General features: G+C 44.0%; 3 protein-coding genes across 5 annotated transcripts in view; all 3 read left to right on the top strand.

Moving 5' to 3' along the window:
* Positions 1-615: 615 nt before the first annotated feature.
* Positions 616-30,796, top strand: NUP133 (nucleoporin 133). Of its 2 annotated transcripts, none has more exons than XM_058021343.1 (26): positions 616-834; positions 1,722-1,840; positions 2,626-2,729; positions 3,743-3,850; positions 5,371-5,502; positions 5,909-6,079; positions 6,700-6,855; positions 6,949-7,019; positions 7,590-7,737; positions 8,578-8,725; positions 9,388-9,545; positions 10,281-10,372; positions 12,714-12,877; positions 14,308-14,402; positions 14,518-14,742; positions 15,728-15,850; positions 16,307-16,406; positions 17,432-17,674; positions 18,926-19,059; positions 20,684-20,842; positions 22,248-22,383; positions 24,160-24,278; positions 25,766-25,846; positions 26,893-26,957; positions 29,326-29,414; positions 30,437-30,796. In XM_058021343.1, exons 1-26 carry the CDS (start codon positions 650-652, stop codon positions 30,571-30,573), a joined length of 3,462 nt encoding a protein of 1,153 aa, XP_057877326.1. In that variant the 5' UTR covers positions 616-649; the 3' UTR covers positions 30,574-30,796. The 2 variants fall into 2 exon arrangements, with proteins under 2 accessions (XP_057877326.1, XP_057877327.1); XM_058021344.1 differs by having other exon boundaries at positions 14,311-14,402.
* A 3,934-nt stretch (positions 30,797-34,730) lies between these two features.
* On the top strand, positions 34,731-37,037 carry ACTA1 (actin alpha 1, skeletal muscle). Its single transcript, XM_058019827.1, has 7 exons — positions 34,731-34,791; positions 34,875-35,017; positions 35,179-35,503; positions 35,644-35,805; positions 36,018-36,209; positions 36,323-36,504; positions 36,620-37,037. The coding sequence occupies exons 2-7, from the start codon at positions 34,889-34,891 to the stop codon at positions 36,761-36,763; spliced, it is 1,134 nt and encodes a 377-aa protein (XP_057875810.1). The 5' UTR covers positions 34,731-34,791; positions 34,875-34,888; the 3' UTR covers positions 36,764-37,037.
* Positions 37,038-57,576: 20,539 nt separating this feature from the next.
* CCSAP (centriole, cilia and spindle associated protein) overlaps positions 57,577-69,825 on the top strand; it is a 13,806-nt gene continuing 1,557 nt past the window's right edge. The window contains exons 1-3 of one of the 2 annotated variants that reach the window (XM_058019349.1): positions 57,577-57,933; positions 65,241-65,530; positions 67,316-69,825. The exon at positions 67,316-69,825 is cut by the window's right edge and continues 1,557 nt beyond it. In XM_058019349.1, coding sequence (XP_057875332.1) covers positions 57,627-57,933; positions 65,241-65,530; positions 67,316-67,489 — 771 coding nt within the window. In that variant the 5' untranslated portion in view covers positions 57,577-57,626 and the 3' untranslated portion in view covers positions 67,490-69,825. The remainder of the gene's footprint in view (positions 57,934-65,240; positions 65,531-67,315) is intronic. The other variant, XM_058019350.1, reaches the window with a different exon arrangement.

The raw sequence follows: 69,825 nt of genomic DNA on the forward strand, positions 1-69,825 counted from the left end.
CTTTTTGATCACATCAAGCTGGTTAGTGCCAGCTAATCGCAGGAACTCAGCAAGGAATGGTACCCAAAGGGAAAGGAAGACACCGAAGGACGGAGCACAGCTTCAGGAAGATCTGAGCGAGAGGACCGTGTCTCAGTTTGGCGCTGAAGACCGGCGGCGCTGAGGAGCAGCCCGGGCCGCCATTCACCCCCACAGTGCCGGGCCGGGCGCCCTGCACCAGCGGCCGCTGCGGGGTTGCCACCGCTCCCCAGCAGGGGCCGCGCCGCGCTCGGATTCTGTTCGGCGCCACCCGGAGCCGTTCGGCTCCTCCCAGCTCCTGCCGGTCTCACTCGGCTCCGTTCGGCTCCTCCCAGCTCCTCCCGGTCTCACTCGGCTCCGCTCGGCTCCTCCCAGCTCCTCCCGGTCTCACTCGGCTCCGTTCGGCTCCTCCCAGCTCCTCCCGGTCTCACTCGGCTCCGTTCGGCTCCTCCCAGCTCCGCCCAGCTCCTCCCGCTCTCACTCGGCTTCTCCCGGCTCCGCCCAACTCCTCCCGGTCGCCCTCGGCTCCGCTCGGCCCTCGGCCGTTCCCGCTCGGCCCCGCCCCGCGGTGACGCGCTCAGCGGGCGCCCGGCGGGAGCGCGGTGCCGGTGCCGCTCCCGCATCCACAGCCATGTTCCCGTCGACTCCCGCCTCGCCGCGGACCCCAGGCGGGTCGGCCCGCAGGCCCCTGGGCAGCGCCGCACCCAGCCCTCTCTCCCGGCCGGGCGGCAAGAAGGGCCTGCCGGTCGTGGCGGCAGCCGCCTCCCCGGTGCTGTTCTCGCCGGCGGCGCGGAGGAGCGGCTCCCTCTCGGCGCGGTGAGTCCCGGCCCGGCCCGCTGTTGGGTGCCCGAGCCAGTGTGGGGTACATTACAGTTCTGTACATTAAAGCCGTACATACGCTGCACCACGTGTTCGGCGTTATGGGTACCCCTCATTAGCTTTTGAATTCGCGGGTTCCGCAAATATGTCCCTGTGTGATACAAGTATGATATATGAAAATTATAAGAACTTCTGTATTTATAAGGAAGATAAAATAGTCAAAGTTCAGGCATTTCACACCCACCCCTCTTCCCACCTTCTTCCCCTGTCTTCTCCCTTCCATAGAGATCAAAACTGAGATACGGCATGACCCCAGAGCAGTTTCAGGCTTCATAATCTCTTTTCTTGGGAGCAGCTATTTGTTGTGTAGTTGAGATAAAGAGGATAACCCATGTTCAGTTTTGGAGAACTTTTACTTCAAGCCTGCTTAATAATTTTTTGCTAACTGGGTGCAAGGATTGTCCACTAGCTATGAATCAGCTTTTGCTATTTCACGCAGGGAGGTCTGAGACATCATTGTGAGGAGAAATAAAAAGAGGGCATTAACTTGTAAAAGCAGAGAAATTTGCCCACTTCATTGTGTTCAGAAGACAATACAGACATGGTGAATGTCTTTATTCTGTAGATAACCAGAGTGTAGAGAAGTTGAACAGTGAGTTTGTTGCTGGTGGAGTAATGCATATTCAAAGTCAGTTCTTTAAAGAATTTGATGACAGCTAGTGACTTGTAAGGAAGCCAGCAAGTTATTGCTGTAGGTGGTGTTCCCAGAGAAAGCATATTTATTTTACATAAATCTGTTTCTAAAGAGAGACTCATGAAGTAAATGTCTGCTGAAACTGATGAATAAACAATAAAAAGTTAATTGTAACTTTGTTTTGTTTAAGAGCAACTCCTACCAGAGTTATCCAGCTTCCTACAGCAACTGAGACTATTAACTATGATGTTAAGGCTTTTGGATCCTCTCTGCCTGTTAAGGTTATGGAAGCCCTGAAGAAGGCTGATGGTAAGAACTGATGTTATTTTTCTCCATGAAAATTGACAGATCAGAGAATTCTTAATGTGTTGTTGATGCCATCGAAATGCTGACTTTACAGGGGAAGCTAAAATGTCTGTGCCTTGCTTTGAATCCAGCCTGGTTTTCTATGTAACAATAATTATAATAATACCCATATGGGTGTGAATCCATGATAATACCCTTCAGGTGCTGCTCATGCAATTAATTGTGAAAAAACAAAGGTATAAGGAAAGCTAATAGTAGGTTTTTAGTAGCTTTTACTAATTGATTCTTCCTTACCTTTTTGATTTTGCTGTGTCCTAGAGTGGATGCTTAATACTTTTCTTTATTTCAATTCCCATTTGTTATCTCTTCCAAGAGCCCTAGTCATGCAAACCTTTCCCTGAGGTAAAGAAATTGGTCTCCTGAACAATTTTTTCTCTGTGGATAAGTTTTTCCTTTATAGTAGATACAAGAGGAACCAAATATGTATTGTAAAAATTATGTTAAAATTGTTGAGCGATTTACAAAGCTATTATAATCTACTCTAAATACATAGAAATGGGTTTTGGGGTTGTCTTCATTCTCAAAGTTTGAGGGTTTATGAAACGGATTTTTAAACTAGGTGTAGTAATTTGATATGTTAATCACATAGATGGAAATTCTAACATGAAAACTAGTTTAATAGAAAATGTTTCTTATTTTCATGTAAGAATAAAAGTTTATTGGTTTAAACATTACTCTACAGTGTTTTAAAAATCTGAATGCATTAAAGAAGTTACTTTTTTATGTAGCTGATGACCAGCTGAGCGTTCAAGTGGATGAAAGTGGATGGGCCTGGCTTGTTCATAAGGAGAGGCTGATTATTTGGAAGATTGGTCAGTCTGCAGTAGCTAAGGTAACTAAAGGGTCAAGAAGGAAAGTCTGTACTTTATAACTATTTCAACTATAGTTATGCAGTTATGGGGCTGGGGTTTGTCTGGTTTCCCCCAAAAAGAAGCAGGATTGATATGAAGTCATGCTCACAACAGTAACTGAAACTGAAGCTTTTGAGAGCTTTTTTATAATTTTTATATCCTTCTCTTCAGTTTTAATTTCACCTTGGCACTAAGATTAATTCTTCATATTTTAGTAGGTATGGCTCTTTGGTTGCATAGTCTTGATAAAGATATTTTGATAATTAAAATCTAGTTGATATGTTATGGATTGGTTTAGGTTATTCTGGGACCAATTTTCAATTTGCAGCATGCCCCAAAAACACGGTTCATTTCAGAGGTACTGAACATATGTTTCGCCTAGATTTCTTAGGTCAAGAATTTTTATATCCCTCTGGACAGTATTTCTTTCAGCATCATTTCAGTGATGGTCAGAGAAAAACAAAATCAAAGTTACAAAATCAGTTTCTTTCAATCAGGACAATGTATGTTCATTATGCAGGTCCTGCACTTACAGGGGAGTGTCAGGTGTACACATTCTGGCACCCGAAGAGATTTTTCAAGGGATTAAAATTTTTCTGGTTGTTTAACTTCCAGGGCATGGAGGAGTGAATGTTTCCTCTCTCTACCCTGTTAGTACCTAATAAATTCTCTCAAGCATTTCTAGTTTAATATTTTTTTAATGTCATGTTAAGGAATAGTCAAATAATCCATTATTGCTATGTTGTGAGAAACATTCAGAAATAACTAAAGAAAACGAGTGATATTTTAAAATTTCAAGATGTTTTTTAGCTGTTTGCTGGTTGCGACAACCTTCTTGAAATTGTTTCATGACCTTTTTTTTTGGTTCTCATACAGTGTCTTGGTTAGTTGAAATGTAGTTTTTAGCAGGGTCAAAAAGTCCAAAGAATTTGGACTTTGAGGAATAAGTTCTTCCAGTCCCATATTTATTATGACATTTCTTTCTTTCTTCCAGTTATCTCTGTGCAAGGAATTGCAGCTGCCACCCAGTGACTTCCAATGGAGTTCTAGTTTAGCAGCTATATCTTGTCTCAATTCTTCAGGTGAAGCACCTTCTCTTCAGGTGACCAAATTTTACATTTTAGTGTGTTTAAAAGTGGCATAAGAATAACTTTGAATATATCCTTTTTTTGTGAAAAGGATATATTCAAAGTATTTGAAAACATTTGATGGTACACTATTCAGAAGGTCAGGATTGATAGTTGGCAGTAAATATCTTTGAAGTAAACAAACTTCTGCTAGTCCTTTTAAATTGTACTTTGTGCATCCTATAGGATCAGATTAAATAATAGTTTTTCTAAGGATTACCTAAAAATGCAATAAACTCAGAGGTGTTGTGTTAACAAACACAGGGGCAATCAAAACTGGGGTCAGACCAAGTGCAGTTTAAGTGCTGGCTGAAAACATTGCTCAGTGGATTAATTCCCAGTATCCATAGCTGAGAGGCAAACCCCAGCACCCTCCCTTGGCTGCTGTCTGTAAGGAATTTGACACTGGAAGGACAGACTTGATCTGTCTTGACTGATGAGTTTCCTAAGTGGTTTTTTCCCTGAGTTACTGTATTGGAGGGTGAGGTTCAAAGATCAGTTGTGTTCTGAAAGTGTGTTAACGTGCCTGTTACTATCATTCATGAAAAGAACCTCTCATTTTCAGCTTAGATTTCAGTTAATACATGTGATGCTCTGATAAAACTGGCTAAGAAGCTGTGCAGCACAGAATATGTAATACGATCTTTTCTTTTGATTTGTTGTTGTGTTACTCTTCCAGATGATAAAATGCAATCTTAGTATTTTGGGATTATTTTATAAAACCTGAAATGTTCTGACTTAAAGAGGAAGTAACACACCTAACCCTAAAGCTTTATTATATTTTTTGATTTCATCATTCTTTAACTTCTGAACTAAAAGTCAATGTCTAGTAAAAAATTGGTTTGAAAACTCCAAGGAGCTCTATAACGATTCCCCTACAGTTCTTCTACTGTTCTGTGATTTTTACTTTTTTTTAACAACCAGTTGATTAAGTACAATGCTTTTCTCTAAATCTCTACCTGAACAGTCTCTTGCTTCACACTTTTAATTTGGTATCTGTGATTTCCTGAGCTACGTTGTAGGCCTATGCCTTTGAAAAGAAGAGCTGCCATGTGATTTGATATTTCTCTTAAAGACACTAGAGCAGTTTCTTTGCTAAATTATGGTCTGTATTTGAAGCCTTCCATAGTAGCTTTTAACTATTGGCATCTGAAATTCTCCACAGGCCCCTTTCTGGTTTACAATTGTAAGTTTTGTTTGCATTTCAGCAGCAGACCCTGAATTATCAGGAACAAGAACCAGTAGAAAAAGTGTTCAGTAGGAAAATAAATATGTATAACATTCCCTGCACTAATTAAGTTGTGCTACAGAATGTTTTTGTGATTCCGTTCCAGGTCTATCTGTGTGTATCCATGTGTATTTGCTACTTTGTCATGTCTTTGTCAACCACAGCCTTGATGTGTAAAATAAGTTAGAGCTTTAGTCTGATTTAATATTATTATTATTATTATCATCATCATCTTGCCTGTTCTCTTAATTGCTTTTTCACTTCAAGTCTCTGGCAATAATGGTGGCTACCAGTGAAGGTTCTGTGCGCTACTGGCCCAATCTTGCACATGAAGGATCCTATACAGACACTTTCACAGACTTTGGAGGCTCTCTGTGCAGTTTCCTCACAGCAGTAAAGGTAAAACAGTATGATTTATATTAAAATACCGGTTTTATTCCTAATCTAAAGGTGGAAAAGTATGCTCTACTTTATTATTCTTAAATCTGCAATAAATGTGGTGCAGGTAACACTATTTTTTGTCATTAGGTTCCAATGGTTATGTGAGAGTTTAGTTCTGTTTATTAACTGAAATTGAATTTCATAGATAAAAATGTTACATAAAGCTAAGAAAATGAGTCTCTGCCAGTGTCATGTACTGATGAGATGTTTGTCTTTTTCTAAGGATGCCTTGTGTCTTGTTCAGCATTTACCCATATGAGCTGTCATAAGATTTTTAGCTGACAGTAGAGTTTTCTAGAATGTGATTTTTATTCTTTTTATTGTGGTTGCTTTTTTTTAATGTAGGTGCTTTCTCTTTTTTTAGGGGGGAAGCTTTATTTTATCATCTTCCAGAGGTCAGCTAGTCCGGTTGATACCTGATAGTTCTGGCAAGATTCATCAACATGCCCTGCCACAGGGGCAGGGCATGTTTTCTGGAATTGGTAGAAAGGTTTCTTCTTTCCTGGGTATATTGTCTCCTGGAAGTGATGCAGTGGTAAGCTTGAGAAGCATTCATCTTCTTTAATTTCTCTTTGTAATTTCTAGCCTGTGTTTTAAAAAGGAAAAAGAAAAGATTGTATAAAGATGACATGACAAAAAACATGACTCACTCAGCTCATTTATGTTACTTGTATTTCTTTGAAATTTGAAACAAAAACAGAAACCAAATAAATCTGTATGTTTTGTGAAGGCAAATGCTGGCTTACTTTTTAGCTCTGAATAAAAGGCAACTTTGGAACAGTAGTCCTTCCTGGGGAGTATACAATGATTGCATGTCCTGCCCCTTTCTAGTGATAGCCTCATTACTAATTGAAGAAACCAGCTTGTAATTCTTTCCTGATTTAGCACTACCAAGGGTTGATGATTGGCTTGAGTTTTGTCAAGGAACCCCACAGAATTTGGGTGGGGAAGTACAATAAATGTTTTTAGTGTAGGTGTTCTTTTATCTATAAAATTAGACTCTCTTGGAAGTGATCATAATGCTCATCTTGAGTGCAACTTTTGTAGATTGCCCAAGGAAGTGACTCTTTGTGGACTGAGGGTGGTTTTGATTTTTCTGTCCAAATATTCAGGTTTTCCTTTAAATTTTTTAGCTTTTTCATTTTTTAAATGCAGATTTCTAGTGTTCTTTGGGATAGAGAAAGATCAAGCTTTTACATGCTGACAACTTCAAATCTAAACAAATGGGAGATTGATGATTCATCAGAACGTTACATTCTCAGCTGGGATATCAACAGGATCCTGAAAGAACATATTACAGATGCAATTTGGGTAAGTCAGCCCAACTGGAAAGAGTTAGTGTGTTTGTTTCAATTGATAGCCTGTTTATATTGAGTTACACAACAGCTGTATTTCTTTTTTTAGGGATCTGAAAGTAACTATGAAGATATTAAAGGAGGAGTAAATATACAATACATGGATTTGCAAGAGAATCGGTAAGGAAGTACACTTGCATCTGGTAAGACCTTCATTAATGACATAAATCTGTTTTCCTGCAGAAACTTCATGTAAGGAATTGCAATTTAATTTTACTGGAGTGGAACTGTTGATAAAATAAGCACCTTATATCAGTTAATTAGGTTATCCTATATTTCATGCTATCATCTTTTTAGCTTTACAAATCCTTTACCTGATAATAATTCCCTTTACCTTTTTTTGTGTCATTTTATCAGGATTGTGTATTTGTTTTGTCTTGATTTTACAAAGACAAAAAATAAGCAACTGTAACTTGTTCCAGCAGATGCAGGCAATTTCGTATCTCTTGCATTTGAATTAATTACATGAAATTAAAATTGTCTTGGTTCAGTTTTGTACTGCAATATAAATGCTGTTAATAAAGTAACCTGGAAGAACAAAAAGCGTGTTTTTTCTTTCTAAAAGAGTAAAAGATTGAACAATATCTAGTTGAGATTGTAGTTAGAATTTTTTTTTTTGAGTGATAATTTTTGAGCAAGTAAAACATGTAATTATCATCTCTCAATGGTGTGGTGTCTGTTGTTGAACAGTGATGGGCTGGTCATACTTGCTGCAGCATGGCATCCTGGAGATCGTCCGTGTCTTGTCTACTACACTCTGATAACCGTAGAAGATAAAGGCTGTCAGATGTCTGATGATGTTGTTGTGGAGGTCACACAGTATAATCCAACTTTTCAGGTATGCTGATGGAGGTTCTGATACCAGTTTAAGATTAAGTTCAGAGTCAGGTTTTTGTCTAAAGGAAAATTGGCTTCCATTGGAAGCATGTATTTGTAATACTCTGAGGAAAATGTGTACCAGCATCTCTTAATGTTTAATACTAACTGTATGAAAAGTTTGTGCTTTGCATTTTAAGTTATAAGATAAAACCCTCAAAAATAAGTGTAATCTGATTTTTTTTTTTAATTTTTGTGCTGTCTTTGAAAGTCTCTACAGAGTGATTTTATCCTATCCTACTCTTGTAGGATATCTTATCCTATCCTACTCTTGTAATCCATTTAGAACAGATCTCAAACTCTGAGACTCTTGTTGTTGGACACAGAATTATGAGATCTCTTTTTTGGTCCTTGCTGGGCAGCTGGCTTGCTGAGAGGGGAGGACATTGGTTGTGTGTGGAGTACATTGTTTGACTGTGTGTTCTGGAAGCATAAATCTGGGGATTAGATTGCTTTGGTAAACTTCTCCCACTCTTCCCTCTCTCCCCACTGCCTGTAATGGCATCTTAAAGCTCAAAGGTGGAAGAAGAGTGTGAAAACTATTGAATAATTGATCTGTTTACTTATCTCTCTATGTGAAATTATCAAGAGTGTAATGCATATGAAAGGGGAAAAAACCCCACGATCTAAAATTTTAGGGCACATTGAAAGTGATTTTGTTTGGTTTTTTAGGTTGTAAGTTACATCCATACCTCATTATTAAAAACTAAAACAAGTTCAGGAGCATGGATTAGCATTTAAAATTTTAAACATTTAAGGGATTGATTACATATGTGATATTGTCTGTATTCATCACTTTCAGTCAGAAGATGAAGTGTTGTGCTGTCTGGTAGTCCCAGATTACTTCAGCCATGCTGCTTACCTTTACAAGGAAGATGAAGTGTTTGCTTGTTCCACTGGAACTGGCAGAATTTCCTTACCACAGGAAAAAATCATATTTGGCATACAAGGTAACTTACTATGGAGGGAAATCACATTTTTTTGGTACGTCTTGATTCAATATTTTCACAGTATTTAGATATCTCAGAGAGCAGTGTCATACTTGTGCTCCTTTATTAAATGTTTCAAGGTGACAATGTCTCTTGAGTGTATGGAGAAGTGCTGATGTGACAGCCAGTCACGTTGTTACTCTACAGTGTTTCAAATGAAAATGAAGCAGATCCCTGTTCTTGGTGTATGAAAGGATGGGAGATTTTGCTTCTGGGGCTTTTTCCTTGGTTTTTCCCTTTCCTAACGTTCGCTGTGGGTTGATATTTTTCCTTGAAGTTAACTCAATGCCAGATGTTTCTAGGTATGTCATCCATGACCTTCAGAGGTGTTTTCAAGTACAGCAGGAACATCAGTCCTTAGGTAGAATTTGAATTAACTGAATCTTGAAGTTTTTCTTTGTTTCTTCTCTTTTCTTTCCTTTTTTTTTAACACTTGCAGTATCTGGAAGTCTACATCTAGAGTAGCAAATAGTTCCACAATTTTTCTAAGTCAAGTTCAGTTATCAATTACTGTTGGTTTATTAATGACAGAAGTCAATAATTGTTTATGAAACTCTTAGGTGTTGGCCTTTAAATAAAGCGGTAATTATGTGCTTGCTTTTTTTCCCCTCTCCTTATTTCAGGAGATAGTATTTTAGGAGCAGGATCCTGTAATAGCCTTCCCATCTTCTTTGCCAAAAAAAGTGGACTTGTCACTATCTTGTCCAGGGAAAATATTTCTGTGCTTCCTGAAGACCTGGAAGATGCCCTGTCCTCTTCTATTGCTGGACCAAGAAGTGAGGTAATGGTTGTTTGCTTGCCTGTTGAAAACAGGGTACAAATAAAGTGATTTTTTATTTTTGAATTTTCACTGTGGAATTCTTTGCTTGTTTGTGTTTAAAACTTTTTTTTTAAATAGAAATTCAAACACTTGTAATGAAGGCAGTTTTCAAAACAAAGTTTTTTACATCTGCCAGTTTGAGTAACTTTTTTTTCGTTTGTTTCACAGTTAAGGTTTCCATGAAATTTGCATTTTTTCCTTATAGGTGTGTTGCTGTCAATCACTAGGCCTAATATAACACTATAATCAGTTGATATTATTAACTGATATTTTAGTGGAAGTCCTTTGTGTGACTGGGCTGATGAAACTGTGTTTTTCTTAACAAACTAGTTTCTAGTTTAGTTTGTCTGCAGTTAAATTGTTCTTGTGGGTGATAGTTCTCAGGAATACCTTTTGAATCCTGTCAGAAATGGTGGGTTTGAATCTTCAAATAATTATCATTAAAAATCAGATGGGCAGAGTAAGCTGGTGTAAGTTCCTTTGCAGATGGTGTGAATTTTGGTCAAATCTCTGTGTGACTTTCATTATAACCTATCTTAAAGGTTTATGTTTGACATACTAAACACAACTACTTCCAGGTGGTAATTTTATTTTAAATCTCTGGCATTGCCACTTTAAAAAATCGTTTTCATTTCATAATGAAGATTATTATTTGTCTTGCAGCTGAAGTTTTTTTTTTTTTTTTTGCATTTTCAGAGTCCTGCATTTGATGCAACTGGCAGGCTAGAAGTTATAGCTCAAGAAGATAAAACCAAATTATTGAAAGCTGCTTTTCTACAGTACTGCAGGTAGAAATCACACTTCATTTTTGAGACTTTGTTTGTTGTTTTTGAATGGTATTTGAGTACTCTGGTATTTGAGTAAGAGATTGTCTTGGTTAGGATATTCCTGTGCTATTTTAGTTGTAGTTTTTTTAATGACACACATCCTAATTAGGAGAGCATTAAATGCAACTTGGGCTAGTGTAGAAGGGATGTGTGCTAGAAAGGAGCAGACTTCTGTAATTTCAATCATTTGTCACTTACTCTGTGTAAATTCTATGTTTGTGCCAGTGAAACAACTTTCAGCTTTGCATTTTGACTTACTTATTCTTTAATAAGTGGTGTTTTGTTGTTGAAAAAAACTTTTTTGTCCTCATTTTTATTTGCCTAGCTGTTTTCAGTAATACTTTTAAGTGTACTTATGGCCATGAATATTGACTGGTATGGCAGACTTTGGGCAGAATGATTTTTTCTTTTAGATTGGCTGATATGGAAGAATTAGTGGAACAAAATACCCTGTTTGTCAAACTATCCTGATTAAAACAATTGAAGTGTGGGGAGGCATGTGATGCTCCTGAAAGATTTGATGTTGAGATGAGTGATGGAAGCAAAGAAGGAAAAGCAGAAAGAAGATAAACACATTTGTAGGCTTAGATTAATTATATTTAGAGGGGATTGTTGTCAATATTTATGTATTTAAAAAGCAAAGTGAACAACCCACACACCCTCTTAAGACTAATCTCCTTAAAGAGTTTTAAAACTTGGAAAGAACAGGTTCAAGATAAGAAGAGGGTAGGAGTGCTTTTGCCATGGAACTTCATGTGAGGTAAAAGATAAGGAAGGGGATTAGACAGAGAGAATAAAGATACCAATACAAGATCTGTAAACAGGCACAGAATTTAGACAAATTCTGTATGTGTTCAGAAGTGTCATTAAACAGAACCTGCTGAACATGGCTGGTATAGCTGTGGTCTGAGAGCATAGTTAACAAATAGTGTTATTGAGGATATGTACAAGGGGCTTGGAAACAGAAGGAAGTGGGAGGTAGTAAGGTAGTAAGAAAAAAAAGTATTAATATCTAGTAATGTATTTTTATTTCAATAAAAATCTGGGCTATATGTATGAAACTAGTAGAAAATAATAATTTTATGTATATAGTAGTTATTCTGGAATTTTTTCCAGAAAAAGTTGTTCTGGTAAAATGAATGGAGCAGTATTCCACAGAACATATATAGCAATTGGCTTGTCCAAATGGCCAATGAGTTGATGCAGACCAAATAATGGAAGGTTGTGCAGCCACTGGGAGTGTAAAGCGTACCAGCTGCACAGTGAGCTCTGGCAGCTTTGTAGACCTGGTGATCTTTAGAGGAGATAGGAAGTTCTGTGGAAAGTCCAAGTTGACCCTTTTTGAGGGCACTTCATGATTGGAAGGAGCTAATAAAGTCCCATGTAATTTCCTTAGAAACACATCCTGCTGGGTAGTAAAGATGGGACATAGTTTTTAATAGAAGATTCAGTTTATTCCAGTTTTTCAAAAGCATCCTTTGTTTTAGTTTCCCTTTGTGCAATTTCTGGATGCACTGCTAGGTTGTTTGTTTTTCTGTTTTTTTTTTTTTAATTCATAGACATCTTGGTCATTTAAATGTTCAAACTGACAGTTTCATGAAAAATATAAATACCTCCAGTGCTGGACTGACAATATCCCCTCTCAGTCAGAAGACTATAATTTTTTAGTATATACACAAAATCAAATATACACAAAATCAAATATACACAAAATCAAATCCCTGGGTTTTGTGTATATTGCATAATTCCTACACAGAGGTACAGCTTCATACTTTGAAGGTCTGTGTTCGGTTGCTTCTTGCTCTTTTACTTACTGATATGAATAAGAGGGGATTCTTTGAAATGATAGGCAATAAAAATAATGCATTATATTTGCTGAAGCATTTTCCTGAGAGCCTTTATGAGCTTCCCCTCTATTGCCATTAGGGAGTGCTTGAGAAAATGACAAAATTTTAAAGCAAGCAATAGAAATTTAGTGACTTAAGTACTAGATACATCCAGGCTTAGCTCTGTGTGATGAGTCTTTTCTCTTAAATGATAATAATAGAGGTAATAAAAAAAAGGTGCCTTGACTCTTGGCGTGTGCTTTTTTGATTTATAAGTTGTACAGCCTTCTTGTTTTTAAAGAATTGGAGTACCTTTTATCCACAGTTAGTTTAGAGAGAGTTCAAAAAATACTTGATGTATATAATCTAAAGGACTTCATAAAAAGTGAATCAGAAAATCCTGTTAACTGAGGGGTTTTTTTTTTAGGATCCTGTTGGTTGATTGTATTTAGCATACTTTATTTCATTTATTTCAGGAAAGATACAGTCAATGCACAAAGCATGGTAATGGAGCTCTTTCCAAGTAATGCAGACCTGGAGTCTGATGCTGAGCTGGATAGAGCAGTAACTCAGATCAGTGGGGACTTAATGGATGATTACCCTGCCTCTGATCCAAGATGGGCTGAATCTGTACCTGAAGGTAAATATAACATGTTGGCTTTTGAGCTTTTTGGTTTGTGGTTTTGTTTGGTTGGTTTGGGGATTTTTTTTAATTGTTGTTTTTTTGGGGTTTTTTTTGTTGTTGTTTTCTCTGAAGTAGTCTCTCTAACATTCTAGATAACATTATACTTTAAGCTTTGCAAAGAAGGCATAAGTGTCCCTTGCCCTCTATCACCACTAGACACATTTCCACAAAGACTTAAAGATGCATCTTTTGGTATTACCAGATAAGCTTGCAGTCTGCTGCGATTAGTTCTTGACTACACAAACAGCAAGGAAACACAAACAGCAAGGAAAAAATATTTCTGAGAAGGGTACTTTGTGCAAGGATCAGGTTGTGTTACTCTATAGCATTTCTATGATTCCTTGTGTAATTTTGAATAATTTTCCAAAAAATGGTTGTGTTAAGAGCAAGAGCTTGTTTGTTCATTGTTAGCCCCTTTGTCAGTGTGACTGCACAGCTGTTCACCTTGGATCCTGGGTAGAGTGAACTGGTATTCCTCTGGGACTTTTGTATTTATATCTGCCTGAAAGAGGACTAGAGAAATTGGTTTATGGGTATTTGTTGTACATAAAGCATTAAAGCAGACATGTTTTTAGCAAGAAACTTCTTTGTTCATGTATTGGTGTCTCTTAAAAGTTTTAATTTGAAAGTGGCCTCAAACCTCTAGGCAGTAGCTGCCAGTTACAGAGTAGAGGCTTAGTTTGAAAGTTCATGTAAATAGTTACAGTTGGATGATGTTTTGTTGTTTGTGTGGGGCAGCCAGTTGGAAATTGTTAGGCATCACATCCTCACTATTTTCTGAATCAACTTTATTTTTAATTTGGCAGCCTGTCTGTGCTTATTCCTGACTAAAGCCAGAAATGAAAATTGATAGCTTCTTGGAAATCGTCTTGCTAAGTTTGCTCAGTGATAGCTTTTCCAAGTTTTTGTCTTGATATTATAAGCAGACTTAGTTTATACAAAAAATCTGGATGCAGAGTCAATTAGATCTATCAAATAGATTAGAGCCTGCTAACACTGTAGCTTCTAGTAGCTGTGGTCTAATGCATAATAAATTTAGCAATAGCTAGTCCACCACAAGGATAAAAATATAAGTCTGGATCCTACTAAAACTAGAATATGCTCGTGAGTTGCTATTTTAGCAGCATAATGAATTGAATATTTCAGAATACTGCTGATCTAAAGATACTTTATTTCTTCTAAAAGCTTTTCTTCAGCCATTATAGAGTTGAAAAAGATAGAGTAAAAATAACATGGTAAGCAGTATATAAATGTGTGTGCATATACTGTAAAAAGTACCAGTGTGGTACTACTATAAAAATTGACAGATTAGTTTAACTCAGAGGCACAAAACATCCAGAAATTAAGATATAAAGTGCTCTGACCTAAGATTTTACTTTTTTTAGAAGCAGTTGGTTTCAGCAACACATCTCTCATTCTTCTTCATCAGCTAGAGGATAAGACAAAAGCACACTCATTCTTCATTGAGTTTCTTCATCAGGTAAGTCCTACTGTTCTTGTGGTATCAGCACACAGTTTATTACTTTGTCTTGATTCCCTCTAGAACACTGTTTAAAGTGTATGGGGTGTTTTGTTTTGGTGTCTTTTAATAAAAGGTCGGTGTGTTTGAGCGTCTGGGCAGTTTTCCAGTGCGAGGGATGCCGATGGCCACCCGACTGCTGCTCTGTGAGCACGCAGAGAAACTGGCAGCAGCTATTGTTCTCAAGAATCACCACTCCAGGCTGCCTGAGCTGGTGAATGCTGCTATACTGATTGCATTGAACAAAAGGGAATGTGATGTTCCACCAAGCCTTACCCCTGCTGATGTGTTCTTCAGGGAGGTAAGAAACCTGCCTTTCCCGAATTACTGTATGGCCTTGCACGTAGTAAATGTTACAGTGCTTTGAAATGCACTTTGAAACTTTTCCCTGTAAAAGTCAATTCAAATTTACACAACTACCCTTTAAATAGGGATAATGTGGTAGTATTTTCCTCACTTTGATGTATGTACTTTTTTGTGTCTGCAGCTGAAACGCAATTTCTGACAAATTTTATGTAGCAGAAGTTACAATTTCCAACTACCCAACATGGATAAGCAATGAAAAGGACAACTGAAATTCTCTGACACATAAGATGCACGCTAAATTATAATTTTTAAGTGATGAACTGAAGATTTTGAAGCTTTCCAGGCAGGAGAGCTGCTTTGATGAGCTGTCCTGGATGAAATTATATTAGTTCAGTCACTTACAATTTTTGTCCTCGCTAACATTAGTCAAGCTAAGTTAGTTCTCCGTTTTCGCTGCGTTCCAGTCAAGTGCTCTGTCTGTCTTTCTTTCTTCCTTCTTAAGAAGAACTATGCACAAAACATTTATTTTTAGGAAGTTTTTTACTGCAGAGAACAATAGTTGCTAAGGGAGAAAAATAAATATAAAAGAAAACAGAAATAATAGTCTGCTATTTTAAAGCAGATATGTTATCCAGTATACTTTATGTAACAAAGATTCTGCTGCCAAATACTCCAGAAGATGATGGAGGAATATGCTTAATGGAAGTGTATGGAGTTGTCTTCAGAAATGAGGATTTTTTTCCTTTTCCTTTCAGATTTAAGTCCAGAAAGAAGGTATTTTTTTGTAGTTTTAAGTATTCGATGAACCATAAGCTGGTTATCATTATGCATTAGGTTAGTTGATACCTATTAATATTTCTGGCTGTTTATGTGGTTTATACTAATGTACTTATTTTCTATATAGCTCTTGTCTTTCAGGTATCAGCTGATAGTGGACATGTTAGTGTTCAGTGTAACTTTTTTTTGTTTCTGTCTTCAAGGTATCCCAGATAGATTCCATCTTTGAATGCTTATTAGAAGAGGAGGAGCAAATCCTGAAAGACATGCCTATTGAATCAATTGAGTGGGCCCAGATAGTTGTCAATGTGAACAACATCATTAAGGTACAGAACTGCCTTAACCAAGATGTTTGTGGGAGGGGAAGATAAGCATTGAAGGGAACAGAAGAAGTTGAGTGTAGCACATCCGAGTTACTGACACGTGAAAAAAAATGAATGTGCTTTTCACATGTCCATATACAGCAGGAAAGAAAAGACAACCTTGGGCGGAATTAGGGATGTTCCTTTTCCTCCTGAGCCACTGTTAAAGATAATTTGAGAAGTTGCAGCTTTGTTGGAAGTTGTGAAGTCATGAATATATAGCAAAGATTGAAGAATTTGTATTTGAGCCCTGAGGTTTCTTGCTCAGTCAATATGTCCCCATCTGTCCAACTGAGAAAGCGGTGTAGAAAGAATGTGGATATTGAAGGAACATTTCAGAATTACAAAAGACAGCATCTTTTTGTGGTCTGTGTGTTCTGAGGTAGACTTTAAAATACTGACATCCTTACCTTTCACTAGGATATGCTACAAGCTGCCTGTCAGTATCGTCAGTCTAGAGCCTCTTTATATAAAACAGGAGAACTTCCAGAAAGAGAACCTGAATATATTCCATGGACAGGTGAGAAAATACTAATACAAGTTCATAAGTTTCAGAACACATGAATTTCAGTCTGAATTTTAAGCTTTCTGTTAAAAGCTGCTACAGGGTTGTCAATGAGAGTAAGTGAAAATTAAGTTTTCATTTGGGGAATGAAATGGGATAAATCCATGAACTCTTAGTTTGTCCAGTACTGGTGATGCTTTTTTAAAAAAATTGCATTGCAAATTTGGCTGTAAAACCACAAATTTGGGAAAGAAAACTAGTTTTAGAATTTTTTTAGATTTTTTTAATGCCTTGGTTCTGGTTGGCAGATCTGTGGGGTACATAACATTAAAATAAATCATAAAATCTGATCCATAGCTGTTTTAAAAGGACTGATGATTCTCTGCTTGCAGAAATGTTGTTTTGTTTTGATGGTTTAATAGTGTGAAAAACTATCAGAACAAATGTTCTCAGAAGCAGGCACTTTCAAATAGTGTGAAAAACTATCAGAACAAATGTTCTCAGAAGCAGGCACTTTCAAATTGATGCTTAAGCTTCCTTGTAGCCTCTACATGTAAAATACTTTCGTTTAGTGCTTCTAAGACAGAAATCTTGAATTCCATATTCCTCCTCACAAAAGCAGGACCCATGCAAACTCTTTTCATCTTATGTTTTGATGACTATATCAAAGTATTTAAATCAGGTTAACAGAAGTCACCTTTTCCTTGTATGTATTCTCTTACTTTGCTTAGAAATAGTGCAAGTAATTATTTTCTTCTGAAAAAAGAGCTGATGTTGGTAGCTGGCAGCATAGATCTGCATAGTTCAGGCTTTTAGTTGGGCTCAGTTTAATATGTAAAACTAGATGGGAGCAGTTGTTTATTGCTGGGGGTGGAGTGATGACGGCATTACTTTGATTTTCAGAACAAAACCATTTATTGGCTTTTTTTCCCTTGTATATTTTTTTTTATTGTACATAGCAATGTTTTTCTTTCGCTTTGCCGCAGATTGCTGCGGCGATTGGATTATTGCTTTAATGTTCCCCGTGTTGTTTTCCCCAGCCTCCAGCAGCCTGCGCGCGGCGATAGCGCGGCAGCACGGCACCATCCTGAAGGTGGTGTATCCCCAGGTGGACAGCAACCTGCGCAGCGTGCTGGCCGAGCAGCTGGTGGCACTGCTGGATTGCCTCCTGGATGGCTACGTGGCTCAGCTGAAGTCCGTGGATCGCCTGGCCGACCAGGAGCGCTACAGCAGCGTGGAGATGGAATATGTGCAGAAGAGATCCGAGCTCTTGTCCCCTCTCCGTGAGTGCTCTCCGTGGTCTTTAGCGCAAAGATTAAATGGTCTGTTTGATGAGGAAATGACACCAATTTGGAGTAAATGGCATCTGTGTATGAATTCTGTTTGCTTTACACAGTTGCTTCCAGAGTACAAATGGCTGGTCTATGATTTAATGAGATAATTACAAAATAAAAGCAGATTACAAGTTAGCATCCAGGACCACATTCCATGCCTGTACCTCTTGTTAGACATCTAGGTGACTGAACTTTCGTCTTCTGCTAACTTGTTGCATTTTTCTGGCAGTTTTTTATCGTGCACTGCGGGGCTGAAAGTAGCCTGTAAATGGATTCTAAATGTTTATATTGTTGCAAGCTGAGATAAACTTATATGCCTGAAAGCTTGTTTTCAGTGAATAGTTACTTTTTGAAGCCAAATTATTTAATAATCATACCCATTGTTTAACATGTTGGATGTGGTCAAGTCCTGAATCAGTAAGCCGTAGAAAAGCTCCCTTTTAAAATGGAAATAAGGTAGTGTAAATTCATTTTAGTAACTTTAAAAAGTTTAAATTTTTTGGCTGAGGTAAATTATATAAATAGTGATGTGATATCTATATATATATAGATAGATAGATATAGATATATATATATCACTATTTATATAATTTAATGATAATATATAACTAATGATAATATTTGAACATTCCTAGAGAAAGCTTCATCAAACTATCATTGCTCATGTTCATGGGTTCTGTTAGCTTATAAATACATTTTGTATCATTATGTTCAATCTAAGGTTCGTATTTCCTTACAAACAGAAGTAAGTCTTCTGCTGACTCTTACATTTTTAACTGAACAAAAAGGAAGATTCTAAATAGTTTCTCTTCAATGCAAGTCCAATTACCCTTAGTTATTCTGTGCCTTTTCAAAAGCCTATGGCTGCTGCTTTTTTGCTCTGTGCATTTAAGTGGCTGTTATTGTAGATGTTAAGTCATGGAATTGCATCCCCCAGTGCAAACAGCAGATGATGTTAACTTCCAGAAGAAATAGAAGACATGATGCCATTTAGTATCCCCTTTTTCCCTCTTGTGCTGTGGGACGGAGGTGGTGGGTCTGTGACCGTGCATGTGCACGGGAGATTTATGCAGGAGGGGAATGTTCTTTGGGAATGTGTGAGTATCTCCTCAATGGCCACACTTGAAACTTGTTTTCATTTTTCTGGTCTCAGACAAAGGTGAGCTCCTTTGATAAAACTTCTTTTTCTTGGTTACTTAGTTTCCCTGGGACAGTACCAGTTGGCATCTGCTTTAGCAGAGAAGTACTGTGACTTTGATATCCTGGTGCAAATGTGTGAGCAGACAGACAACCAGGCCAGATTACAGCGCTACATGACTCAGTTTGCAGATCAGGCAAGTCTCTTCTATTTCCTTTAGCTAGTGTTTCATAATAAGTTTGTACCTGAAATGTTGCAAAATTTATTATTTCGTTCTGGGATTGCTTTTCCTGTTTTTTTTTTTTTTTTTAATGCTTATGTCATTATGTATACATACAGGAGTGATGTGGAAAATTGAAGTCGATATTCACTGTAAAATATTCAGTGGAGTATTTTATATTGGGAAGGCAAAGCTAGCCAGCAGAAATAAAGGTACTGCCTGTATGGGCAGTGCCTTTTTATGGGACCTTTTTGTGCCCCAGACATGTTTTCTCACTCTTAGCGTTTTGCGATTTCTTCACTCAGGTGCTGTTGTCATTACACTGTTGTTTTGTTAAACTAACATAATGTAAAATGGAGGATAATTTCCAAAAGAGCTGAAAATTGTTTAATGTATAAATAGGAAAGTAATTACTGTGTTAATATAAAAGTAGTTAGGAAGAGTGTGAAGGTAGGGCTGTTGCTTTGGGGTTTTTGCATTGTCCTGCTATGTATTTGTTGGACAGTTTTTCCACTGTCTGTTAAAAACTAGTGTAAAAAGTAAGTGTGCTGAAATATTAGAAAGCTTAAGGAAAAGGTGGTAGAGACTACTCGAAATGTGTGGGACTGAAACAAAAAGGTGTTAATTTGAGAATTGGTGAAATGAGTTTGTTTAGCTTTCCACAACTATTGGGGAAAGAGAAATCTTGCAGTCTACGTGTTTCCTAGTAGAGTACATAAAGATTGTTTAAATAACAAAAACCAGAAGTATCAGTAATAAACAGTAATTACAGCAAACGTTTTAAATAGTGCATCTTAAAATACTCATCCTGACTGTCAAAGTGGATAAATTACCATTTTTTTCCTCTTCAAATGCTTTATTTTAAAGCAGAAATTAAAAACTTCCTGAAAAGAAGTTACTGTGGCAAATATAGAGCTGAATAGATAAATCTAATGGATAGGCTATCAGACTGATAGCCTCTTCAGACTTCATTTTTAAATAGTTAATGCAATTAAAATTTAGCATTACTCTAATATTGTCCTGAAAAGACTAAATTGAATTTGGAACAGAAATCCTGGTTAGTTATTTCACATTCAAGTTTTTGAGGATAAAATAGGGTGTTTGTTTCTTTTTAAAAAAGAGAGGTTTTTTTAAACAATGTCTGAGAGAAGGAAGGTTACAGGTTAATTTGTAGGTAGGAGGGAATGTTTCAAAACCAGTGACAGCTGAAGTAGACTTGTTTATGAAAGGAAATAGTAAGCATGGAGTTTCGAAGGAGGCAAAGAAACAGGTCTGAAAATGAGACAAGAAGAATTAGGTTTTATGTAATTCCTGTTCATGTGTATTAACGTGAAGAATTTGCTTTTGGCACTTCCATCACTTTAATTGAAGGATTCTGTGTTTATCAGCATCTGTTGCAGAGAGCTCATGAATGCTTTAAGCACCTGTTAGGACTCTTAAGGGGATTTTATCAACACCGTAATTTCTGTCTTATGTGTGTGTGGCTTTATCAAGAAGATTCTTACTATTTTCTTACTAATTGTATTTTATAAAGCACTTAGAAGGCAAGCCAGGTATGAAATGTAACTTTTAGATTTGTTCATATTTCTGTTGTGTTCAGAACTTCTCAGATTTCCTGTTCCGCTGGTATCTGGAAAAAGGAAAGCGAGGAAAGCTGTTATCCCAGCCTATTGCTCAGCATGGACAGCTGGCCAGTTTCTTGCAAGCACATGAACATCTGAGCTGGTTACATGACATCAATAGCCAGGATTTGCAAAAGGTGGGGTTTCTTAAATACAGCCAAATGGAAATACCACATGTTGAACAGGTCAGGTACATATTCAAGTAGGTAATTTACTGAGTTATGACTCTTCCCCATCAAAAGGCAACTTGTCCAGGTGAGTTAGGAGAAAGATTGCAGATAATTAATTTGGTACTTTTGTAGTACCAAAAGCCTCCCTTCAGGCACCATCTGGTATCTCTGGTAAGTCACTGCACTATGTAATGGAAATTAGGGCTGCTTTTCATCCCTGGCTGGTGGCTAATACTTTTTACTAAGGAAGTTTGGTTTGGCTACACAATCACGACTTTGATGGAATTGGGGATTTATAGGGAATATCAACAGCATTATAATATTGTCCAGCCAGGGAAAAACTGAAGCTTCTCTTTCAAGACTAATATCTTAAAGCTAAGGAGTTTGGAGGTATCATGAAAGTACAAAAGCTGTTGGTAACTTTGATCACTTACATTCATGGTTTAAAGTACTTTTAAATAGCAAATGTGCATGTGGATAGATTAATGTGACATTGTTTTTAAACGTGATCATTTGTTGTCTTCTGGGCTCTGAAATTATATCACCTCTTCTTCCTGGTCAGTCTTTCCATCATTCTGCTAGACTTAAAAATGCATTTCATTTAACAGTTAAAACTATTTCAAATCATAAATGGCTTCTTTCAATCCACATACACGTTTGTTAAGCATGAAAACCGTGGAAACATTTATCCTACTGCAAATTCTATGTTTATAGGATAGCTGTATCCCTCTTATACAAACAAAAAAAGTCCCACTCATTAACTCCAACCAAAACTGATAAAAACCACTCAGAGAATATTATAATATTCCATTTGTGTCAGTTGAGGTTTTCTATGTCAGGTCAAAGCACTTTGAAGAGGGGGTAAGGATTCTAAAATATACATTTAATTCTGTGTAGATAGTTTATTTCTGAGTAAGTGCTCAGAAACTGTTCCTTTGTCTGATAAACAAATTCTTGCCTCTGTATTTGGTTGCTGCAATTCTTGTTTTTCAAATTCTCAAATTAACAGGTAAAAACAATCTCCATGAAAAAGTGCTCTGTCAAAACATATTTGCCTGGCTTTTACTGCAAAGAATTTAATTAGATCCTAAAAATACAATATGTGAAGTTGCAGTTTATCCTTTGAGAATGCAGTAGATTTTTTTTTTATTTGCAATGAAAAGATTTTTTAAATGTTTTGCTGAAAGAGAGAGCATCTTCTTGGAAGCTGTAATGCAGAGTTTCACTGTACAAATTGTACAACTTTTAAAATTAAGGGTTATAGTATTGCAAACAATAAATAGCTGTGAGACTTCTGTTCAGATAAAATTCTTATCTGTTAAACATCTAGTCCTAATTTACAAAACTGATTTCTAATCTGTATTTATTTTAGGCTCACAGAACGTTGCAGACTTTAGCAAATATGGAGACACGATATTTTGCAAAGAAGAAAACACTTCTTGGCTTGAGCAAATTAGCTGCACTGGCATCAGACTTCTCGGAAGACATACTACAAGAGAAAATAGAAGGTAAGAAGTAAAAAGTAAAAACAGGACAAAGTGAAGAAAAGACTTACTAAATTACTGAATTAGAATCCCATTAATTTTGGAAATTGATTTTTCTATGTTGAGGGTGCTGACTTAGTGTGGTAAGGATTAATAGGCTGATGATTTTGCTCATTTTAGGAAGCACAAGGAAGACAGTGTGAGGCAGTAAACTGAGTCTTCACTTTCATATGTGAGTTAGGACTAGGAGCATGGCAAATCTGTACCTTTCCACTTTTTCTACTAACATGTATACTATTGGCAGAAATAAAAAGCTGCACCAGTACTTTGAGAAGTGGCTGAAAGTTGTCAGCCATTCACACTGAATGTATTTTAATGAATCTACATTTTATATTTCAGATGCAAGGTAAAAATTAGTTAATTTCTTAGAGCCGGTTTGTAGAATGGCTTTCACTTTTGAATTTTTCTCAAGTCTTGAAGCTCTTAGGCTATACAAGGAAATCCTGTAACTGTAGTGAAGTAATGCAGTTGCAAAAATATACAGTTGTGATCAAGAAGTGCTTTCTCAGGGTTTTGCTTTTTATCTAGGAGGGTTACCATGACAGTGTTTCACTGTACTCTATCTGAAATTATGTGAACAGGAGAAGTACAAATATCTATCCTGCTTCATTACCAAGTGCAATGGTTCCACTGCTCTGCCATTCCTACCCCTTTGGGAAATACTGTTTGTGCGGCACATGTGCTGTGAGTTTGAGAAAAAGCAGTTTTGCAGTACTGGTTAAAGGATTCTGGCCACCAGGGGGAGGCTTTGGAATATGACTCAGGGTTGCTGCTCAAGCTTACTTCTGTTTATCTGCATATTTAACCATCTATGTAATGAATAATTCTTATATCCTGTTGAAAAAGCCTGGTAATACTTACGTTAAGTAAGTAGGCTTTAAAAATTATTTTTAGCTCATAATAATAATGTATTATCTGCCTTTTAAGTTGTATAGCATTGCATGAAATCTTGAAGTTTAAATCTGTTTTTTATCACCGTGAAAATGCCTATGCTGATGTGAAGAATCTCACCTTTAAATAGGAAAGCTTAAAAATGACAAATGAGATAATCAAAGCTTTATTTCAGTTTCTGCTTCATTACACATTTCTGTGTGGCACATGATGTAGTTATTAAAACTTAAACTCTTCATGTATCACTTTCCTGTTGATAAAGAAAGACTAATTATTTCTGCTACATTTTGCTTATTCCTCTAAACAGATAAAATGCTCCACAGAATTATTTTCCCTATTCTAACATGCAGTGAAAGTTAGTGGGAAGGGCAGGGTTCATATAGTATGGTTGATATTATTCCATTTTGGATGTCTCAGACTAGCAAGTTTCTCATCCTAAAGCAGCTCATACTGGCAAGTATAAAACAGTCAAAAATTGAACAGTTCATGAGATGGGACATGTCCATGGCACAGCTACCTCAAGTTGCAACCAACTCATTTTCCTGTGCAGTGCAACAGCTTCCACCCAATTCTTTGTATTAATTTTGAAGTTTTGGGGCAAAATTAGAGTTATGCATTTTCATTACACAGGGAACATGAGTGAAAAGTAAGAACTGGTCCCCTGGGAAGGCAGTATTGAAGTGAAGGTATTTCTGTGCTTTGGGAACGTGGATGAGTCCAAAGAGAATGCTTCATAACATACGCTTGTAGGCTTGAATAATATTGTGGCTTGACAGTTGCTGTTGTGCCACAAAATTTATTATTACATTTTAGTAACATGAAACATTCATTTCCTTAAATGACTACAAGAAATATCAGAGCAGGAGCGCTTTTTGTTACATCAGGAGACACTTCCCGAACAACTCCTGGCAGAGAAGCAGTTGAACCTCAACGATATGCCAGTGCTGTCTGCATCTCAGCTCATTGATGTAAGTGTCCCATGTTGTCTTCATTACACAGGTACACTTCCAGTGTGTTTTCTGCCCCTTTGTGGTGAAATAAATCAGAAGGTCACAGCTGCCTTTATCCCTTATATAACTTGCTAAGCACCTACAGATCTGATCTATGAATTAGTTTGACTTCACTTAGTCTCTACCAGCAAACATCAGAATGATGGGTTTGGTCCTAGTTTTTTTTCTGTTGAATGTGTGCTTTGGCGTGCTGCTGCAAGAAAAAGCAAATCAGATCAGTGCCAGAAGTTGATTTACTGGTCTAAACAAGGTTTTGGATGCGAGACACCAAAGGATATTTTTACCTTCCTTTGCATTCTTAGTAGGGCAGAAGTTGGAAGGCAGAATGAACAAACACTTCTACCCTAGTGGAGAAGGATGCTGCAAGATAGAAAAAGGAAGTACTAGAAGCAGGAAGAGGCTTTTGATCACCTGTTGCAAAGAGGCACCAGAAGTTTTTCTACTTTTATTTTCTTTTACAAAAATCCAACCCATCATGAAACAAAAATTAGCACTGTTCCAGTACTGGGATGAGTAATAGTGCTGATTCCTTTTTCACACTCCTTTCTGGGATCAGCCAGGAACTAGTAACCTTACCGATTCTGCCTTGTTTGCCACATTTTTTTACCATCCACATAAAAAATACTCCACGAATAACAGCAATACATTGTAAAAGAAGTCACTTATATCTGGGTGTCAATATTTCTGTATTTTTCTGTAATCCTGTGGAAAATCAAAAGCTAGCATGTAAACAAGCTGCTTGTTTACATTCTGGTCATTTTCTTAGAACTGTGCTAATAGCAGATTGTGAAGTGCTTACCTGTGTCTTTAAGTAAGGCTATCTGTGGGATTAGGGAAGGGTAGGAAGTGTCAGTCAGGACTTGGCAAGTGCTGGCACCGCAAGAGTTTTCCATCTGAATTCTCTCTTATTGTCAAACTAGTGTTAATACTTGCTACTTGCAATGCAAAAATGAAACTCAGAAAGTGTAAATTAAAATAGTGCTAATGTTAATTTTTCTTTGAAGCACTAATTTATAGTTGGGTGATATGAAATACTGAGGGGAACTTGTTGTTTTTAAGGGGTGAAAGGCAGCACATGTGCTGAAGTTCTGCTTTGAGCTTAATTACAGAAATAATTCGGAGAGCTTATTTGTGGAGCTGAGCTCTGCCTACAGTAGTCCAGGAATGTTACAGCCTTAAATGGCACTTAAATTTGAAACCCAGCAGCCTTGTATCCAGTATCATTTGTCCACAGGCCATTGTCACGTAGGTGGAATGCTGCTCTAAAACCTTAAGTATATTCCTTACTATAAAAATACTAGCGGTTGAATCAAGACATATTTTCATGAGAAGGTCATGTAAGTCGAAAATATGTGGTGGTCTTCCCATAGTGGGTTGTCCCTGATACCAGTTACGTTAGTTTGTAGGCTAAAAATAATTCTCCATGTTAATCTCTGATTTCATAGTTGTTCATATGTGATGAGAACAGAAGAGCCAATGAATATGACTTCAAGAAAGCACTTGATCTGCTGGAATATATTGATGAGGTAGGAAAACTTTTTGAAGGATTTCTAACCTAGAGACTTTTTTATTATTATTTAAGCTAGGGTGGTGCACCTGTAGTTAATTAACATATTCGTTTAGTGAATGGTAATTAAAGCAACGCCGATGTGTTTTTTCAGTTTGTTTTTAAGTCACTGGAGGCATAATGCCAAATGTAGTTTAGATAATTTAAGAAAAATTACACTCTTCATCTTCACTTCCCATTTATAGTCTATAGTTTCTTTTTAGAGCCTCGCTTCCCTACAGGCTATATCCAAACAGGACAAAGATTAACTTGTTTTCATAGTTCAGTTCTTGTGTCTTTCCTCTTGACGGTTTCACTGACTGTCATGAGGTAATGTGGAATAGTCACCACTTTCTAACATGTAAATAGCTTTGAACCACAGATTTGCCATATGCTTTTTTCCAATTGTATTCTTTTTCCTTCTCAATAAAATAAATGTTACTCTAAACCCATGCAACTTCAAATTTTTTTTCCCAGAGATATTAAAATTCCTAACAACTTATGTAGAACCATTCAGCACAAATCAGAGGTCATGGTTTCTGTGCAATGCCGAAACTTCCCTTTTCAAATCAAATGTATATCTTTGAAAACATTTACTAATGTATTTGTGTAAGATATGTCCTAATGTGGACACTAGTGCATGTTATGACAAGTTAGCTTTGCCGTACCAAAAAAAGAGCTTTGACTCTACTCATCATATAGCACATGGTAAAGTAAAATTTGCCTAGAATACAATGTTTTACAAATTGGTATTTTTTTGCTCTTTTACAAGCTGTGTTAGTTGGTTGTCAGCAGTCAAGTGATGCTGTAGAAAGTTGGAATCCAAGATTTCAAATGAAAACAAACAGTGTTTGGTGTTTCAGAAGTCCAATCAGATCATCTGTTAAAGCAGCATTTGTTAAAAATTGCATTTGGTGATTGAAGAATCTAATTCATTGGTGCAATTTGCATGATAGTGCAATTATTTCTTTGTAAAAAACCCTAGAATTTTAATATGCCTGTCTTTTCACCTTATATGAATTGAAGGAAGAAGAAGTGAATGTAAATGATCTTAAACTCAAAATTCTCTGTAAGGCTCTCCAAAGAGATGGGTAAGTATAAATATAAGTTTCTGAGACACAGTTCTTCCAGAATTATATCTTAGTGCACTATTCTCTAACTCGCAAAAAATACTTAATTTCAGAGGATAAGGTTAGTAAAGTATAATGTGTCTGATCAGAACATGTATTCTTATTTGAAAAGTGAAACTACAGCAAAAAAAAATCTGCAGTACTTTGTTGGTGTATCTCACTGGCAACCTACTGTGCAGTCCTGGCACCTGATGCAGAAATGAACCCATGCAGCTTTTAGCTTTTGTTCTTGAACCCTTTCCTGAAGTAAAAGAAGTGACCAATGCTGGACTTCAACCTTTTTTTTTTTCCTATGAAGCATCTCAAGTAGAAGCTTTTTAATAAGATTACATAGGCAGAGGTCACTCCTGCAAGCTTTTATTTCACTTGGATTTTGCCTTTGAACCACACTGGCAGTTTCATGACCTTTTTGAGTTAAAACTGCATTTTTGGTTGAAAGAGATCAAAGCCTTAGAAAAGCCACTCTTGTGGATGTTTAAAACCAAATACAGGCAGAATCCAGTTGGTCCCAGTTGGTCACAGGGATCTTCTCATCAAGCAGTGGTACTGTTCTCTTTCCCAGGTTAAATAACACAAGTGGTATTTCCTCACTTTCCTTTCCAACTCTCAAAGTCATTTCTGACTTTCCTAACTCCCACCTATGTTCCAAGAGGAAGCTAAGGAAGAAAAGATGAGGAGAGAATACATTCCAAATGCACTGTGCCGTTTGTGATTAAAATGGAAATAAGCAGCATTTGAATTCACACTTATGCATAGGATAGATTCCAAATGGCAGTGGTGTCTAGGAAATAATTCCTAATTGCATGGCTAAGTTATGTCCATATATAACACAAATCATAAGCAGAGAGAGGTTCACACTATTTCAAGTGTTTTCCATTCCTGTAATTTTAAAGGCAGAAGAATTCAGAGCTCATGCATGGCACCAGTCCAGTTATTGGTTTATGATTTATCTACCCTGGACAAGCACAGGGTTTTGAATGTGATATTTTAATGATTCAAACACGTACAATGGTGACAAGATTTTGGCCACTCTGGCAGATAAGCAGAGGCAATTTGAGATACAGACTCTACACTGGATAGTGGGTAGAAAACTTGATGTCCCAGCTGAGTTTCCAGTCCAGCAAGGCTCACGAAGGCATACAGAGAGGTGGTGTTAACTTTCATCTGTGTGCAAAAGTAAACATTAGAGATGTGACAGTTCCTACTTTTGAGGATGGCCTGTGGTTTCTAACTTGAGGGCTACAGATGGTGAGAAGGTTCTTGGGTAGGATGGAAAGCCTTACTGAGTCAGCTCCTGATGCTCTGCTTGTGTCCTTACTGTCCTCCTCAGTGCCCAAGGGGAGAAAATCCCCCTTCCCTCCCTCCTTTCCTCACATTCTTCCCAGTGGAATTAAAGATGTAATCCTAGACAATTAGGAGCTGAAGAGACATCCAGGGTAAAACCAGTGAGGTACAGAGGATTTGTCAATAATAGCTTCTGGATCTAGATTCAGATCTGTTATAGGCACGTCCCACAGGCCTGTGGTAGTTTAGGGAGTGATATGAGAACCAGTTTTGTCTGACAGCTTAGCACATGGAACAGGAAATTTTAACAACTGAAAGGTTAGAATCACAGCAAAACAAGTTAGGTTGGTGTTGAGTTTAAACTGGAGCATATAAAGCTCTGCAAGGATGAAAAATTGTTATTTAAAACAATCTTCCTCTTAGAAAAATCTGTTTGGGATTTTTTTTTAATCACAGATGAGACTGGTATTCATGAGTCATTTAATCACAGAGTAGATAACCTTTGTTTTGTGATTGTGTGTGTTGTTACAGGCCTGCAGCTTAGATCTTGCAATTTTTCCCCATTTCTTTTCTCAGTGTTTGATATTTGTTTCGTTTTGATTTTTTTTCACACTGGAGAATTGATTCTCTTGCTTTATTCTACCAAAATTACTTTTATCGCCTCAGTTGTAAAATACAATTGCGCACAATAGGTAGTGCTTATCTCAATGGATAATACTTCTGCATTATCAAAGAAATAATGTTGTTTATTGTGATTTTTAATGGTTTAAAAATGGGAAACATTTCTGTTTTCCTCTTAACTAGACTACATTGTAGTAGAGCAGTTTTGTTCCAGTTTTACTGGAATAATGACTAATTAACACAAGGTAGAAAAAAAGCCTCTTGCTTTGAGCTATAACCAAGCACATAATGCTTCCATATGGACATGTATTAATCACCTTTGATAATTTATCAACTTTTCCTGTGATTTGGGGTTTTTTTCTTGTTAGTGTTTCTATTATTTTGTTTGTGTAATTCTTTCCTAAAATTATTCTTTGACTTGCAGATGGTCCTATGCAGATGGTAGAGATGATCCAATTGAAGCATCTAAAGATAGTATATTTGTGAAAATACTACAAAAACTGTTGAAAGAAGGTAAAGTGTACTTAAATATAATTGAATGAAATTGTTGTTTCAAAAGCTGCTTAAGATCAATATGTAAAAAGTAGCATTATTAGGTTCTCAGAGTAATAAAAAATTAATTCCACTAGGCAGTTAAAATCATTTGAAGCTAATTCTATCTCTGTAAACTGTTCAGGGAGATAAGAGATGAGCAGATTTCTTGGTTGTAATCTTAGTATCTTTAAGTTATTTGCTCAGTAGAGCACTGAACACATTTTTAGCAGTTGCTTACTATTCAGTAAAGTTGGTCTTCTAGGGGTAAATATCTCTTCTGTAAGGTACAGCATTAGTAACTAATTGACTGTCACTCAGTAGAACTTAATCTATTTTAGCCAATTTTTTTTTTTTTGCTTTTATTTTTTTCTCTCCAAAAGCCAAACCAAAAAAAATACACCTCCCATTCTCCACTTAAAGCTGACTATAGGAAGTTATGGCCATGGAATTTACAGCTGGAGGAGGGAGGGAGAAAAGGGAAGCAACTGGGAGTCAAAGCCTGTTTCAAATATTACTGCATAGAAACTTTTTGCAGAACACATAAGGCTTCATGTGAAAAACACAAAACTTAAGTACTTCAGAAAAGTTCCAGTTTTGTGTGTTCAATCCTGTCAATTCCCTTGCATTCTTTTAAGACTTGCACACCCTATGCTGGAACTATTGCAACTGATATATAGTTATTGTATGACTGAGCTTTCTTTTTTCTTGCCTTTCTTTTATTTTTATTTATTTTACTTTGATGAAGTGCTGTGTAAAGACTTGGATTTATAGTTTAATCATTGAATTACTGAACTCTAGATAAAAAAAAAATTAACTCTGTTTTACAGGCTACTTAAGCTATATTGTATTTCTTGACGTGTATAATAGAGTCAGAGCTTCCCAATTCCTAAAGAGTAATTTAGCTGTGAGGCAGGCAGGGTGTTTATTTAAAAATTATATTAACTGCTAATGCAAAGTACTTCAATCAGAGATATAATAATTGGGTTTTTTTTGTTTTGTAGGAGTTCAGTTAAGTGAGTATTTACCAGAGGTGAAGGACTTGCTTCAAGCAAATGAACTTGGCAACTTGAAATACAACTCTTACTTTGAATTTGTGTTAAAAGCTAACTATGAACTCTATGTTCAGGGACAAGCATGATTCTCACTGGAATTTTAAAATATTTTTTCTAAAGAACTCTTAAATTCATGTTTACTTTTTTATATTCTGTTTGGTTTTTTGCTAAAGCTTTGTGATAAAGTCTGTATGCGTAATAATACATGGTCTTGAATGTATAGACATTGATGCTTTAGTCAGGGGACACAGAGTTGTGTTTTCAGGCAAAATAAAAATAAAGTTTTAATTTTCTGTGCCTTTCATAAAATTGCTAGTTTGTTCTGTGTCTGTGACCTGTCTGAGACTCAAGGATACACACAGGGTGAAAATCAGGGACCCACTGCAAAGGGTGGGAAACCTATGTTGTCACTGCTGGGGCTGTGATTTCAGTTCAGAGAAAATACTGAACACATTGGTGCTGGGTGACTGTGTGCATTACTTGAGAAACAACAGGTAATTCTATCAGATTACTCCACTCTTTCTTTTTACAATACTTCTTGCCTAGTAGAAACTAGGTAATTTCAGCTTTGCATTTTTGTTATTTGCACGAAAAGGATAACTGGCTTGTCACTGATGACTCAGCTTGTCTGTGACAGAAAGGAATAAAGTGCAGCTCTCCTTCAAGGCCTTCTGGTCCAGTAAATACTCCATTCTTTCAGTTCATATCTCTTAAATTAAACTTTTTCCAAACATGTTAGTATTGTATCCATTTAACTTCCCTTTAAGCTATTTCTAGCATACATGTAAAATGGGATTAGCAGCTCACCATGCAGTAATTCACAGCAACTGCTTGTGCTTAGGCTCAGAAGAAACCTCGAAAGCATTTATGAAGGTGTGGGAGTACAGCATGATCTTCCTTACTCCCTTGCCTTGTCTCTACTGGTAGGCACTACTAATTTCCTTTTTTCCTTTTTAACCCCACTGCCCCAGTTAGTTATCTCTGACATAGGAATAATTTTTTAGAAAAACAATTTCTCAATTATTCTGATTAACAGCAGAATTTCAGTAAAAGTTACTGCTATCTGATGTGTTGCACCTTTCTTTTACATGTTGCTCAAGAGCCAGAAACTGACCGCAGAGCAACTTGCACGCCCTTATGTTTTACTTGTCTGGCTCCATGCCTGCTGCAACAACTTGATCTAACAGCTGAGAAGGTCAGAAGTTAAATTGGTTGAAGAGAATCCAGTTTCTAGTTTTAAAAGCACAGCTCCCCTTCCGTGGCTTCCCCTCCTCCCTGTACTAATACAGTAAGCTGGGCTGAGAGTCTGAACATGTTTGGAAGAATAGATTTATGTAGAGAGGTTCAAACTAATATGGGAAAGAAATGCACTAGCAGTCATCTTCTAAGATTGTTCTGAGCAGCGAGCTTTGCTCTTCTGTAGTCTTGCATGGCTGGGAAGTGTGAGTGTAACTCCCAGCTCTGGCTTCAAAGGAGTCACTCATTTAAAGCCTTGGAGGAATTCCACGTGTTCGCCTGAATGTCACTTTGAGGGCGGTTTCACATCTATAAACTTAGCAGGGTTTTGGGAGAAAGGGACTAATGGAAGAAGTGATTGCTTGCCCCTGCCAAAATATGTTCTGCCTTAACTCTTCCTGGACTCCTGAATTTTGCTTGAAGAGCAATCTCTGACTGTCCACCATATATCACTCTGGGGAGATCTCATATCTTCCTAGACTGTTGGCCAGTTCTCTGTGTTCTGTCAGGAGTGGCAGGGCAAGCAGTTCTGATCACCCTTATCCATTGTTTCAAAGTGCCTGGGTTCCCTGCTGGATCATGTTTATTTATCATGGCTGGTGTAAAAGTATTATCCAGGTTTTTGGGAAAGGATGAGCTGTGTAGGGTTTTCAACTATTCTACTCTCCTGCTGGGTTGGGAGGCACTTGGCGTTTATACAGCAGCTTTCCATCTGACTATTGCCAAAACAGAAGGCTACTTACAATGAGTTTACTTAAACAAAGCCTCATTAAAATAACTTCCATGTCTAAACAGATGTTTAATGTTCTTGTACTAGTAATGTTGAACTGGTTCTCTATTCTGTTGGAAAGTTTGAGGAGTCTGGGACTCAGGGTTATTCCTCCTCTCTGTCCTCTGCTTCATTATGTAATAAACTGTGCTGGTGCAGAACTCTTGTCTCAGATTACTGCTCCAGGAGGATGCCTTCATTTACCACTGCATATGGAAGGTGGCAAATGCCACAGCTCTAGCTTGTTTCTAAGTGTAACAAAAACAAACTTGTGACAAAAAGATGAGGGTTAAAACTGCCTGAGGGGGATGGATAACTCCTCTTGAATAAGGATATAGGTTGCTTCTTAAATAGTTATTTTCTCAGTAATGGAGAGCACACAAGGTACGGGAGGTACACATTTGCATCCTTTGTTGCCACCAGAGCAGCAGGAAAGTTTTTCAGTTCTTATTTGTGCTCAGTTTCAGAAGCTATGCATGGTGGATAGTGAGTTCTTTGTGCCCTGTACTGGAAACTAACTCCAACTGAGACAAAACCCACATTCATTTAGTGAATCCAGATAAACATCAGATCTACCTGCAGAAAATTATATTTTACTTAGAAGTGGGAAAATTTGACATTGCCATTTGGGTACTGTGCTGTAAATTAGATTGGGGTAGAGAGAAAATAAAAGGGAACAGAAGGGATAGAGTGGGTTTATGCTTGCATCATGTTTCATTGCAGGATTAAGGATGTTTATCTTTCAGTGGTGTTCAAGTTTCGGTTACTTCATTTCTGATTCAACACAACCAGCCATATTTTGGAAACCACAATGAAGCACTACAGTTCTGTAAATAGATTTGGTGGTTGTGATGCCTTTAAGTGCTCTCAGGGCTTCCGATTTTTGTACTGCCAGTTGTTGATGACAGAACTGAAGAATAATACAAGTTGAGGAACAGGGCGAGAGAAGAGCACATTTTAATAACAACTTGATGCGAATTCAAAATCTATAGCAGAAGGAATTAAATGGCTGCCAGAGGTAAAGAAGAATGCTGTCAACCCGGAGGATGCAGAAGTTAAACAGAGGAGAAGAAAAGTTGTCTGCTTCTCTGTTGAGCTGTCTGCTCTGCCTTGCATTGGAGGAAATCACCTGCAGAAGCACCTTCACTCGCAGGAGACTCCTCAGAGCACAGTGCTTCTAGCCTACTGTTCCTCTTCCTTCTTGCCTGACTCCCTAAATTTTCAAAGGATTTACACTTGACTGTGTCCTCAGGGAGGATCATGAAGGTTGATTTGCATCAACATGGTGTCAGGGTTGCAAATCTGCTTGCATTACTGTTTCTTCTCTCAGTTGGAAACCAAGTATCTGTAAAATCTTCCAAGTGTCCCACGTGGAACCTCTGCCTAAATACCCGTAGCTGAAGGAGATGAACTGTTCCTTTCACTTGCATAGTACCTTCAGCTCGTCAGAGATGACTTGCCTGTGAGACTACACTCCTTTTGGAAAGGGTGAGCCGCAGGGATGGCTGAAGGGTTCCCGTGTTGCCTGGCCAAGCTCAGCGGCCAGCAATGGGCACTTGTAATGGCACCAGCATTCACCACTACGTCAGGCTTCTGGGATCAGACCAGGATTAATCCTTTACCGGGCTTCTCTTCAGGCATTTGTCTGACAGATGTTATCCTGCGCATTTATTTTCCATTTTTAAATCACAGCAAGGAAACCATGCACGGCTTTAACTTCATGTGTAAAGTTGTGGGTTTTGCATGGGCTGTCGCCGTGTGCCCTGCAAGCCAGGGATCCACCTTGTCACCTCACTTCTCTCCCAGGTCCCTTTCTCCCCCTGGGCTCACCTACAGCCATGGGAAGACCCGGGAGGGGCGCGTTTCCCTTCGCAGCCCCGAGCCTGGGCACGTGGTGGCGGCGGAGCCGATGCCCGCTCTCCCCGTGCCCCGCCGAGCCCCGCGGCGCTCCCGGCCGCCCCCACCTGCTTTGCCCTTAACGGGGCCGGTGCTGCCGGGGGATTATTTCGGCCCGGGCCGCGGGCGGTGGCGGGGGGGGCTCGGCAGACGCGCCTTATACGGCCGGGCCCGGCTCACCTGGGCCGGGGCCAGGAGCGCCTTCTTTGGGCACCGCCGGGCCGGGGCCGCGCCGGGCCCGGCACCAAATATGGGGACGGCCGGGGCCGCATTCCTGGGGGCCGGTCGCTGCCGCCGCCCGCCGTGATAAAAGGCTCGGCGGCGGCCGCGGCGGCCACGAGTGACCCGGCGAGGAGCGGAGCCTCTCTCTCTGCCCGACGCGCGCAGCCCGCAGCCAGCCCAGGTAAGCCCCGGCCCCGCCGCCACCGCCACCGCCCGCGGCTGCCGAGCGCCGTGAGGCTCAGCCCCGCTGCCTGTGCCCCGCAGACACAGCCGAGACCATGTGTGACGAGGACGAGACCACCGCGCTCGTGTGCGACAACGGCTCCGGCCTGGTGAAGGCTGGCTTCGCCGGGGACGATGCCCCCAGGGCCGTGTTCCCCTCCATCGTTGGCCGCCCCCGCCACCAGGTACGGCGCGCTCCCCCTCCGAGCCTCCCCGCACGCCCTGCCACGGCCGTGGCTGCGGATCCCTGCTGCCTTCCAGCCCTCGGCATCCTCCCGTCCTGCTGGGGAGCCCCGAGCTGCTGCCCGTGGAGAGGTTGCTGAGCCCCCGCTTTCCTCCCCTGCAGGGCGTCATGGTGGGTATGGGTCAGAAGGACTCCTACGTAGGAGACGAAGCCCAGAGCAAGAGAGGTATCCTGACCCTGAAGTACCCCATTGAGCACGGCATCATCACAAACTGGGACGACATGGAGAAGATCTGGCACCACACCTTCTACAATGAGCTGCGTGTCGCCCCAGAGGAGCACCCCACTCTGCTCACTGAGGCCCCCCTTAACCCCAAAGCCAACCGTGAAAAGATGACCCAAATCATGTTTGAGACCTTCAACGTCCCTGCCATGTATGTGGCCATCCAGGCTGTGCTGTCCCTGTATGCCTCTGGCCGTACCACTGGTGAGTGCAAAGTCCTGCTGGCTCCTCTTCCCCGAGCAGGGACGCCCAGGACTGGTCCCCTACCTCTGACAAGCACTCTGCGCCCAGGGCAGGACCCTCTGTGGCCACATCTCTCACACGGCTGTTTCTTGTCTCCGCAGGTATCGTGCTGGACTCTGGTGATGGTGTGACACACAACGTCCCCATCTATGAAGGGTACGCCCTGCCCCACGCCATCATGCGCTTGGATCTGGCCGGCCGGGACCTCACGGATTACCTGATGAAGATCCTGACTGAGCGTGGCTATTCCTTTGTCACCACAGGTAAGCACCATTCCCTCCTCCAAAACGTTCCCTCTCGCTTCCAGCCCTCGCACTTCTAGAGATGCTCTTGCCCCGTTGCAAGCCCCAAAAACAGTTCCCAGGGGGAGCTTATGTGTGCTTGGGGGTCTGAGTGCCAGCAGAGCTATGGAGGCAGTGCAAGTGCTCCCTGTTCCTCCTCTGCAAACACTGATGCCTTTGCTCCCCCCTGACAGCTGAGCGTGAGATTGTCCGTGACATCAAGGAGAAGCTGTGCTACGTGGCTCTGGACTTTGAGAACGAGATGGCCACCGCTGCCTCTTCCTCCTCCCTGGAGAAGAGCTATGAACTGCCCGACGGGCAGGTCATCACCATCGGCAATGAGCGTTTCCGCTGCCCAGAAACCCTCTTCCAGCCTTCCTTCATTGGTGCGTGCCCCCCTCCCTCTCTCTCCCCTTGGCAGCTCTCCCTCTCCTCTCTCCAGAGTCACCCTGCAGAGCTCTCGCTTTGCGCTTAACCTGTGCCTGCCTGTTTCCCCCAGGTATGGAGTCTGCAGGTATCCATGAGACCACCTACAACAGCATCATGAAGTGTGACATTGACATCAGGAAGGACCTGTACGCCAACAACGTCATGTCTGGGGGTACCACCATGTACCCAGGTATTGCTGACCGCATGCAGAAGGAGATCACAGCCCTGGCCCCCAGCACGATGAAGATCAAGGTAAGGCAGGAGCACGCAGCTCCTGGGAGCAGCTGGATGGGGCTGTGCCCAGCCCCGTGCCCGCCCCCACGGCAGAGTCCTGTGTACTGATCCCAGCGCTCTCGGTGTTTTCCAGATCATTGCCCCGCCTGAGCGTAAGTACTCCGTCTGGATCGGCGGCTCCATCCTGGCCTCCCTGTCCACCTTCCAGCAGATGTGGATCACAAAGCAGGAATATGATGAAGCTGGCCCATCCATTGTCCACCGTAAATGCTTCTAAACATGTTTACATGATCACTTTGCCAACCACGCTCAGGATGACAACCTTCAAGGTTGCAGGCGGCTGAGGGCCTGCAACAGCCATGTAACTTTCTATTTTGTAACAATTTCTGGTTACTGTTGCTGCAAAGCTCCATGTGACACAGTGTATGTAAAGTGTACATAAATTAATTTATTTTATCTCGTTTTGTTTGTTTTTAAAACCAATGCCCTGTGGAAGGAAACAAAAAACTTCAAGAAGCATTAAATCATCAGTCATTCTGTCACACTCCTAATGCTGTCCTTTGTCGTCTTTTGCTCGGGTTCTTCCATCGCTTGTGGGTTTGGCGTGGGGATGGCGGGGCTCAAGTCCCCAGATAGGAGGGGGGCTGGGGAGGGGGCAGGACCCCAGCCAGAGGAGCCAGCTCTGTGACTCCTTGGGCTGCAGGCTGCTCGGTGGCACTGAGGGCAGCGCAGCATCATCACGCTGCTGCAAGGGGGGTGCCCTGACACTCTGCAGTGTGCCGGTCCCAGGCGGGAAAGGGTTACCTGGAGCCTTCGCTTGCAAAACATTTCTTTTGGCTCAGCCTGCCAAAAAAGTAGCCCTGGCATGCTCCCGAGGAAGGCAAGGCTGGTGCTGAGGGCAGGTGGCGGGTGCAGGTTAAATAAAGAGCTTTCCACTCCACTTATGGGAGCCCACCTGCCGCGGGGCTGTCCCGGGGGGCCGGGGGCAGCCAGGGCCACTTCCTCACCCTGCCTGACACGCTTGCCCTTGCCTGTGGTCACGCACGGGGAGCTGCCTGCTGAGGAACCACCCCCTCCTCTGCCCCCTCGAACCACCCCTGCCCTTCCCGGGATCGCGTCCTGTGCTCAGGAACTCCCCAGGAGCCCGAAGGAAAATCCCAGGGGCTTCCCCTCACCGCGGACATTTGCCTGCCCTGTTTGCCAGTGAGGAGGCAGAGCCGAATGGGAGGAGGGAAAGATGCTCCTGGCCTGTCTCATTTCTCTCTTACAGGCAAGGGGGCTCTGGGACCCCTTTATTTCCAGCATTCACACACACACACACCAGGTGTTCCCTCTGGGAGCTCCCCTCCCTCTGGGAGCCATCCTAAAGCCCTGCCAGGCTTGGCACATGTTCCCAGGTCAGGACACACGTGCAGGAGCCACCAGCCTTTGAAGGGGGAGGACTCCTGGAGCACAGGACCCTGTCATTAAGCAGTGCCTGAGCTTTGGGGTGTTCTTTTGCTGTGGGACACAGCAGTACTCAGGAAAGAAGAGATGATTTTCAGATGAACTTCCAGCCCAGGAAGGTTTTTTGCTCTGCTGTGGCTATGCTAAGGGTGCATTTGTTTTGCATTTTGGCTGGTTTTAGTTGCATTAAATGAGACCGATACACGAGCTCACTTTTTTGTTTAGCACTATCCCAAAGCAAAAGCCTGTGGGAGGAGCTGTCCTGGTCCTTCCCTGGCACCTGAGAGCAGGGAGGGCCACAGGGCAGCCCTAAGGGCTCTCAGTGCCTGGGGAGGGACTGGAAATCAGCTGCTTTTCAGAAAACAGTTGCTTCTAAAAAGGCAAACACGAACTTTTGCTGCCATTTATGTAGCAGCACATACTCCATCTGTCAGGTCCCTGTTGGGATTTTGGGAGGTGCTCAGCATTAAGTCCTCAGTACCTGGCCCCGGATCTCAGGTTCAGTTGTGCCTTAGGTGGTGTTGTGAGATGGATTTTAGGACCTGCTTCTGCTATTTAACTAAAAGATTAGTTTAAAAACACAGATAAAAGTTAGCTTAGAACAGTAGCCTCGTGAGTTAGACAGCATTCTCAGACTCCACTTTTCACCTATAATATTAATTTATGGCCCTAAACCCACAATGGAACAGGCTGATTTTTGAAAGGGCAAGCGTTGCTGAGCCAGCCACTCATCTCCAACCTGATCAAAATCAAAGGCATCGGGAAGTACTTACTCCTTCTGAATGAAGACCTATATTTTGCAGTGCCAAACTTGGGTTTAGCACAGCTGTGGACAGGGTTGAGTCCTTCTGCTTTGCACTGAAACTGCCTTGCACTGAGAGGCTGATGTCTGCTGCCTCTAACAGGAGTTTTGGTCTCACTCTAACACACAGCATCAGGTATTCTCCTCAGCCCCTGTGCCAGTTTCCTCCTGTTGAAGATAAATGACCTAAAGTACATTCTTACAGCTGAAAAGAAATGACTGGTTTGTTGTTTTTGTTGCTTAATCAGAGAACAGGGATGCCATGAGTCTTCAGCCTATGAAATCACCCTGTTCAGGTTTTAATTTCAAACTGAAACACTCTCTTTATCCTGAAACCAGTCTTTATTTGGCCTTGGGGTTTTCATTAATATTTTTAGCAATTGAAGACACAGATTGTTTGGAAACAGGTGAGCTGGATTTTCATATGGCTCACAAGCCCCATTGCTGGGAAGGTGGTTTGGAGGATTTTGCTTGTGTGCAGTGGCCTGGGTTTGGTGTTAATTGTGCAGTTCTCAGGAATTTCATTGCCCTCCCTGTGCCTCTGACAGCGCTGTTGGCAGCAGGCAAGGATCCCCAGGACCCAAAGGATCCCCTAGACCAGCATCCTCTGTTTTGAGACAGGCAAAGGGATAAATGGGGCATCAGAGGAGTAAAAGGGGATAAAGGAAGGATGCAGGACATTCACACACTGTGGGAGGGAGGGTAACAAAGGAGAATGGCTCTTCCCTGCACCAAAAACATCCTCTGCAGCTCACTGCTGGCTCCAGAGCCATCTGCATCCAGGGCTGGACCAGTGTTGGTCCATAACCTCAGTCTACATCCAGTGGGCAAGGTAAGAAGCTGCCCTCGGTCCAAATATCACCAAGAGATGGAAAATCTCGAGAGAGGAAGAGTCCTTGAAAGGACAAAAATGATGTGGGGCCGTTTACATGAGCTTGGGAGGCACAGTCCTAACTGGGTTTTGATGCAAGCTTTCCCCAGATCTGCAGATGCCTGGGCCATTACCTCAATTATATCAGGAGCTGAGGGAAAACCTGGGTTCTGAGGGAAAGTCTCGAGGGAGCCTCTGAACGAAAGAGCACAGGAAATCCTGGAGAAGATGAGCACACTGGAGGGGTTTCCTAATTTTGTTTTGGTACAGATTTTGCTGAAGTGGAAATCTGCATTTGAACAGAGAGCAGATGTGGCCCAAGGTGATGGCTTTGTGCAAAGGGAACAGGCACCCCAACACGTTTCTCCCCTTGGCTTCCAAAACTGCAGGAACAAAAAGCGCTCTGACCCACAGCATCTGCTGGGCTGGGCTTTGCTGGGGGGACCCAAACACCCCCTCAGACCTGGCATCAGTGCAGCCCCACTACTGTGTACTCTGCTGGCTGTGTGCCTCCCATGGAGGTTTGGCCAGTAATATTTATTAAAAGAATTTTACCAAAGGGACAAAATAGAGGCCACTTGAAGATTAGCATCACTTTTCACAGGAAACTCCTAAAGTGAGGCATTCAATGAAGACCTTCAAAAATTCAAACAATTTTATTTTATAGGAAAATTTTGTGCTGTTTCTGTTTCATTAATCCACAGGGAAAAATAATTGAATTGAACATTTCTTGTTAGGGTTTACTTGTTTATTTATTTATTTTGAACCAAATAGGCATTTTTTCTTAAAAAAAAAAAAAAAAAAAAGAGCTATACAATTGTATGGATTTTCATGGCTGATCTCCTGGGGCTGGAAAATGGAGTGACAAGGGTGACTGTAACCTATTGATCAGGCAGTGGATAGCTGCAGGCAGTGCTGGTGTGCAGGGTTCCCACGTGGGGCAGATGCCACTCAGTGTGGGCTGCTTTAGCAACAGGACCATTGGAAATGTCCCCCAGCCTTGAGTGCTTCCCTGGGAATTGCTGGTGGCTTTGGGGATCCTCTTCAGACCCTCATGGGTAGAACATATTTTGGAGGGACCAAAATGTTCTGGCTGCAGGCTTGGGGAAGTATCTGTATTTGCAGCTCGCTAAGACTCTGTTTTTCATTTGTCCAGGATGTGAAAATTAAGCAGCTGCTGATTGCTCTGTGGCAGGGGAAGCTGGAGCGTCGCTGGCTCCCACTCGGGCTGCGGGGTGTGTGTGATGGGGATGAACAGATGTTGGGGAAATCTTTAATTTCCCCCTCCAGGACACCCTGTCAGCCCTAAACTACCCTGCCCAGTGCAGATGTGGGGCCAGCAGTGCTCAAACCCCCTTGCTGGCTGTGGTGGCTCTGGCAGCTCACCCTGTGTGCTTGCAGGGCCCACGGCCAAGCCCCGTCGTGTCCCGGCTGCTCAAGGCCACGCTCTGAAAATAAAGCTGCAGCTCGGAGGCAGCTCTGGCTGTTGGTGTTCAGAGAGTGCCACAGGCAGCCCGGGAATGAGCCTCTCTGTAACCCCACCGCAGGGAGCTGCATATATATAGATCCCTGGAAGCAGTTTTCTTCCTTGGCACATCACTCCCACCCAGAACTGGCTCCAAACAAACACTCCCCTGTGCCCTCACTGCTTGGCTTCCAGCAGCTTCTCTCTCCTCCAGGGTAAACAAGGCTTTCAAGCTGAGAAATCTGCTGCTGGAGGGAGGAGGGCAAAGGGGGTTAGATGGCCTTGTAAGAAGACTCTCGGATGCTGAGCAGCCCAGAGTCAGCACCAGCAGGCACCAATCAGCCCTGGAGCCCGGCTCACAGGCACGGGGAGCTGGGCTGTGCTTGCACTGGAGCTCACTCCCTGTCACCCTCCTGCTGGGCTGTCCCCTCACCAGAGCAGCTGTAAGGCTTCAGGTGTGTGAGGAGATCCCTGTGTGGGTGTAGCTCTGCTCTTTTCCCAGGGGAAGAGCTGCCCTGGAGCAGGCAGGCAGGGACAAGGGTGCTCCCATGGGCAGAGAGGTGGTGGTCACAGGAGGGTCACCCTTCCCCTCACACCACTGCTTCTCAAACCCCAGACACAGGCACTGTCTCATCTGTTTGAGTGCAGAAAAAAGGCAGTTTGCTGCTCAAAGGGAGTACTGACTACAGGGAGCTTGCACTGCTGCTTGGGGTGGCCGGCGCTGAGCTGCTGGTGCTGCACTGGGGAGGGCAGAGCTGGGGAGGGGAAGGGCAATGCAAGAACCACAGCACTGCCAGCCGTGCCGAGGGGGACAGACAGACAGACAGACAGACAATGGCAGAACTGCCCTGCTCTTCCCAAACCTCCCTGGGCCTGCCTGCAGAGGGAAGGAAGGAAGGAGATCTGAAGCAGATGTGCTGCAGTGACATTACACAAAAGAAGCCCTCAAGGTTTCCCAGGGCAACTGTACCTGCTTCTATAAGACTTTTAAATTCCCTTTAGCAGGAGTAATCACAACAAAGAGTTACAATAACAGAGGCATAAGAGTCTAAAAGGGTTTTTTCTAGTTTTCTAGCATTGAACAATGCTGTCACTGTGCCTGCAGAGCACCACCTAAGGGCACTGTGGGGAGCTCTGCCTGCCCTGCACTACATTCTGTGCTGAAAATTGGGAGGTGCAGGTGCTAAAGCTGCCCACTTTCTCACCACAAGTTTTTCAGAGTGGTCTGGGGGACTGAGGCACTTTTCCAAAGACGAGGTATTTTCTCTACAGGGATTTCTTGTCCTGGAAGCCCTTATCCTCAACACTAGAAAAAATTTAAAACAAAAAAAATTCTACTAAGAGCTACCAGAAATTCCATATCCCAATCATTTTGAAATTGTGATGGTGTTATTCCTACTTAATCCCAGCAGCACTGCAGCAGGTGGCAGGCCATGTTTCTGTGACTGCAGGAACCAAGCAGTTCACACTGGAAAGTTGATTTTCTCCCTCCTTTCTCCTTTCCCCTACCAAGCCTCCATCAGTTCTCCTCTGTGACCATGAGCAAGTCAACATTCACAGCTCTGTTTGTTGCCAGCAAAGTGGCTTTCCTATTTTCCATCTCAAAGGAAGATAAAGAAGAATAGCTAATGCCCATAAAGGGTTTTGAGATGTTGTCATAGAAGGTGTTTGGGGAACGTGAAATACTTGTGATCCTAAATTTAGCTCTGAAAGTCATACAGACCAGTTTCCTGGCACAAATACCAGAGAAAGTCTTGAAATCTGAACGTTTTCCAATTGCAGCCACAAGCTGGAGGCTGCAGTAGCCACAGGTGGCTCTGAAACCTCAGGCTGTGCCTCCTGCAGCTCCCTTGCCTTGCTGAGAGCCCTGACCTCCCTCCCAAGCTGCTCCCAGCAGCACCAGAACTCCAGCAGTTTCTGTCCTTGTTCTGGGTGTGGTGCCTCTATATTGGGCCTCCAACAGTCCTTTGTGATAAGATTATTTTTCAAATCTAATAGAAGTGACAAATTTAGGAGAATTACAGTGTTCAAACCAGTCTGCTCAGGGACTATATACAAAATCTTTCTTGGGATAAATCTTTTAGGAGAAACGTGGTGATTGATTTTAGATCTTCTGCTTTGAGATATATTCCTTCCTTCTTTCCTTAATTTTTGTTAGGCCACTGAAGACAGCCCGTCCTGGCCAAGACTGCATGGCCAAGGTGTTATGATTCCTCTGTTCACATTTGATGGGTTAAATGCCACACAGGTTAATGAAGAAGATTGGTTCTGCTTAGATAGCAAAATAAGGTATTAAGTGGAACTTGGAGCTAAATTCCAAAGTCAATTTTAAAGGGGTGTAATTTAATCCTTGAGCTACTTATCTTCTGCTGACACATTGCTTTATCTTTTTTAGTGCCTGCTGCACAAGTGCCTGAGTGGAGGAGCAATTGTTTGACAGAAAGTTGATGCAACCCCTGTCTCAAAACCTTGATCAGAATCCAGAAACCAGGTGTGGCTCTGCCCAAACTGGAGGTGCTTGGTTTCTTCCCCAGTTGCAGCCTCCCATGGCAAAGGCTGCAGCAGGGCATGGGCAGCCCGGGGAGTGCACCTGCTGAATGTGCATCACTGTTTAAAAATAAAAAGGGGAGAGAAAAGAATAACATGGAAAATATTGCAAGGTCAGCAGATGGCAGGGGAAGGGCTCATGCCTGGGCAGGGGAGTTTGGGCAAGGACAGGACAAATCCTGGGATGGAGGCATAGCCACGTAAAGGGGAGGTGTCTGGGATGTTCTGCAGCACAGAAGTAATGGAGAAGGCTCTGGGTGCTGCAGTGGCATTACACTCAGTATTCATTTCTGTTTGTGTGTGTTGGGCTGGCTCCGTTTCAGCATGGCAGCAAAGTTTCAGCCCGTGTAGCCAGTCTCAGGCACCCCCTGCTGCCATGCAAACGTGCTGGAGCTGATTCAGCCCCACTGAAGCTGAGGGGGACCTGCAGATTTGAGCAATTTTTAAGTGCTTGAATGATCAGGTCCCAGATCAAGTAAAAAAGCCATAGTAGTAAAAGCAATCACAAGAGGAAGCAGAAAGGAGAAAGAAGGAATAATTAATTTTGCTGCTGTAGGTCCAGAACCGGGCATGGCTTGAGGCATGGAATATGTAAGACTTATGCGTTGAATCACTTGCCTGTTCTGTAGAGATTTTATTGCTCATTTCATAATTCCCATCTATTTTTTTTTTCATTTTCTGTGGAAGAATCTGTCTGAATTAAGGATCAGTTGAGCAAATGAGTGTATAGAAGAAAACTGAAGAGCAGCAAGACCCAAGTCTGGACCACAGGTGTTCTGTAGGAGTTGTAGTTTTGACAAATAAGATACATGGGTGGGAAAAAAAAGCATTAAGAGAGAAAATGTTTTATGACATAATCGTTGTGCCATTGACTTTGTGCTAGGAAAGATGCTGAGCTGCAGTGCTGGAAACAATGGCAGGCTCAAGCTCCAAGGAGAGGTTTCCTTTCTGACCCTGGTTTATCTCTGACCAGCACAACGGTGAGTGGCTTTGGAATAGTTTTGGAGAAAGCAGCATGAATACACTGAGTGCACATGGGAAGGGGGTTTTTATATGGGAGGTGTAACTGTAAGGAGGGTTTGGTGTTGCTAAATGAATATTTAAAGTAAGTGTCTGACAAGTTCTTCACTGGGAGTTTGACTTGTGAGTCATGTTGCATAGTCCCCAGCCATGCCTCTCTCTATTTATAAAGCCATGCCTTGCTATATCTGACTCTCTAAATAAGCCTTCAAGTTGTGGGGGAGATTCTAATGGCACAGTGTGGGAACCAGGGAACAGTTTGAAGGGGCAAGGGAAGTTAGAGGGGACACCACAAGTCACTGCATGCTGACTGCCCTCTGAAGGCCAGATCAAATGGGCTGCTGGGCTTTCTCACCATGACAAAGTCCAGGGGGCAGGGGTGGGTGGCTTCAGTCTGCTGGGCACAAGGAGGAGGAAGAGGAGCAGGGTGAAGGTTTGTCTGAACCCAGCCCCTGCAGGTGTTGCAGGATGTGTGGAGGTCACTCCAGGGAAGCATGCCAGCCATCCCAACAGGCAGTGCCTTTCTCCCTGTGCACCATGCCTGGAGGGAGGCTGGGGAGTTGCTGGAGCTGCTCCCTGCCCAGCCATGGAGTGGATGCAGCCTCAGGGGGTCCCTGCTGGCATCTGCCCTGGCCCTGCACACACGGGGGCCCTTTCCAGGTCACTGCCCCCAGCTGGCTGCGGCTGTGGGGCGCCTCGGTGCTGACAGGGCTGAGATGTGCACGACAGGAGGCACTCATCTCCAGAGCTGCATCCTCCTCCCCAGCAGGCTGGAGTGCAAGAAAGCCTGTTTCCAAATGCTGACAACTTAGTGGTTATCAAGCGGGTGCAGGACGGGGGAGATGAGGCAGAAGCACATGAGGAATGCATGGAAATTGTACTGGGAAGCACAGCAGGGGTGCCAATAAAGGTAGAAGGAAGAGTCCTGGGCTGCTTCGTCTATCTCCTCTTCACAGACAACAGGCAAGGAGGGACAAACACATGAAAATTGCTTTTAAAGAGTGGTTTGGATGAATGCATGATTTTATTTTTTCCCTGCCAGTCCTTTTTCCATAGTGATCATCTGCAAATGACTGGTAAATGAGAGAAGAGGGCTGAATGTGGGACATATGTACATCCTGAGCCTGCCTTTGCAGAAGTGGGACCCCATCACATGGAAGGGTTACCTGGGGAGACAAAAACCATCACTCCAAATATCCCCCCCTTCCTCCTCCTTCCTCCCATTTTCTATACTGACATGATGCCATATGGTCTGGACCATCCCTTTGGTCAGCTGGGGTCACCCGTCCCGGCTGTGTCCCCTCCCAGACTCCCACTCTCTCCCAACTTCCTCACCAGCGTGGCAATAGAAACAGCAGGAAAGGCTTTGGCTCTGTGTAAGCCCTGCTCAGCAATAACAAAGACATCTCCACATTATCAACCCTGTGTTCTGCACACATCCAAAACACAGCCCACTGTGAGGAAAATTACCTCCACCTCAGCCAAACCAGCACCTTGGGAAGCAGATCAGTGGGGTTACAGCATCCCCTGTTTCTGAGACTTCAGTGACTGAAGGAACTGCTTTTATTCCTGCTCCACCTTTCTGTGTGCAGGAGCTAACTGCATTCTGCTGGATGTGGTTTGGCTCTGCAGGAGTTCACAGAAAGCCAGTTTCTTTCTGTCCAGCTCAGCAGGCCAGCACTGCCACAGAGTTCATTCACCTATCCTGAGTGCCCTCCTCCAAAGAGGTTTTGGAGCAGACCATGGGGCTGAGCACCACGGGGACAGCATCTGAAGCAGTCACACAGGGCTCTACACCTACCAATGAATGAGTGTTTCATCCATTTGAGCCAGAGCAATGTTTCTCTGGTCTTTCAGGGCATGGGGAGCAGGACTGTGGGGTTGACAAGGGTGCCCACACAGCTGTGGGAGTGCCAGGAGAGCCCCAAACTCCCATTCTCCTCTCTCAGGGGTAAAGCCAGCCACCTCAGCAGCCCCTGCTAGCAAAATGCCCTGCTCAGTAACTTCTCCTATGAGCTTGTCTCAGTGAAGCTTTTCTAGTTCTGTATCCCCCAAGCTTCTCACAGTGTCCATCATCTCTGACCCAGGGCAGGTGGGGCAGCAGGTGAGTGTTGTTGCTGGGGCAGGTTGTGACTGGCTCCACAACCAGCTCCTTCCCTTCACCACCCTTGGCCCCCTTCAGTGGCAAAATCAGCACAGAACTTTCCAGAGGGAGCCTGGCTGATGCTTACAGTGATGCTCCTGGACATGGATGGCTCACTTGGTGTGGGGTGGGGGGGACAAGGGGCTCAGGGGCTCCAGGGTGGATTTTTGCAGGGAGGAGTCTGGTTCACAGGAGGCTCAGGCTGGGGAGATGAAAGCCAGCCTAACACTGCTCTCCAGAGCCAGCAGGTTCCCCGTGCTGAGTGGATAATTCATTATAAACAACGCATGCAGATGTCAGCACTCTCTGGAGGAGCAGCTCACAAGTGCTGCACAGGTTCTCCTCAAGAGCATCCATTTGTCAAAACCATTCTCAAGATAATTTCTGGTGCCTCAGAGGGGTGCTGGGTTTTAAGTGGGGCTTTTTCCACCGGGCACAGGTTTTGCTTGCTCCTCGTCCTCTGAGAACTGAAATCTGAGCGCCAAGCCATGTGACAGCAGAACTGAGGTACCCTTCTTGCAGGGATGCTGCAGGATCCACAGCTGCTTTTTGATTGCAGCAGGACTTTTTGGTGACTGCCCTTGTGAGGAGGCTGCTCTGCTGGAGGATGGCAAGCAATGGAGGGGACAAGCAGGTGCCCGGAGACAAATGTATTAAAATTTTAAGCTGGGGAAATGGCTGGAGTTTAATTTTAAGATGTAATGTTTGCTTTTCTGTATTTCAAATCAGTACTGTGTTTGCTGAACAGCTGGATTACCTCCCAGGAAATGATGAGGAAACGCTTAGGACACGATGGGCGATTTTACAGAACGCAGTGCGATGTGAGGGGCTGCAGACACACGCCCTGCTGCCCACCAAGGGAGGCTTTACCTGCATGGCTGGGGGAGGCCTGGGCTGGCGGGTGTTGGGTTGCAGGACAGTGCCACACGGGCCAGGATGGCTGGCACGCAGCTCTGGTGGCCTCACAGCGGTGCTGCCACCAGCGGCTCCCCGTTGTGCGCCTCGCCGTCCCCCGGGTGTCCCGCTGCTCCTGGCCTTGCAGCAGCGTTTCCTGCAGCCGAGCTTATCCAGCCAGGCCCAGAAGGTTCTTTTCCAAAAGGAAAACTGCAAAGCTGGTGAGCGGTCGGCAGTGCTTAGCGGGTATGTGTGTGCTCGGGCTGCTGGCCGGGGCTGCTGCCGAGGCAAAGGAAGGGGCACGATAAGACTTTAATCTCCCTCCTCACTGCGGGATAAACCAACCCTGGCTGCGCGGCATTTCCCAGCCCGGTAGCCAAAAGGCTGATCCCTACAGCTCTCGGGGGGTTTGCACATCTGCAGGCTCCAAGGGGTTAAAAATAGGTCCCACCCCGCCGATGGCACATTTCATGTCCATTTAAAGGTGTGCCATGCATTTCCATGCTCCCTGAGACCTGAGCAGATGCCTTCATGGTGCTGGCATTTTGTTCAAGGCTCTTTCTCGTTGCTAAGCCCGCGGCTGCCCGGGCTGGCTCCCCTCTCTGAGCGCTATTTCGGGGGGCTGCCTGTGCCCCCGGCTGCCCTGCTCTGAACAGCAGCTGCACTGCGACCCTGGCATGGCTGTGGTGCTGCTGCCCCGACGCACAGCCAGCAGATCATGGGCTTGTGTTTCATGAGCAAGTCAGGGAGCTGCTCTCTAAAGGAGTAAAATGTTCTTAATTTTTTTTAACTAGCCAGAGAATGGCTGTTAGAAAAGCACCATCCTTTCTGCTACTCGTTGGTGCTGGCCGTGTTGGGATGGTTGTGCTGCCTTTTGGGGTGCACATCCCAGCAGCGTTCCTCTGGCACACGTGGTGCTCCAAGCGTCCTCCAGGTGTGCCGTAGGAAACATCTGGGGCTGCACCTCTGTGCTCCAGGCACCACAGCTCCATGAGCCCAGCCCTGCCCGGCCCCTTTGGAGCCGCAGGGGTGGGTTCCTGCAGTGCCCCCTCCCCACGGGTGGCACGGTCTGGCCCCAGGTGTTCCGGGCTGCAGGTCAGGGAATTCCCCACACACGGCTCCTGGGGCCAGGGAGGCTGCTGAGGGTGTGCATGGGGTGATTACAGCACACAGCCGGGCACCTGAGCACATTTGGAGGAAGCAAAAGCAAAGAGGAGCTGCTGGCGGTTCTGCGGTGGAGAAGAGCAGTGAGTGGGGCTGGCACTGATGTGGTGGCACTGGTCTGCACCCTCTGAGGCATGTGCTGCTGCTGCTTTGGCAGGGAAAAGGGAGCAGGGAGCAAGGCAGGGGGGTACCAGCAGATTTCCTTCCCAGAGTGATGCTGGCAGGAGCCGTATGCTGCTTGAAAAGGGGATTTCTCTGCTGGCATCCGCCAGGTCACGCACAGACCAGGCCACCACCTCATGCCATGTGAAACACAAGAAAGCTTGGATAATCTCCAAAGGGTGGATGAAATTCCCATATCAAGCAAGCTTCACTCTAGCTCTGCTGAAGTCCAGGGAGGTTTGCCTTTGTGGGAGGACCTGGGTACTTTTATAAGGGGCTCCATTCCTCCCCCAGCAGCCCCCAGCCAGTCAGCGTGGCTGAGACCATATTAGGGATGCCTCTCCCCAGCCTGAGCTCCAGGTTGCCCCCAGGAAGGCTCCCTGCAAGGTTCCCCCTGCACTGTCTTAAAGAGGCAATGAGGGCAGCATCTTTGGGGTGAGGCAGGGACAAATGGACCCCACTGCTCGTCCTCCAAGCCAGCACTTGTCCCAAATGGGTATAAGTGAGGACAAGCCAAGGTGCCAGCAGGGAGAGAAGGGGGAGCTGCCAGCCCAGCCTACTTACTGCTTTGACTTTCCAGCTCGCCTTTGCCTTCCTCACCACCATTTCCCTTTTTTTTTCTGCTGCCCCTGCACAATTTTGGAAGCAATTTGGAAACTCAGCTCAGCAGCTGAGCCTTACCCCTGTTCAGAGCTGAACCCTCGATGTGACTGGCTTTATTTGGGATGAAGTTTTGCACCAAGAGGCTGGCACTCCTGCTCATCTGCAGGGTGCTGCTGAGGACAGCTAAACCCCTCTCAGGAGCTCCCTGCACAGTTTTCCTCTTGTCCCCATTGGGGTATCCTCCTCCACCCCATGTGCTCATCAGGAGCTGGGGCATCCTTTGGGACTGCTTCTCTAGGTGATCTGGGAAAGAACTTCAAAAACATTAGTTTTTCTGAACTGGTGCTGGAGGTGCTTCAGCAAAAATGAGGTAGCTGTGGCAATCTTCAGTGACCAATCTCAAAGCTCATGGTCGTGGCACTGAGATCCATTAAAGGAGTTTATATCCAAATGAAGGTTTTTTGTGTTGAAGACCCACTTGTTTCCAGGGGGAGGAACAATGAGATTAGGTTGCAGAGATTTCATAAACTGACAGTGAAATCAGCCCAGAGCCAGCACTGAGCTGCCCATAATTTCTGGTGTTTAGAAGTAGGTTTGGTAATGTGAACTTGAGCCAGCCTTGTTCCCAAGCCTTCTCATTGCAAATTCTGTGAAGCTTTTTCAAGCATTTAATTATTCTCTATAGATCATTTGTTATTATCCATCAATTTACTGCTTGGAAACTGATCCATCACTGTGCAGGCTGCTGTTGGCTGCAGGACTGGCACTGAGCCACCATATGGGGAATTGTGAGGCAATTGTGAAACCTCCCAAAGCCATGGGAACAGCTTCTGTCCCACCAGCCAGAGGCTGCCTCTAGCCCAGCAGAGATGGTCTGAAGGGCAGATCTTTCAGAACTCATCATTTCAGCAGCACTCCCTTGCTGCTGTGAGACTGGGAGCAGGTTGCAGCACAGGTGTCTCTGTTTTGCCCCCAAAATTTATGTTCTCTCAGTGACAGATGGGTTCTCAGACACAGCCTTTAAATGGTGCAGATTTCGAATCCCTTGCTTGTGACAAATGCTGTACCAGCCTCTTGGGTGTCATCCCAAAAGAAGGAGAGGAAGATGTGCTGGGATTGAAAAAGGAATATGAGCAGAAACAACAACCAGAGTGATCCTGTCCGGTGGCCAGATGGCTGCCCCAGAGCTCCAGAGGGAAGGGAGTGTGAGCCAAGAGCAGCCTTGGGCAGCCGTGTGAGCTTGAGATGAGACTGAAGGAAAGTGTGTGGGCACAGATCCCTCTCCATCACCTGTCTCTGCCTGGGTGGCTGCACTTGGGCTGCCTGCTGCCCTGATTCCTGGAGGTGGCATCCTGCAGGTGCTGCTGACACCACGAACTCTGCAATGTCTCACACACTGCACGTGACTGTGCTGGACTCTGCCACTTGGAGCATGGTGCAGCCTTGATGACTTTCTTGGGAGCAAGATCCCACCACAGGGTGAACTGCCTCAATCCCTGTTCACCTTTTCTTTCAGGGGAACTTCATAAATGACATGAGTTATTCCTGACAGACATTCAAAACCCAGGCATCCTCAGACTGGGTTTGTTTTGAACCACCCCTTTAAGCATGGTGAAGGAGAGGTGGATGTAGGTGCCCACAGTGGCCCCAAGCCTTTAGGCTGGAAGGAATACATGTGGATTTTTAGACAGCAGCCAAATCTGAATTTACTCCCCATTCACTAGGGAAAAAGAGATGTGGTGAGCAGTCACCTCCACATGTGCCCACGCCCCACTGCTTGTAAGGAGCTGTGGGAAACCCTCATGAAGAGCACTCGGGCTGTAGCTGAGAGTGGGGTGTCCTGCACTGCCCTGGAGCTGCACACCTGGGAGCCAGCTCCTGCCTTGGCCATGGGACAGGCAGCTGCTGAGCAGGGACCCAGGGGTCAGCAGCGGGCCTGCTGCTCGCTGGGGCTGCTCAGGCAGGGCATACAAAGGGACAGGTGGGAAATGTCTCCCAACTCTCCTGCCTCTTACTCAGCTGGCATATAAACTCGGGTTTTTCTCAGACTCAGTGGGCAGCCTGCAAATGTGTTGCTGGGGGCAGCGCACCCCATTAGTGCAGGCTGTGAGATCTGCTCCCTTGCTAGGAACTGCTCACTTGACCAGCCAACACTGGTGTGCAACCTTGCAAACTTCAGGGGCCAGGGGAAAAAAAGGGGGAAAAACAGAGCTGATAGCAGTTTGGACTTTATTCTTTGCCACTGTGACAATTTAAAACTGGGAGCTGAGCTGTGCGAGCAGCCAGCCTCCCTGGGTGCCCAGTCCGAGATTCAGGACTGCAGAAGCCAGAAGGCACTCAGGGGTGGGAAAAGCCTCTCCCTGCTCCTGGCCACATTCCTAGCACACAACCCACGAAGCTGCATCTCTCTTTTCATCTTTTAGCAAGGTGGACCTTTGACAAGGCTCAGAGGGGTTGCTAAGGTTGCTGTGAGCTCTGCTGCTGTGGGTGCTTGGAGGCACAGCCACTGAGGTGTAACAGCAAAAAGTGTCAAGCTGCTCCAAGAAACAATGTGAGACTTGCACAGATAACAGGATTTGTGATCAGAGCTGCCAGAGAGGGGTTGCAGGGCGTCCCCAGCAGGCTGCAACTCACAACAGCTGTGGTCAAATCTCCCAGAACTCTGGATACCAGGATCAGGCAGCTCTGGGAGACTTCTGCAGTCGTGTGCACTTCTGCTGACCTACCTGTCCCTAAGAGCATCTGAACCAACTCTTCTGATCCTTCTCCCCTGACAGCATTACCCCATGGGCAGCTGGTGTAGGCCTAAAAAGATTAAAAGCCCATGAAACCAAAGCACATGCATCTGCAGGATTAGCCAGGCTACTATGAGCAATGTGATGGTTTGTTTTGTGACATGACTGGGACAGCTACCACCAGTATTTGGCAAAGATACACTGATCTAGGTGAAAGCAGAGTTTACATGTCTAAAAATATTGTGGTTTTCTTTATCTGGCAAAATTTTCTTGCTGATTTGGAGTTTATGCTGTTAAATACTTTAAAAGTGCATTTCTTTTTAAGAAGCAAAAGATTTTTTTTGTTTTCCCTGGTTTCCTTCTCCTCCAGACTTTACCCAAGCAAACTCAGCAGCACAGTTTCAGACTCTGACAGCTGCTGATTTGGCTGGAGGCCAGTCTGTGGATCTGAAAGATGTGTTGACATGTAATTTTCCCACTCCTACTGCATATGAACTGTCCACTGTTCCACTTATTGCCTGGAGCTAGGAGAGGTGACACAGCAAAAGACTGCAAGGCAAAACCATGTGGAAATGACCCCTGTGGTTACCCAGTGTTTTTCTGGACCACACTCCACAAAATAACATCCATGCTCATTTTTCATTACCTGATACTTTTTGCATAAAGCTCTTTGCTCTGGACTTTGCTGTGGTTATTTCAGAGAGAAATAAAGCTGTTTCCCAGCCCTGGCTGCTGCCCTCCCTGGTGGGAATGGTGCCCCCATTCAAATGGGGGTAGTGGAGGAAACTGGGACTCCTGGGGTTTGGCATCAGTCAGTCATGTGTCATGGATCTGGTCAGAAACTCTTGGCCACCTGGTTTGCTACGTGTGGAAAAACAATGATAGGGATTAAGAGGCAGGAATAAGATCCTCAGGGAAAAAGTGCCTTTAAAGGAAAAAAAAGCGACTTTAGAATTTCAGTGTTATGATTCAAATGGTGCCTTTATTTCATTTTTTAATGAAGGCAAAAATGCAGCAAAGTATGCAAGGGAGGAAATTCTAATGTTAGTATCAGCCTCATAAATGTTGTACTTCCTCATTTAGGAATCATTTAATAACTGGCTTTTCTCAGTATGTGGAAGTCTCTGCCATGAGGTATTGAAGCCAAAACTCATTAGGATTAAATTAATAATAATGTTTATACAGCTACACTGAGAATATCCAGAGCTGCAGTGTCGAGGACGGGAAATGATTCTTGTCTGGCACATACTGAGCTGCTTGGCTGCAGCTGGAGGGGTGAGGGAGGAGCTGCTCTTTGCCCAGGATGGTCTCAGCATCCTGCCCTGCAGCTGCAGAATGTCTCTGGAGCTGGTTTGTGGTGCTGGGCCCGGGGTTGGGGTTCTTTTTTCCATATTCCATAAAGGCCCATATCCATATTCCATTCCAGGGCCCATCCTGGCGGTTGCTGGAATGTACGTGTCAAGATTAAATTGTGGCAACAATGGGGAAGGTGCCTGGCGGCCACACCCAGGCTTTTGCTTGCATCAGCCTCAGGTAACGTGTGAAGTACAACATCAGCTCTGCTGGGGGTCTCTGCACACTTCTGTCACAAATCTTCTCACACAAGTGGTCCCCAGTCGGTTTCCAAGCCCCACAGCTGCCCCTTCCCCAGGCACTGGGGGATGCACAGGCAAACTTGGATTGGGAGGGTTGCACTGTGAAGGAGAAACCTGGGCAGGAGTGTGAAGGTGCAGCTTTCCCCATACCACAGGGGCTGGGTGCTCACTGTCACGTCAGCAAGAGTGCTAACATCGTGCCTGTGCAGTACAACGGAGAGGATGGGTGGAGGCAGCTGCTAACAACACCCATCCTCACGTGTTAATCGTGAAACATTGACACCTTTCACGTTGTTATGAAGATTAGGTGCCTCCTCTGAAGAGTGCAGAGTTTAGGGGAAAAAACTGCAGAAAATGGGAACTCACAGACTGAGTGCCAGGATCTGGAAGCTGTCACACCGGCATTTCCTGTGTGATGGATGAGACATGGATTAATGACTGAGCAGTAGGTTCATGAGCACCCCAGGAGAAGTTTGGTTCTGCAAAAGGCAATCCCTTCCTGACAGAGAAGCCATCAAAGAGCATCCATACACCTCTGATATAAATCAGTCTTTTAAAAAGTCTTTTAAAGTCTCTTTAAACTGTGTGTCATGGTTCAACCCCAGCTGGCAACTCAGTACCTTGCAGTCCTTGCTCAATCCTCTCACTCCCTGGGAGGATGGGAGGAGAAACAGGAGAAAAGAACAGGTAAAACTTGTGGGTTGAGATAAGAGCAGCTCAATGACTGAAATAAAGTAAAATATAATAATGCCAATTATAATAATAAGAATAATAACATATAATGATAGCAATAAAAATGAGTGGAAGAGAGAGCTAGAACCCAAGAGAAACCAGTGCTGCACAGTACAATTGCTCACCATCCACTGACTGATGCTCAGCCTACCCCTGAGCAGTGACCAGCGGCTCCTGGGCAACTCCCCCAGCTCATACGCTGGACATGATGTTTGATGGTGTGGAATATCCCTTTGGACAGTTTGGGTCAGCTGTCCTGGCCATGCTGCCTCCCAGATTCTGGTGCTCCTGCTCCCCGGCAGAGCATGGGAAACTGAAAAGTCCTTGATTGAGAGTAATCAGTGATTACCAACATTATTGTCTTGCTGAATCCAACACACAGCACTGTGCCAGTTACTAAGAAGAAAATTATCTCAGCTGGAACCAGGACAACAGGGAACAGAAGTCCTTTGGGAAATGAAAGATTGATACTATAAAATATGTGGAAAGAACAGCAGTATTTTCATAACCACAAGTGACCAGATGAAACTGTGCAGGTTCGTTCAAAATGACATTTTGTACAAAATAACATTTTATAAAATGAAAGGAAAACCTGCAACCCCCAGACCTCGCCTGTTTATGTGAATCCACTTATGTCATCTGCTCATGTAGACTGAGCACAGTATCAGAGTAAGAAACCAGAGTCCAGGTTAACTGGGGAGCAATCTGCTCTCCTCTCTAGACAGCACTGCCACAGCTGCTTTCTCTAGTGCTGTCTCCAGTTACAGGTGTTTATAAACCTGTTGTTCCCTGTTGTTTTCCAAGAAATACCCTCTGTTATGGCAGGTGGTGCTGAGGGCATGGCTGGATCCCAGTGGGACCTCTGAGGGCAAAAGGAGAAGGCACCAGGGACAACCCAGATGCCACTGGAGCCCTCAGTGGGGAAAATAAATGAGCGAGGCAGCTCCCAAATATAATCCTCAGGACAGCACTGGGTGGGGGGAGAAATCTGCTGCATCTGCCTGGTTTTATTCCAGGGAAGTATGCAGGCAAGGCTCCTGCATGTCTGCCTTGGGCAGGGCACTGTGGGTGTCCCAGCACGGAGAGAAGAGCTCTCTGAAGGAGCTCCTCTCTCGTTTTTGAGGCTGTTGGGCAGGGGTAGGTGCCCTGCTATTTCTGTGCCTCTATTCCCAGTAAATACAGGGCCCAGACTCTCCTCCCTGGCAGCCCTATCACCACCCACCCCGAGAGCAGCAGGCAGAGCTGAAGGGAACTGGGGAAGTTAGGACAGATTTTAAAATGGAACTTAACAGGTTTATGGATGCAGATCTGCAATGTGTGTGCCTGCAGCACCAGGCACTGGGTGTCACTGCAATTGCCCTCTCCTGACTGCATTTTCCTGAATTGCAGCTGGACCCATCGGATTTCTCCAACATCCTGCTGTCAAGGGGCTGTGAACATAACTGCAAGGGCTGGGGGCTGGAGGAGATATCCAGGTGCTTCTGCAAAGGTCAGGCAACATCTCTGTCCCTCTGACTCCTGCTTGGTCACCAGGGGTTGGAAAGCCTGAGTCTGCACACGCAAAACCAGGACTAAATACCCTCGATCTGAGCATCGATTAAAATAAGTCAATTTGGTTATGTTAGCTGCATCGATGATTGCATCAGCGCCGCGCAGCCAGAGGTGCTGTGTGTAACACCCGCCCCCTCACTTAAAGCCACCAACACTTTTATTTCACTGGAAGAACTGGGCCATCGTTTACCATCCCGGGAATCCGTGCCATCTTGTGGTTTGTCTTTTTTTTTTATTTGTGTCAGTCAAGGGACGCACAGGGCAAGGCAAGGAAAAATACTATTTGCTTCCTTATTAGTCAAAAAAGGAAAACAAACAAACAAACAAACAAACAAACAAACAAAAAAAAAAAACAGAAGGGAAAAAAAAAAAAGGACCAGTTTCCCAGAACTGTTTCTGGAAATCCGTCAGTGCCCCCGTGTGTCGGAGCGGGGCTGGCGAGGAGGGCTCCGTGCGCAGCCCGCGCATGGCAAGGGCAGGCCGGTGTGCAGGCGTCCAAAGCGGGACAGCGGGTGGGGCGGGCGGGGGATCGCGCTGTCCCCTCCCAGACGGGGCTGTGAAGCGAGCGGGCCGTGGCAAAGGCTCTGCGGCAAAACATTTTCAGGGACAATCGTGTCCCACAGGGGCAGATTCGCCGCGATGCCCCAAATACGGTGTGTGAGAGAGGGAAATATCCAGAAATCGCTGAAGAGCCGAGGGTCAGTCAGTGTGCGGGCAGGCAGGAGGGCGAGGGCGGCTGCAGAGGCCGCCCCGGTTTCTGCATTTGTCTCCAAAGCGTTTCGTATCCCCAGAGACGGCGGCCGCCCAGCGCAGGGCTGGATTACGAGAATCCTGTTCTGGCCACGGGTTTTTAAAGCAGATTAGTGGAAAATGGAGAGAGCTGCGTGTTGTTGCAGAGGCGTTCGCCTCCCTCCGGCCGGCCCCGGCTGCTGCGCATCCTTTGCTCCCGCAGCGGCGGCACCGGAGGCAGCAGCAGCCCACGGCCCGGGGTGCTGCACGCACCAGGCACTGCTGCTGCTGGTGCTGCTGGTGCTGGTGCTGGTGCAGCATCACTTCTGACGCACTGCACGGACCCGCTGGGTTCCAATGGGCCCCGAGAGGCGCCGAGCTGCCCCACAGCCGTGCGGCGGGGGCTGTCCCGGAGCCTCACCCGGGCCCCAGCACGCCTACTGCTGGGCCCAGGGCTGCGGTGCTTTGGTGTGTTTATGATCTATTTTGTATTTGATCTAATTTTCACTCTGTGTCATCCCGTTCTCGGCGCCTCACGGCCCCGTCCCCCCCTCCAGGCATCCCTCCCCGCTCGGGGCGGGGCCGGACGCCGCTGTTTGGATTTAAACGTAGCAGCGGGAGGGGGCGGGCTCGGCCGGTGCTTCCCGGCTCCCGGCTCCCGGCTGCGGCTCCGGCTCCGCCATGGTGGTGCCGGCGCGGCGCGTTAAGACGGAGTACATGAAGCGCTTCAAGGAGCCCAAGTGGGAATCGTGCGGCGCCTGCTACCTGGAGCTGCTGCACTACCGCCTCAGCCGCCGGCTCCTGGAGCAGGCGCACCGGCCCTGGCTCTGGGACGGCTGGGAGCAGGACAGCGGCAGCGGCGGCGGCAGCACCGCCGGCTCCCCCTCGCCGCCGGGCGCCGGCAGCCCCGCGAACGCGAAGGAGGAGGAGGAGGCGGCAGTGGGAGCGGGAGCGGCGGCGCCGAGCGAGGCGGGACGGGCCAGCCCCGGTAGGGAGCGCGGAGGTGGCGGTGGCTGTGGCGGGGGGGACACGTGTGCCCGGGGCGGCCCCAGCCCCCTCCCCGTGCTGCCCTGCCCTTCTCCGGGGGGCTCGGCACGGATGGCTCTGCCCCGGCCGCCCCGCCGCGGCTTGGGGCCGATCCCCCATCCCGGGGTGACCGTGCGGGAGCATCCGGCCCGTCTAACCCGCCCCCAGGACACGGCCCGGGGGTGGCAGGGCCCGTCAGCCGCCTCCAGCCGGGTCCTGGCTGGGCCTGCGGAGAAGCCGCGGCTGCGGCGTCGGAGGTGTCGCTTTAAAGAGCCGAGCGGTGGCAACTCTCATCCTGAGTCACAGCCACTTATGTAAACTGTTGCCATGGGAGCCAAGCATCTCTGCAATTATATAAGCGGGTTCTCCGGCAAAAGCAGCGGCAGGTTGGACTGTGCGCCAGTGGCTGGCTCGTAACGCAATTGCTTTCCTGGACCTGCACACGCAAGCTGTCTCTGCTGAATGCCTGGTTCTTAATGCCCCCTGAGGTTTGATCTTGGGTGCGCAGCTGAGTGGGGTCAACTAAGCAGCCTGAGCAGCGCTGAGCTGGTAACAGTTTATTCTCTTCCAGCGCAGAGTAATTCCCGTCTGCTGTCTCACGGCCTAAGAAAGTGGTTAGGCAGATATTAACATGGTCAAGCTTCTCAATCTGGTATTTTTTTTTTAACCATTAGATACAGTTTCTTACCTTTAGTGAAAGAATACTGTATCTGGCAGCCATTGATTGGTGGTTTGAAATGCCTTTTGAATCAGCTGTCTCCCTGTTGTACAGCAGCAGGGAAAATCCTTGAGAACTCTTCAGTTAAGCCTCATGCTGCCTGGTTGTTGTTGTGGTGTGTGTTTTTTTTTTTTTTTTCTTCCTTCTCTCCCTGGAGTTAGATGTGCTTGTCTGGAGTGGGGAAACAAACCTGACCCAATGCCCTTTGGGACCTGAGCTTTCCAGAATGATCTGTGTTCTGAGATTCAAGACTAAACTGCATTCATTGACCTTAAGAATTCCACATTATACAAAAGCTTTAGCTTCTGTTCCAAAGGCTTGGTGTTTCAGGGCATACTAGCGATGTGAGTCCTGCAGTCAGCTGGGTGAGCCTGTGGTACCCTGGTCTCACATGGGGGGCACACAGCTGCTGAGGTAATGCATTCCACCTCCCCAAAGCTGTTGTTCTCATTTCAGCTGGGATAATTTTGTGCCTGGTAGCTGGTACAGTGCTGTGTGTTGGATTCAGTATGAGAATAACACTGATAACACAGCTGATGTTTTTAGTAGTTGCTCAGCAGTGCTTACCCTAAATCAAAGATTTCTCAGTTTCCCATGCTCTGCCAGCCATCAGGTGCACCAGAAGCTGTGAGGAAGCACAGCCAGGACAGCTGACCCAAATGGCCAAAGGAATACTCCATAGCCAGAAAGTCCTGCCCAGTGCTTAAACTGGGTGGAGTTGCCCAGGAGCCACTGACTGTGCATCACTGGTTTTTCTTGGGTTTTATTCTTCCCTTTTCATTACTATTATTATATTTCACTTTATATCAATTACTGAGCTTTTCTTTTCTCAACCCATGAGTTTTTCTGATTCTTTTCCCATCCCCCTGTAGAAGGAGGGAGTGTGTGGCTATGTGGTACTTCACTGCTGGCTGAGGTTGAACCACAAGAGCTGTGCAGTGATGGAAGCACCCCAGCTCACCAGTATGAAACAGAGTATTAGTGGGCCTAGTTTTGCTTTCCACAATCAGGCCTTGAGGAAGCTAGACTGGGAGCATGTGTGGAAGAACTCTACAGTATGTCAGTGAGAAGAACTAAGGAATTGCAAAAGATTAGGGAGTGGTTGCATGGGAAAAGGCAATGCTCTCTAAAGGCTTGGCTTTTAGTGAGAGGAGGTGGAAGCTGTTGAAGCTGCCCTCAGAACCTGGCATTCCCAGCTTTTCTGATGCACTTTGAATACATACAAGCCTGGGGTAGTAGTTGTAGGGACCTGAATTTATTTTCATTCTTGATGAGCCTAGGGTAGAGCACATAAACCTGCTACAATCTAATGGCACTGGCATTGCCAAGGCTAGAGACTGCTGGCCAGGGTGCTCTGATCACTCATTAGCTTGCTCCCTGATTCCTTCCCTGACTCCTCCCTAGGGAAAGGTCCAGCTGGAGTTACTTGGTAGCCTGATTCTGGTTGGGATTTGGCAGGGAACAGCAGCTGGGTAGCTGTGTCTGTGGTCAGTGACAGTGCAGTGACTCTCCAGTGCATCCAGTTGTGTCCCCAGTCCTGCAGCAGTGGCAAAGGGACTGTGGAGCTCCAGTGGCCTGCCAGGCTGCAGGGTTCTGGGCAACTGTGCTGCTCTAACTGATACACCTTTGCCATGGATGCTGTAAGGGAATGCCTAAGGTTTTGCCAGGTCCTTGCTATTTTATAGTGGAGAAAAACCTGTACTTCACATTCACTTTTTTGCCAAATGGCTTAGAAGAAACATTTCTTAACTTCTGTGAGTATTTAAGAGCTTTGCTAAGTCTGTAGCAGAAGGACTGAAGACAACTCTGGTGAGGCAGCTGGATTTAGTGGATATTTATTGTATCCTAATGCACATATAAGGAGGTGACCCATTTCGTATTGGACAATCATAAGGATACATTTTTCTTCTGCTTAGTGGCTGGCTGATTAAGGCGTGTGGAAGAGATCACATAGAAACTACCACTCTGAAGCTTCTACTATTAAACTGCCTTTTTTTTTTTTCCTTTACTCTGAAAGAACTTAATTACACTGAAGTGCTGTGGGGGTAGCTGAGTGTGCTCATGTTGATGACATCTTTTGTCTTCTGAATCTGACATCCACCCACATGCTGGAACATCCTAGCTGTTACCTGGCTACTGCTGCTTCCTGCTGTTTTGTGGGGAATCTGATTTCTGCCTGAGTGCTATTGACAGTGCTTGTTGCCAATACGGCAACAAGCTGGTCAGCACTAATGTTGTTTAATATCTGAGGTAAACACAATTCATAATGGCACGTGCTGCCCTGGTTTCCTCTTTCCTCTCATTGAAATGAGCCTATGTGTGTTTGTAAAGGTCGTGAACGCTCCTGGTGTGTGAAGAGGAAGTGGATGCAGGCAGCCTGGCTTTAATGTTCAGTGGTGTTGGTCCAAAGCACTGCCAGTGTGAACCCCTGGGGCAGCACGTGGCACAAAGGTGCTTCTTCCCTTTTGCACTGAAGCCATGGCTGAGTGATACCAAGGTGTGCTCAGAGGCAACTTTGGGTTAATTCCTTCTGACCCCCCACTTGTGGCAGCTGTTTGTGGGATTGTTCTGTGGAATATGCCCAGGCACAGATGTGCTTTAAACATAATCCCACAAAATCTTGACCTAAATGAACTGGTGTAGTTGTGGTGTAGACATGTCCTCAAAGCTGTCAACAGAACCCAGTGGGCTGGTAAGTAGAAGACAGAAGCTCTTGGCAGCAGTGCTGCTGTCAGACCTGTTGCTTGTGAAATGACACTGCTGCACACACATGCAGGATGAAGGCATCTTTCAATCCTCATTGCCATTTTGCCTTCAGCATTTTTGTGCAGTGGTCTTAAGTGACAGCAGTGACAAGCTGCCATTGAAGGAGTTGCCTCAAAAGTATTTGGAAAGCGACTGATGTGGATTAGTGGAACTAAACAGAAGATCCAGTTTCAAACTTGTTTCCTGATCTTGTCTGTCATCATGTTGCAGGGGCATTTGCTGGCCCATGTATGTGGAAGAAGCAGTTTGTGGTGGGGGAAGAAGGCAAGGGCATCAATTCAGGGGTTTACAGTACTGTTATTTAAAATTGCTCCCAATCTTTTTCCTTTGGAAACAAGCTTTGCTATCAAGCCAATCCAGTAATTACTTTCCAAACTGCTCCAAATGAAGCTTGCATGAATCTAATCAGCTCTGAGCTGCTGTGTGGCTGCTAGCTCCATTATTGCCTCGTGCAAGAGCTGCCTTGAAGAAATTATGTTGCAATCTGTTTCATCTGTAGTAACTTACTTTCTACCCAGCTGTAGTTTGTTGATACCCACAACAAACCCCCAGGGTTATATGGCTCCGTCAAGAGGTGTAGGAGACCTGCCCCACTGGGGAGGGGTCGGTACAAAAGCAGAATTGCAGTTCTGCCTGCAGCAGCGCAAGCAGCAAGTGCCTCTCCTGGTGCTGAGGTATTGCTGTAAGGAGCCAGCATCTCAATGCAGAGATCACACTGCTGAGCCTGTGACCTGGCCCGTGGGTCTGATCAGAAGGCTGTTGGTATCTGCAGGAAGTCATCAGGGCCTTTGCAATGGGGGTCCTGTGTGGCAGAGCCGTGCGAGACAGCAGCTCCCCTGGGCTCTCCCCGCCTGCTCCAGGAGCGGAGCTGTTACACAAGCGGGGGATGCGGCAGGGTTTAAGTGACCTCTTCTGGGCAGGAGCTTCCAGCTGCCGTGTTGGGTGGGCCTGCTCTGCCTGTTAAGCACTTAATCCCCTCCTGCTCTCCATCCAGTGTGCTCTGCTTAGCGTCCATGATGCAGTTTCAAACGTTTCTAGCTTTTCCCCTCTCCTGTCTAATCCCTGTCATGTTGCAAGCAGTTCTGAGTTTCCCGTGTCTGCTGGAGCTGATGCTCTGTATGGGAAGGAGATGGGTAGGAGTTGCTGGCGCCTGGACTTCCTCCTGAACAGCTGGGTCTAAGTCCTGCTTCAACTGCTGCTCTTTTGACTTCATGTGAAAAGTGATGGCTAAGATAATAGCCTGGATATAAACTGTAGTTTAAAATAAAAGGCTTAAATAATAACTGTTAGACATCTTGTGCCTTCACCAGCTGAGTTCTGTGTAAATGGTACTGTAGTAGTGGGTTCATGGAAAGCCCTGCTCTAATAGCAGGTGCTCATAAGTGCTACAGTGCACTCTGGCATATAGCATTGACTGTAAGGCTGTGCACAGGACTCTGTGTGCCATTTACCCATATGCTTTTATTGCTATTTTGGGACAAGCTGGCTCAATCATTTCTGGACCAGCTGGAGCTGTATCCTGGTGAGTAGCATACCCAGGCATGGCTGTTGCCTTGTTTTTTAAAGCTGAACTATCCATGTAATTGCAGTGCCCCCACTTTCCTGTATTTTTAAGTCTCTAAATGCCACTTCTGCTGTTTATGAAGTCAGTGTTGCTCCATCCCCCATTGCAGAGAAGGAAGATGACATTTTCCCTTGAATGGAGGATGAAACAGCTTTCTGAAAGGAAAAGCAGTCTTGTTGCAGAATTGACAGCAATATGTTCCCTTTCAGAGTTTAATTTTCTCAAAAGAGTGCTTCCTTCTGATAATGGACCTAGGCAGTCCCTCCTTTGGAGTGGCTGTGCAGGGAGATGCTCAGATAATATTTTGTAAGGGGATAACTTTGTGCTGCCTGTTTGCAGCCATGATGAATGAGCTGCCTTGTTTCAGAGTGAAGCTGTGTGTCCCAGAGCACAGAGAAAACAAGCATAACAAGTCTAATACTACACTGAGCTCACTGCTGCTGTCTTTTACCAGCCTTGTCTATAGTAACTGAAACTACACCCAGCCAATATTTAGGTATGTAAAATTCATCTAGCCATTACTCTCAATGTGCCACTACTTTGGCCTTGACTAATTTATTTTAACTGAGCTCTCAACAAATACAGCTGTAAATACTTTAACAATGCTGGCCACTCTCTACCAAATACTCAGCAGCACTGCAGTATCAGCTGTGGATGAATGCTACACCTGCACATCTTGGAAGATGGTTATAGGCAATCCTGAACAGGGCCCAGCACCAGGGCCTCAGTGCTGCTTGGCAGCACAGAAACTGTGCTGGCCAGGCTAACAGCTAGCAAGGGAGCATAAGGCTTGCCTTGGGGGAATTCTGGGGCATGGAACAAGCCTTGGTATCTTTGCCCTGCAAATGTGAAGTGAGTGCTAGAGTAAACGGATGCTCAATCAGTGTGCCAGGCAGGTAACTTCTATTTCATCAGAACTGGATGGATACAGAACTGACATTAAAGCAGCATCAGATTGGGCATGCACCTGCTTGAAATCCCCAGCAATTATCAGGAGTGGTTGCTATTATGTCATAGGATTGACAAGCCCTCCTGCTTTTAATGATGAAAGCACTTGGGTAAAAACTGCACTACTTGTCTGTGGTCAACATGTCACTATGTGAGCAAGCCCTAAACCAGAAGAACTCCCTATGACAGTGAAGGAATTCCTTCTGTCCATACCAGAGTATGCTGGTGATGGCTGAATGTGCTGAGACTTGGAACAGAGGTGGTGTGGAGCTGGTCCCCACTAGTAGCAGAAATAAACCAGCAAGTTTGGTGTGTTTATGTCAGCAGAGTTTAGTGATTACTGTGTGAGTCTAGCAGAAGACAGCATCTAATGATCAGACTTGAAAGGAATTGGTTACTAGTGGACTCCAATAATCTTAGGTGAATAAAAGGATGTGTCTTGTAGGTGATCACACACTATGGGGCAAGAAGATTGGCTCTTATGGAACAGTTGTTCCTCTGTGATTTTATTAATTAATATTTTATATAATGCTGATTCAATCTTCAGTGATGATCTAAAACTGCAGTGATTCAGCCTTTAAATTCTTTTTCACAAGCCCTACTTTCCATACCCAGTGTCTGGAGGACTATTGCTGGCCCCTTGCTATGGAAGGCTTAAATATGTGGGACAAATGAGCCTTGGGGAGTAATGCCTGCAGAGTGTGGCACTTTAAACGTACCACATAATTCACAGATCAGGTAGCAAAGGTGATGTCTACTACTTTGTGGGGTCTTGCTTCATACTCTCCTCTCCTTCCTAAGCAGAAAACCATAACAGAGATAGATGTATAAACAGAGCTTGAAAATGAATCACTTTTTTCAGAGGAAGTTGATAATAGGAAGGATTTAATATTGCACACAGTCTTCATCTCTGACTGGCTAGCAGCATCTATGTGGCATTCAGCACTCCATCTGTTTGCTGTCTGAGAGATGCAAGGATGAAATAGTGAAGACAGAAGATCACTGGAAACCGTCTTTAAGTTCTTCTTGGGGCTCTTGGTTATCCATAACCTCACCAGTGAAAGGCATTTTTAAGTATGGGAAAGCTGTATTGTAGTCACTAAAGAAAGAATGAAGACATTTAAGCAAGGTATATGTCTGTCGCTAAGGGAGCGATGACTTTTCGAATTTCTAAAAAAAGCACAGCTTCAGTGATGTATTGAGAGGCTGTGCAAATCAGACATCAATATGTTGTCTTTGGGAGCTTAAAGCATAACTGTTTTTTCTTCTCCAGAGAAAGAAAAAGAAAAAGAAGATCAAGAAAAGCCAGAGAAGGAAGAGCAAGAGAAAACTGTAGAACATACTTCTGTAAAGGAAGCAGACAAAACCAGCCGTACAGGACGACGTCCAAGTCGAAGTGCCTTGTCCAGTCGGAATGATCGAAAATCAGCCAAAAGTCCCCAAAGGACAGATGCACCAAAGGAGAATAAACATCCATTTGCTCTGTATGGCTGGGGAGAAAGACAGACAGATACTGGGAGCCAGAAAACTCACAACGTCTGTGCTTCTGCTTCAGTGAATGAAGTAAGTAAGAGCTTCTGTTGTATGAAAAGGCAGTGACTCCTTAGTGCCTACAGATGTCTTAATAGCTGGGTAAAACTTCTCAGGGGTCCCTTTATTTGAATATATGGAGATTCCAGCAGCAGGTTCTAGCAATGAACCTGGAGAGTCTTGAGATGTCCAAATAAGAGCTCTTTACTGTTGGTTTGGAAGCTTCCCAGGTTTGACTAACATTTGCAATTTCTAATTAAAACTGCCTGTCCTGTTTGTGGTTGTTACAGTGTTACCAGCAAAACTGGCTGTTCTAAAAGTATTTCTGCATTCTGAACTTCATGAGAACAGGAGAAGAGCAGGCAGTTAGCACCAGGCACCCCACAGCAGGCAGGCAAATAAACGCTGGGGAAGTGCTTGAGCTGTGAAAGAGAGACTTTTGCTGGGGCACTTCCTAGACTAGGAGCCTCACTGAGATGGTACAAGTGCTTTTCTGCTAAGATGTCTTGTCTAGCAGCCTGGTTTGGTGGCTTGCCAGTAGGAAATGTTGCTTGCAGCAGAATGGTCTATCAGATGGCTGATGGATTACAGAGCTGGTGTAAATATTACCAAAATAGCACAAATTAAATTCATGTGGCATGGACAGCACCAGCATTCTGCTGTACTGGGGCTCTGTTTCCTAGCTTAGAAACAGCAAGGGAGTGTTTTAACTGATCCATTTCTTTCTTCTCTATAACTCTCCTAGGCTGTAAAACACAAATCATTAATGCATCCCTGCCAGTGTCTTACCCATATCCAGATGGAGCTGGCCTTTGATGGGCTGTTTTGGAAAGGATTTGAAGCCCAAGCTTTTTCTTCCTGGACAGCTCAAACCTTTGGGCAAAAGGAGGAACTTGGGCCTTACAGCTTTGGAAAGAAGCTGCCTTTCCTGATAATGGACACTAATGCTAAATTGATAAACTTTGGTCAGTGCTCAAAGTAGTTGACTGGTGCTTTATGTTGAAGCCTAGAGGAGGCCTAAGCCTGACATGAGCAGAATTATTTATAATTTGTCTTAGACATCTAATATTTTTTTATACTAGAAACAGCAATGGAACACCTCAGCTTGGGTCTTGAGCTTGGACTGAGCAGGCAGAACATTTCTGAAACACTCCCAGTTATGCAGTGTTTTGTCACTGAGGATGTTTCTTTATGTAGGAACCAACTACTTATTGCCTGCTGAGGTTACTTTTTCTTGCATGTTTGAAAGGTGTTACTTACCCCTTATTGAGATGGTTGACAGGGTTTTCAATATGGATATTGATGCATGCAAACATAGAAAGTGGCTTTTCATATTAAATTTTGGGGGAAATATGATAATTTATTAATATAAAAATGTATGTAATTGTGTTCAGCACATTGTTCAAAATTAAGATCTTTAGTCTCTAAGGGATCCCTAGGGTTTGGTCTTACTTATACGGCTTAGGGATATTAGGCTTAAGGGATGCTTAGGCATATTGAGGACTGTTTTTAAATACAAACAGAGAATTGAAGTTTTTAGAATTTATCTGATTAAGACTATGAAACATTCAAGACTTTTACAATCATTTAATAGTTGGAAGCGTGAAAGATAATGCAGAACAGAAATTAAAGCACTTCTCATGGAAAAAAAAGAAATCTATGTTCAGTTAATGGTACAAATTAGAGAAAAAAATATAACCTTGCTCACAATCCCTGTTCCTTCAGGATGGGGTCTGGGACAAATAAAAAGTGATCCTTGTCATTCCTGAGGGCTTCCTAGGCTGTTCCCCTTCCATAATACTAACTCTGGTCTTTTAGATTCACGAGTCTGCCCTGCGAGCAAAGAACAGGAGGCAAGTGGAGAAAAGGAAGCTTTCTCAGAGGCGAGTGCGGTCAGCAGAGGCAGAAAACACCTGGCGAGCAAAGCCCTCCCCAGCAGACAACCCCTGGATGACAGAGTACATGAGATGCTACTCAGCAAGAGCTCTCTGAACCTGGATTCCCTTAGGCATCCTCAGAAGAAGTCACGCATATCAGGACACTGGTGCAAGGAACCAAACCACTTATGCAAGGTTTTTATAGGGAGTTTCCAGCTGTTAAAGTATTTGTTACAATGTTTTTATCTTGGCTACCTACCTCACAGTGGGGTGTATCCTTGGAGCCATAACATTTGAAGAGGCTTTTAGATATAACTACCCAAACTTTTAAACAATTCCCCTTTTGGGAATTTTTCTAATGCTTCAGTTGGTTTGTTTTGAGGGTGGGAGGGGAAACCTTAACATACAGGCAGTCAAAGCAAAGTCGCTTTTTTGATGATCATAGTTACAAATAATCTGTTTTCCCTTATTTAAAGTTCAAGTCATGGGGAGATGGTATTGGGGAAAGACTTTAAAGGAGTGATGGAGGTGCCTTTGTATTTATAAAACTATTTAACAGTTTTATGACAATAAGCATATGAAGACAGGCAGCAGGAAGCCAGTGTGTCTGGTAACTAGCACTAATAAATGTAGATGCTTTAGGCAGGCAAATACCAAGTATTGTCTGTACACAGAAACTTTAAAGACAACAACAACCCCAAACAAAACCAACCTTGTTTGATTAATGAATCAGCTGATGCTAACTTTTGTCAGTGTTTCTAAGGTCATTAGAATAAACCACTCATTTTCAGGGCAAGAAACAGCTACAGGATCATTTTGCTGTAGCTGTTCCTGTTGTACCAAATAACTAATGTAGACAATCATTATCTGATAGCTGCCACTCAATAAGCAGTTACTTGTTCTACAAATATAGAGCTGTTCCACTGTACTAACCTTGTGATCACACTTAGTCTGTACTTAATCATGTAAATGCATTTATTGAAGGAGAGGGCTGGCTCCTTTCTGGTGAGGTCTATTTTTAACACTTCAGAGTATCTATTATGCTCAGTGAGGGTCAGAGTGCAATATGCATTCTTCTTGGAGGTATTGTACAGGTCTATTGTAAAAGGGTTTAAACTTGAAAATTGTACTGATAAAACTTGTAGATGATGTCCTGAGAAACTTGCTGCCTCTCGAAATTGGTGCAGAACCCCTCACTTTATGGGGGGATGGGGAAGGGGGTAAGGGCTAGGGAAAGGAGGGGTGTATCCTTTAGTAAACAAGAACATATAATGAAGTTTGAACATTTTTGTTTTGTAGGTCCTACTTCTACATAGTAAGACAGTAATTGTGATTTCCTTGGTGGTATTGTTTCCCTCAGGTGGCTGTAAATTATCTTTTTTTCAGTTTGCTAACTACACTTTAGGCAGATGATTGCTGTAGTTGTGAGCTTTGAAGTTTTGTTCAGATGTGTTGTGTGTTAGTTACTTGTGTTGGTTATCTCAGTTTAATTGTTTTGAGGCTTGTGTTTTACAGGCTGGACACATTCCCACAGGAAGCATACTTGCACTTCTAGAGCAGAAACCTGCACTAGTTTTAGCTTCATTCCACAATCTCAGTGACTAAGGAGGACTCTGGAATTACTATTGCAACAGAGCATGCTTAGTGAAAAGTCTGATTGTGTTCTTGAAGAAAGCAATTGTGCAAAGGGTCCAAGCACTGCTGCCTCCTAGTGTCTTACATCACTAAAGGTTTCATTACTCACAATTTTGATTTTGTTAAATTAAATCCTAGAATCCATGAAACTATAAACTGTTTTTTGTTTAACCTGCCTTTTAAGCACAAAGCTATAAAAATACAGACCCCTCTTGTTGAAGGCTACCTATTTAAGATCTTACAGCTTTTAAGTCTGGGAAAGCACAGGATGATTAAGAATGTTTTATAGGCAGCAAAATCCCTGTAGGGGATTTTGACTGCTAAGTAAACCATAGGCTAGAATTTCCTGAAACTTTAGAACAGTGCCCAAAACTGGGGAAAACTACTCCAGAGAATGCCTTTATTCCATATGAGATTCTTTTCATTTCCTTTCATGCTGTGTTTTCCTCTTTAAGTAACTGCTGTAAATATGCTTAGCTTGTTTCTGATGCTGTTGCAGTTCCAGAAGCCACCCAAGCTTTACACAACAGTGTCAAAGCACCAACTCAGTAGTGTTTAACAGCCTTATTCAATAAAAATTTGCCTGTTCCTGTTGCCCACACACTTTGTAGGCTTTATGTAACCACAGCAGATGGATTGTGCCCTCAGTGCATTTTGTCACATTCAACAGTTTCCTTGACTGTGTAGGGCAGGACTCATCTTGCCATGCTTTTGAAGATAGCTTCTACAACGCTCTCCTCCCACAGGGAATGGAAGAGCCAGGATGACTCTGTGCCTGCCTTAAGTACTTGTGTTTGGATAAGATGTATCTCCCAT

The sequence above is a fragment of the Melospiza georgiana genome, chromosome 3 (assembly GCF_028018845.1).
Source record: "Melospiza georgiana isolate bMelGeo1 chromosome 3, bMelGeo1.pri, whole genome shotgun sequence".
Classification (NCBI taxonomy): Eukaryota; Metazoa; Chordata; class Aves; order Passeriformes; family Passerellidae; genus Melospiza; species Melospiza georgiana.

Excerpts from the sequence above, each read along its gene's own strand:
- ACTA1 (XM_058019827.1), top strand. The coding sequence starts at position 34,889 with ATGTGTGACGAGGACGAGACCACCGCGCTCGTGTGCGACAACGGCTCC. Across the intron at positions 35,504-35,643 it reads TGCCTCTGGCCGTACCACTG|GTATCGTGCTGGACTCTGGT; the intron begins GTGAGTGCAAAG and ends TTGTCTCCGCAG. Across the intron at positions 36,210-36,322 it reads CTTCCAGCCTTCCTTCATTG|GTATGGAGTCTGCAGGTATC; the intron begins GTGCGTGCCCCC and ends TGTTTCCCCCAG.
- NUP133 (XM_058021343.1), top strand. The coding sequence starts at position 650 with ATGTTCCCGTCGACTCCCGCCTCGCCGCGGACCCCAGGCGGGTCGGCC. Across the intron at positions 5,503-5,908 it reads GTTTCCTCACAGCAGTAAAG|GGGGGAAGCTTTATTTTATC; the intron begins GTAAAACAGTAT and ends CTCTTTTTTTAG. Across the intron at positions 25,847-26,892 it reads TGCTGGAATATATTGATGAG|GAAGAAGAAGTGAATGTAAA; the intron begins GTAGGAAAACTT and ends TATGAATTGAAG.